This window comes from Vipera ursinii (genome assembly GCF_947247035.1).
Source record: "Vipera ursinii genome assembly, chromosome: 1".
Lineage (NCBI taxonomy): Eukaryota > Metazoa > Chordata > Lepidosauria > Squamata > Viperidae > Vipera > Vipera ursinii.
Genome location: NC_139512.1, coordinates 132,542,398 through 132,614,486, shown reverse-complemented (window position 1 = coordinate 132,614,486; position 72,089 = coordinate 132,542,398). Strand labels below are relative to the sequence as shown.

Below are 72,089 nucleotides of genomic sequence, written 5' to 3'. Positions count from 1 at the left end.
AGTCATCCAGGTCATTCTTTGGGATTAAGAATATTACATTAAGAAAAAAATGTAATTAACAGCTTTGAGTACTTTCTTGTGGGGGATGATAGGCTATAATCCAAATAAATAAATAAATATAAAGTTAATGGATTTCAAGAGTGATTTAAATAAATGCAGGAGTACTTGTTGGAAAAACTGGTGATTTAATTGCGGAATGGGATATATGTGGAAATGCATTAATTTAAAAAAAAAATCTAAGCAATGCAAATTTTCCAAAATAGAGCAGCTAAGTTTGGCTCAGCCTTAAATGGGTTGATGACCTAATATTTCCTTCCATGTTTATCTTCCTGCTTGACATTTATTTATTTGTTATTTTTTAAATTTATTTACTTACAAATAACCCAAGTGGCAAACCTATCAAACACGCCTTTCTGCTCCTGTTTTTCCCTACAACAACAACCCTATAAGGTGGATAGAACTGAAAGAGAGTGAGTGACTGGCCCCAAGTCATTCAGATGGATGCTCTTTCATGGTTAAGGCGGGAATGGGACACGGTCTCCTGGTTTCTAGTCTGATGTCTTAACCGCTACACCAAATTGGCTCTCAATTGTTTTAAATTGGGCATAGTTAAACTCTGTTCTATTTTAATACAGTGGACTTCCTTTGATCTGTAGCAATTGGTTGGGAACGGTTAAACAAGGCTGACATTGCTTGTCTCTTCAGGTGCTTTTGAGGACACTTCCTTTGAGTCTCTTAGTGACCTTGTCAGTGAGAACACATTGAAAGGGATAGCAGACATGGGATTTACACACATGACAGAAATTCAGCATAAAAGTATTAAACCGCTTTTGGAAGGCAGGTAAGAAATGACATTTGTTTTAAGGGAAGAGCAAAAGAAATGCAAATTTCTGTCAGATGATTGACAGGCAGGAAACTAGTGAGTGATGATCAAAACTGTTGTCTTGGAGCTATAGTATTCAGTTAATCAGCCTTATTGTTTATTAAGTGTTAATTTTAAATTCATATTAATGATGCTACTTGTTTTTAATAAAAAATGTTAACTTCCAAACCACTCATGCATTCCTTTTTGTTTTCTCTTTTCTTTCTGCAATTATTCTACATGCAGAGATATTTTAGCAGCTGCAAAAACTGGCAGCGGCAAAACGCTTGCATTTCTCATTCCAGCCATAGAACTTATCTACAAGTTAAAATTTATGCCTAGAAATGGTGAGATATTTTTTTCCTTCAAATATCATTTGAAATCTTGAAGATAAATGTGGTGTAGAAGAGCCAAGTAGTCATTTCCAGGGGAAAAGAGGTCTCTGATGGCGATTGCCTTTTCTAATTTGGTCGTCCCATCTTGGTAGGATCTGGTTGTCTAAAATGAGCAGGGAGGCCTGATGTGTATTACCTTATTTTGACTGAGTGAGGACAGGGATGTTGCCCTCTTCAAAACCTGCCGAGGCTGAGGGAAGAGAAGTGGTATTGATCTATTATCACTGTTCCTGAGGTGGCAGAACATGGGTTCCTATGTGTTAGCTTGAGCTACAGTTACAAGTTGGGGTCCTTTTGGTATATCAGCCCTCTTTGCTGAATGAGAGCCTTCTGTGGGCTCTCTAGTGACCAGCTTGATCATCTTCCTCCTTAGCTGGTGGTTTTGGAAGTTTATAGCCTCCATGGCGGCAGCCATGAATTTGATGGTCGCAGGAAATCTGAGCTCCAAATTTCTAGGTAGGCCCACATTAAACCTTGTTTTTAATCTCTGGGCAGTTAGCAATCAGGATGTTGAGAATACAGTATTACTGTCTTATTATGCCATGGTCAGTTCGCTTCCTGATCCAGGTGCAGGTGACTTCCACCTGCTCTTTCTGCAGGGCTTGACTCGTTCATTTGGTCCACCTTAGGCACCTTATGGATCCAAATGATTTTCCTAGATGTTTGGCAGTTTCCCTGACATGAGTAGAGGTTGAGTTGAGAGTTTGATCCATCACTGGCAAGAAGCAGTGTGTCAGGCCCCTGACAAAACTGCTCCTGCCTATTGGGCAGTCTGGGTGATTTACAGAGAACCTCCGGGAGATGAAGTGGCAGAAGCAATGCCTGGAGTACAAGTGGAGGGTAATAAAGACTTGATCTGACTAAGCGTAGCTAATGTGCCCAGGTTTGGGCCAACTCTGTAGCAATATGAGAGGCAAAGTATATGTAATTCTCTCTTATTGTGTCAGCAGGTTATCCCCCAGCAGCCCATCTCTCTTAATTCTTCTTGAGTAAAGTGCTGTCTTGTAGAATTACCACTTGGCCACTCTGACCAGTTAGCTGGGCTGAATCCCGGGAGAGCTGATTTTCTATAGCAGGTTTAGCCTTCTGGAGTGGCTTCCCGTTGGAGGTTCAATTGGCTCCTTCAACTTGCCACTTTCCAGAAGAAGTTGATAATGGGGCTCTCTTGAAGGGCATTTGGTGTGTGACGTCATCAGTTATTAGCAGGTTTTTACAAGTATTTTGGTTTTGTATTACAGGTGGTTCCCCCACTTACGACCACAACTGAGCCCAAAATTTATGTTGTTAATTGAGAAGTTTGTTGAGTGAGTTTTGCCCCATTTTACAACGTGTCACATTTGATAAGTGAATCACTGCAGTCGCTAAGTTAGTAACATAGTTGTTAAAAGTGAATCTGGCTTCTCCATTGTCTTTGCTTGTCAGAAGGTTGCAAAAGGTGATCACGTGACCCTGGGACACTGTAACCGTCATAAATATGAACTAGTTGTCAAGCATCCAAATGTAAATCACGTGACCATGGGGGATGCTGCGATGGTCCTAGATGTGAAAAATGGTTGTAAGTCACTTTTTTCAGTGCCATTGTAACTTCGAACTGTCACCAAATGAACTGTTGTAAGTCGAGGTCCACCTGTATTTGGGTTTTGGTTTTTTTTGCTGTGCCTGTGAGCTGCCAAGGGTTTAGATTGTTTAGATTGCATTGTTTAGATCAGGGGTCTTCAAACTCGGCCCTTTTATGACTCGTGGACTTCAACTCCCAGAATTCCTCAGCCAGGTATGCTGGCTGAGGAATTCTGGGAGTTGAAGTCCACGAGTCATAAAAGGGCCGAGTTTGAAGACCTCTGGATTAGATTGCAGTAAGATGATAGACAAACAGATAGGTTTGCCTTTATCTGTTAAAAACTCTAGATATCTCTCGTTTCCCATCTCCTTTTTAGGAACCGGTGTCCTCATACTTTCACCGACTCGAGAACTTGCCATGCAGACTTATGGTGTTCTCAAAGAATTGATGACTCATCATGTCCACACCTACGGCTTGATAATGGGGGGCAGTAATAGATCAGTTGAAGTACAAAAACTTGGTAATGGCATAAACATCATTGTCGCAACTCCAGGCAGGCTTCTGGACCATCTGCAGGTAAAACAGATAGTATTGCATAATGCATGTCCTCTCTTTTGTCCCTGTGTGTAGTTGACAACATTGTTGGATATGTTTTAGAATACTCCAGGATTTATGTATAAGAACCTGCAGTGTCTGGTAATTGACGAAGCTGATAGAATTCTAGAAGTTGGGTTTGAAGAAGAAATGAAACAAATCATAAAGCTTCTACCAAGTAAGTCAGATATTTACACTATCTGTATTTCTTGATACTTAAAAATTCATGCAGTAGTCCTGAGCTATTTCAACTTTTCTAAATCCTATTCTTGTGTCTGCTATACTAATGCCTAGAATTCATTTTAAACACTCTACAGTACAAGCTACGTAGATCTTGAATGTTTGGTGATTAATATCTTTTACAGTGCTATATTATGCATATTTGCTAAAGAAATTACTTCTCAGTTCAGTGGACATTACTCTCAAGTAAAATTTAGGATAGCTTAAAAAAGTAGGACGATCCAAATTTGGGATAGCTTGAAAATTTTTTTAGGATGGCTTGAAAAAACACATTTATAGTGATTTGGATGAGTGGCTATATATGTATGTATAACATTGCCATTTTGTTTTTATTCTAAATATGATTAGGATTAGTTCAATTTTTTAATTGTAAAAGCTTGTGAGACACTATTTTTTTAAAGGATTCTAGGTGGCATGTATCAGCTGGATATTTCTGATTTGTTACCTTGTCAAAGTTTTTTTAAAAAAGTGTTTTTAATTTCATTCCTTTCCCTGCCAGAACGTAGGCAAACCATGCTGTTCTCTGCTACACAAACCCGTAAAGTTGAAGATCTGGCAAGGATTTCTCTAAAAAAGGAGCCATTATATGTTGGGGTTGATGACAATAAAGAGACAGCAACTGTAGAAGGTCTTGAACAGGTAATTTAAGCACAGATGTCTTGGCAAACAATATTTTGCTTATATGTCTGCTCTTAACATTTAATTCTCTTCTTTCTTTGGGATTCTCTTCCTTGGCCATTTCTTTCCCATTTGGACATTTATATCGAAGTGCAAGGATGTTTTTCTCCTGTGTTTCTAACAGCTCTTCACATGCTATTAATTTCTCTTTCAAAACGTTCATGAATTCTTTATCAGACTTGATTGATAATTGCTAGCTATACCGACATTTCTGGATTTTTAAATTCCTTCAATAAATTTGTTGTCCGCCGCAGAGGTAGTTAAATTAAAATGTACGCTCGCATCTTCATTTTGAAGTCACTAGAAATAGAGGTTTGGGAAGTCATATTTTTAAAAAAAAAACAAAACAAAACCTTGTTTTTCAAACAATTACAGGGTTATGTAATATGCCCTTCAGAAAAGAGGTTCCTCCTGCTGTTCACTTTCCTGAAGAAGAATCGAAAGAAGAAGTTGATGGTGTTCTTCTCTTCATGTATGTCTGTGAAATACCACTATGAACTTCTTAACTACATTGACCTGCCTGTACTGGCTATTCATGTAAGTATTCGTGATTAAATGAATTGATGTACCTATACCGACAGTACTGTGCAAATGTCTTAGGCCACCATTAGATCTGCTGTTGTAGCAAATGCATAATGACGATAGAGATAGAGATAGATAGATAGATAGATAGATAGATAGATAGATAGATAGATAGATGATAGATAGATAGATATAGATAGATATAGATATAGATATAGATATAGATATAGATATAGAATGATATGCCAGTCTCAGAATACAACCAAAAATACAGGAAATTTGTATGCAGTATTCAAAAACAGGAAAAAGCAAAAAGAAAGAAGAAAAAAAAGCTTCCCTAGGCCAAAGTGGCAAGTATATAACATGACTTCCTCTTACACTTGAACAATTGCAGGTGCCATAAAGGGAAATATGGGAACCCTAGGTACTGTCATTGTTAACAACTTGTGTATCCTATCATTTCGTGCCAAAATGACTGCTATGCAGAAAAAACAACAGTTTTGTGCAAGATCTGCTTGAGCATTGCATACACTGCATGCACATGTCGTACGATTCATTGGAAGCTTGCTGATAAGATCAACTTTTCAGTCACATCATTCCAGTCAAAATGTCAGAGAATTTGACAGACATAAGATCTTCCTTTTGCATCAGCCAGGTCACTTTCAAAGGGAAATCAACAAACAAACTGGATACTCAAGTTATGGTTGTCAACACCGAAAAATAATTACAGATGTGGTCAGTAAAACTTTGCTACAACAACAAATCTAATGGTGGCTTAAGACTTTTGCACGCTACTGTATATCACAGTAACCCAGTTTCCGGATTATAATCTAGATCTTCTCAGTTCTAAAATGCTGTCTTGGGTTAGGCTGGATTCAGAGTTTTTTACACCACCAGAATACCTTTTATTTGCTAGTTTCTTATATGATACTTGGTGCTGTTTTTCCCCATTTCCAGAACAGATTTTCAGGCTATTGCATAGCTGAGGAAGGTAATGATAATAATAGTAGTAATAGTAGTAGTAGTAGTAGTAGTAGTAATAATAATAATAATAATAATAATAATAATAATAATAATAATAATAATAATAATAATAATAATAATAATAATAATAATATAATGAGTTGGAAGGGACCTTGGAAGTCATCTAGTCCAACCCCCTGCTAAGGCAGGAAACCCTATAGCATTTCATACAAATGGCTGTCCAGTCTCTTCTTAAAAACTTCCAGTGTTGGAGCATTCACCACTTCTGGAGGCAGGTTGTTCCACTGGTTAATTGTTGTAACTGTCAGGAAGTTTCTCCTTAGTTCTAGGTTGCTTCTCTCCTTGACTAGTCTCCATCCATTGTTTCTTGTCCTGCTTTCAGGTGTTTTGGAGAATAGCTTGACTCCCTCTTCTTTGTGGTAGCCCCTGAGATATTGGAACACTGCTATCATGTCACTCCTTACCCTTCTCTTCGTTAAACTACACATACCCAATTCCAGCAACCTTTCCCTATATGTTTTAGCCTTCAGTCCCCCAATCATCTTTGTTGCTCTTCTCTGTACTCTTTCTAGAGTCTCGACATCTTTTTTACATCGTGGTGACCAAAACTGGATGCAGTATTCCAGGTGTGGCCTGGTGACTGAAATAAATCTCCTCCTTTGAATTAAAAGCCCCATCTTCTGATGGAAGGGACTGTTCCTTCTCCAGGAAACCTTTCTGACCTCCAGCCCTTTCATTGTAGTAACTTTGTAAGCACTTTAACCCACTTTGGTGAACTAGTTTGCCAATTTTATTTTTGACCAGCTAAGTGCCAGTGTTAACTGATTTCTGTTCTTAGATTTATGAGAGAGTTCTAGGGCATTGTAAATCCAGAGGCTTTTCTTCTGCTCTCTGTTGCAGTGAAGATCCACTTTTGTGCCTTAGTTCAGTGTGTCTCAAGCTGTCTTTCAAGCTTGAATAATGCAGGCTGCTTTGAGGTTATTGCAAATAGCAAGTGGCCTTTATGAAGGTTGGGGTGCATGACAACAGTGTCAGATTCTCAGCAAGATTTCAGCAGCGGAGTCATAAATTAACCTTTAAATGCCATCTGGAGCATCTTTCTCTTAAAGCTGTCTTTAAAATGCTTATCTGAAAAACAGGTTCTGTCAGCAAGGTTGAAGTTGTTTGTTAGGACAGTGTTTGCTGTCAGCAAACAGTTTTAAGTGGCTCCAGTTGGTATATGGCATTTGCTTCTACTGTACAGTGTGTAGAAGAACTGAAACATCCGTTGATTCTGTATGTAGTAACATAAAAAGAAAAATTAGATTTTTGTTTGCACATTTTCATAAATGGATTATGCTCTAAGCCATTTTTATGGAAATCTCAGTATTATTGCCTCTGTAAGGAATTACGAATGTGGCAAAAGAGAGACTGCCAATGTACCCTAGAGGTATGTAAAATGTGGCTTTGCCCTTTTCTCAGACAAGGACTTAAGACGTTTTGGGTTGATTTTATTTATTTATTTTATTTTATTATATTTGTATAATATAATATACAAATATGTATTTTCCCCCTCCTGCTTTAAAACAAACCAAAGCACAAAACTACTACAACAGAAACCTGGGAGTTGGAGATATCGTCTTAACCTTTTCCTGTTGCCATTGGTTGTAATGGCAATTTCAGTTATTATTTTTTTCCAGCTGCTCACCAGTTCCTTATCTTGTATGTCTTTTTTTTTCCTAGGGCAAGCAGAAACAAACTAAGCGCACAACCACATTTTTTCAGTTCTGCAATGCGGATTCTGGAATACTGTTATGCACAGATGTGGCTGCTCGCGGGCTGGACATTCCAGAGGTTGATTGGATAGTTCAGTATGACCCACCTGATGATCCAAAGGTATTACATATTTCTGAAAATTATATGGCTTAAATATGCATTAATGCGAATCGTATGCGTCATCTTCAAAATCTGAAATTAGAGAAGTCTGGGATAGTTTATTTTTAATTAACTCCAGCAAGGCTGAATTTCACAGCTTTCTATTTTTTTTAAATTACTTTCTCCATTTGCATCTTGGACACACTGTTTTAGCATTGTAAATGGCTTCAGTGTCAGTCCAAGGGTTGAGCCATTGCATTTGGGTGCCTGGATGGAGACAACAGGTTTTGAGCTCTGCCTATGTGGCTAAGTGGCAATGGCTTTGAGGAAAACAAGAGAATGAACTCACGTTAGTGACAGGCTCTAGGATGCTATTTAGCTATTGTCGATTCAAATGCTGCCAGTCAAAGAATAAATGCATTCAAAAAGAGTCTGCTGATTTAAAACCTCCAGGCTGTTTGCTTTATTAGTATGCAGTTTGTAAAGTACATCAATTAAGAATAGGGGACCTTGGATAAATTTGTATGTCCTTACCATGCTATGCTTTCATGCTTACTATCAACATGAAACCCAAGTGTTAGTTTATCTTCTATTACTTCCCATTAATGAAAGGAATATATTCATCGTGTTGGGAGAACGGCCCGTGGAATCGATGGAAGGGGACATGCCCTGCTCATTTTACGGCCAGAAGAACTTGGATTCCTGCATTACCTCAAGCAAGCCAGGGTTAGTTGCTAATGGAGCACTGTAGCTTTGTACCACCATTGCTGGTAGCAGTAGTGATCAGTCTTCTTTTTTATTACTATCACTCTCCTAATATTTAATGTTATAACTTTACTAGAAATGCAGAGCAGCTGGCACAGCAGAACTGTGGAATGTGGGATGGAGCAGTGTTAATCCAAACTATCTTACCTTGTACTGATTGGATGCTATGGTTGTGAATTCAGGTTTCGTGTGGTTGCTGGTACCTAGGACAAAAAAGACTAGCTATCTATAATGCCAAAATGGCCGTCTGCTGTCTTTTTTAAAAACAAAAAACCTCCCTCTTTTCAGTACCCTAAATGGGACAAGAGTACTGGGGAGAGAAATTACACTAGTGCTCCACTTGTTAAGAATGACCTCCAGACATTCATGTAAACTTGTTTTCCCATTCTAAGACAGCTTGCAGGAACATTAAAATTTGGACATGACACATTGGTCCTGGGAGACATTGGCCTAATTGTCCACTGATGGATGGATATACAGTCTAAAATGGCCGTGGTTGCTAAAATAGCTGCCCTTGGTGGATGTTTAAAACTGATATTTTTTTTTGCCTGAAACATTTTCTTGTAGAAATCAGTCAACCTTATAAAACATTCCCTATATAATTTCTTTATGGTACTCTATAATTGGCTAGAATGGGAGAATGAAGCATAGGATTGCAGGTAGATTGATCTGGTTTGTACCAGCATAGAACTGATCCAGTTTTTTCGGTTCACACTTTACATTAAAGCATTATTTTATTTTATTTTGTTATTTTACTTTATTTTATTATTTTACTTTATTATTTTATTTTATTTTATTTTATTATTTTATTTTATTTTATTATTTATTTTATTTTATTTTATTATTTTATTTTATTTGCAAATGTCTAATACTTCACATATGAACCTATAAATCACAGTGATTGGGTTCACACAAGTAATTGCACAGACCACAAGCCATATTGTAGCTAAGTGTACAATGTAATCCCAAACACTGTAATTTATTTTAAAATTACCTATTATTATTCTTTAGTTTCCTGCCTGAAGGAAGCCATTAGTTTTTCAACAGATTAGGAGTTAAAAAAAATCTAGTTTAGCAATACATGTACATCCAGCCAATGTTTACATTTCCAGAGTCAGACGACCTAAGTTTAGATGTGATGAAATGTATTATATTCTTAATATCTTGTGTTTCCATTTTGTAGAATTTTTGTTGAGAACCTGTCTTTATATTTTTAGGTGCCATTAAGTGAATTTGAATTTTCTTGGTCTAAAATTTCTGACATTCAATCTCAGGTAAATATAGATTATACTATGAATGTTTTAAAAGCTCACTTATTTTTTTTTTCTATTTTTTTTCATTTGTATAGCTCATAAAGTAATCAGAAACAGTTCAATAATGCAAAACAACAACAAAAGATTCATAGTGGTTTTATTTTGATATTCCTATGAAGTGTTATAGTAAAGATTAAATCGGATGCAGTAGAAAATTTGTTAAGACTTGACTGCTTTTCTAACATTACCATCTATGCAGCTTTGGCACAAGGTACCCAGATTATGTTCTCTGGTTATAAGAACTTAACCTTAAACAGAGTGCAGATGAATGTACACTGAGGGGAAAAAGTATTTGATCCCCTGCTGATTTTGTATGTTTGCCCACTGAGAAAGAAATGATCAATCTATAATTTTAATGGTAGGTTTATTTTAACAGTGAGAGACAGAATAACAACAAAAAAATCTAGAAAAATGCACTTCAAAAAAGTTATAGATTGATTTGCATTTTAATGAGTGAAATAAGTGTCTGATCCCCTATCAGTCAGCAAAATTTTTGGCTCCCAGGTGTCTTTTATACAGGTAATGAGCTGAGATTAAGAGCATTCTCTTAAACGGAGTGCTCCTAATTTCAGCTTGTTACCTATATAAAAGATACCTATCCACAGAAGCAGTCAATCAATCAGATTCCAAACTCTCCACCATGGCCCAAGGCCAAAGAGCTATCCAAGGATGTCAGGGACAAGATTGTAGACCTACACAAGGCTGGAATGGACTACAAGACTATTGCCAAGCAGCTTGGTGAGAAGGTGACAACGGTGCAATTATTCACAAATGGAAGAAATACAAAATAACTGTCAATCACCCTCAGTCTGGAGCTCCATGCAAGATCTCATGGAGTTTCAATGATATGAGAACGGTGAGGAATCTGCCCAGAACTACATGGGAGGATCTTGTCAATGATCTCAAGGCAGCTGGGCCCATAGTCACCAAGAAAACAACTGATAACACACTACACTGTGAAGGACTAAAATCCTGCAGTGCCTGCTCAAGAAAGCACATGTACAGGCCCATCTGAAGTTTGCTAATGAACTTCTAACTGATTCAGTGGACAACTGGGTGAAAGTGTTGTGGTCAGATGAGATCAAATCAAGCTCTTTGGCATTAACTCAACTCAGTATGTTTGGAGGAGGAGGAATGCTGCCTATGACTCCAAGAAGACCATCTCCACCATCAATCATGGAGGTGGAAACATTATGCTTTGGGGGTGTTTTTCTGCTAAGGGGACAGGACAACTTCACTGCATCAAAGGGACAATAGACAGGGCCATGTATTGTCAAATCTTGGGTGAGAACCTCTTTCCCTCAACCAGGGCATTGAAAATGGGTGGTGGATGGGTATTCCAACATGGCAACGACCTAAAACACATGGCCAAGGCAACAAAGGAGTGGCTTAAGAAGAAGCACACTGAAGTCCTTGAGTGGCCTAGCCCGTCTCCAGACCTTAATCCCATAGAAAATCTGGAGGGAGCTGAAGGTTCGAGCTGCCAAACGTCAGCCTCGAAACCCTAATGACTTGGAGAGGATCTGCAAAGAGGAGTGGGACAAAATCCCTCCCGAGATGTGTGCAAACCAGATGGCCAACTATAAGAAACGTCTGACTTCTGTGATTCCCATCAAGAGTTTTGCCACCAAGTACTAAATCATGTTTTGTGAAGGGGTCAGATATGTATTTCACTCATAAAAATGCAAATCAATTTATAACTTTTTTGAAATGTCTTTTTTCTGGATTTTTTGATGCTATTCTATCTCACTGTTAAAATAAACCTACCATTAAAATTATAGACTGATCATTTTGTCAGTGGGCAAACGTACAAAATCAACTGGGGATCAAATAATTTTTCCCCTCACTGTATATATAAGTATTTGGATTTGTTATTTTTAGAAAGTTTTTTTAGAATAGATCTTTGGGATGCAAGTGAGATAGGAGGGGTAGGTGGCAAAGAAATGAGAGGAAGGCCAATTCTAATTATATAAAATAAAGTCCATTACTAGGATGTTGCATTTATTTACCCATGGAGAAGACAAGTTGTGGCAATAAACTGACTGCTTTAGTAAGTGGGAAGGATTGAGATGAGCAAGTGACTTTAGTAAGTTCTTTGTAGTAAAATGTTTACAGTTATGTGTAATGGCTTAAGAACGTTCTCTAGAATTTTAGGCAGGAATTTCTCCAACCTAAGCTATCTGGAAGTTGCTCATATGCAAATAAAGTTATGGTTAAACAGTTATCTTTTCCTAACTCTGATCTTAGTATAGCAGCTAATCTAATACTTGAACTAATAACAAAAAAATCAAATCATATTCTATAACCCTAAAGATACGTTTCAGTACCATGAATTTTTGGGTGGAGTGCAGTGCAGATATACAAATATTTCTCTGTTTGGGTAAATGTCAGCTACCTATAAATTGTTCATGGTTATGAAGTAAAAAATATATACTTTTTTGTGTCTCTATAAATTTTCAGCTGGAAAAACTGATTGAGAAGAACTATTTTCTCCACAAATCAGCCCAAGAAGCATACAAAGCCTATATAAGAGCTTATGATTCCCACTCTTTGAAGCAGATCTACAATGTCAATAACTTGGATTTGATCAAGGTTGCTTTGTCCTTTGGCTTCAAGGTCCCACCATTTGTAGACCTCAGTATCCTTTCACTACAAGGTTATTTACTTTTCCTCCCTCTTTCTCTCTGTTCCCCCCATTTTTCCCCCTCACCCAATAATGGGCTTGCTTGAGTAGGTTGGTGGCAATTGTTGACATTAATAAATCATTTTAAAAGTTATTGAGATACTAGTAAGCTGTAAGATTTTCTTTCCTGCCATGGTTAAGTGTGAGGAAAAAGAAACTTTAGGTGCATGTTTGCTCATTTGTATCATAAGATAATATTGTTTGTTGTGATGTTTGAATGCTGTTAATTGTGGTGATCTTACATGTTAACTATTTTTGTACCTGTTGTAGGGAAGGGGCTATTTAGACTGCTAACAACCTTTGATTAAGCTGACAGTCAATGATGGGAACAGATATCCAATGTATTTGAAAAGTGCTACCGTTAAGGAAAGCTGGTCTTGAATCAACTATTTATTTATTTTTTTGCCCTCTTTTGAGCTAGAAATGTGTTGCCAGCAAACTGATGTTGTGCTTAAGTGAAAGACTTGTGTCATCCTCTAGAGATCAACAGCTCGTTTCTACATTTAGACATGGTACCAAAAAAGAGGATTAACTGAGCTAGCTGTCTGTAGGAAAACCAATGGAAAAGTTAAGACCAACAATGAGCAGGCAAATCTATCTATAGTTAAGAATAAACTGCAAATTTATTGTGGAAATTAGGGCATATGCCATTTTTAATGCCATGCTTTTTGAACTCTTAGCTATTATCCAATGCATTTTTTTTTAGCCTACATTCCTTAACATAATCTTCAGATGTAAACAGCAGACATGGAAAGAGACTACAAAAAAGAGGTGGAGGTGGCGGCTTTGGCTATCAGAAGGCAAAAAATGTTCAGAAATCCAAAATCTTCAAGCATATTAACAAGAAAAAATCTGACAACAGACAGTTTTCCCGCTGATTTGCTTATTCCGTGTTGACTGAAATGGCTGTACTACTTTTCAACCAATGCACAATCTTATTCATTTAGGGACAGAATTATATGTACACAGTTCAAATTAAAACTCAATATTTCAACATGATCCAGTCCATTCTAATCATTGTCTTAATATGGAAGAATCCTCTATGTTGTCTCCCCAGCTGTTCCATGAATAGTTGTAAACAATGGGATCTGATCCTGTACCCCAGATGGCAAAAGCTAATTTGTATCTTCTTTGCAGTGCAGGTACCAATGTAACCAGAGCTTTCTGATTGCCTAGAAATCTTCTAAAAGCAGGTCCCATGATCACAGTGTATAGAATATTATGTGTTGGGTTGTTTTTTACTTTTCTTCTACAAGCTGTTTGAAATTATTGAGCATATTCTGGAATTTGACTACAAACTATTGGGTTTTTTTAAAAAAATGTTTTTTCTACTATAAAGATTTTTTACTGGGGTGATCTTATTTGTTAACACAAAGTTTGGCTACTAGGACCATACTTACTCTTGAAATGTTTTATCTTGTCAGATCTAGTGATGCCTTCAGAATGGTTTTTTGTAACTAGTAAAGGATGTTTGAAACAGAAAGAACCATTATTTTGCGATTATATAAAATCATACTTTGGAACCTATAAATAAATGGGGAAAGCTTGTATTTCGTGTGACTTAAATGATTACACTCAGAAAGATCGTAAAGGTTGAATTAGCATGTGGGCTGCGCATTCAAAGTTACCAGTTCTGATCTGCAGATGCTTTCTTAAATCTCTTATACAAGCTTTCACCTCTGTTGCAAATGCATTTAGCTCTTGTTTACATGGCTGGCTTATTTGGAAGAATTTGCCTCTTGAAATTCTGCAATAGCACAACACTGGAAAGCTGGCAGTTGTGCTTAGAGGAAGAGCTGTTTGCATGAGTTGCTGGGAATTGGGCACAATAACAATTTAATATTGTTATGAGTAATATATAGTTAGATTCACAGACTAAGACTCGTAAAAATGATTCAAATCCTAAGCAAAGACCTAAGAATTATTAAAATGGTGTCTAAGAACAGATGCAGTTCCAAGCCAGGTTTTGTTTCAATTTGTTTTTGTAAAAAGGTACAATAAATTCAAAATTTCTAGATATTGAAGGAGTCCTTTAGCTATAACTACAAGGGCTCGAATCACGATTGTACAACAATAGATTTCTTTTTCCATAAGCATTCAACTTTGATCTGCAAGTCCTGGTATTTCTTTTTTTTTTTTCCTATTTCCAATCCTCCATCCTGGCATCACCCAGTACAGCAACATCAATGAACCTGGTTTTCATTCTTTCAATGACTGCTGTACAAAGCATGTTATGAACAAGATGCCTGTATGTTTGGACCTTAAAGTCCCATAAGATCTTAACCCACTCATTTTTTTCAAAACCTCAACTTGATGGTTCCAATAGTTTTTACTACATTCAAATCCAAATGTCTGGCAAAGTTTCCAATGAATAATTTTGGCTAGTCGGTCATAACACTGCTTATAGTCTGTGAAATTTTTATTACTATTTAACAACTGCATGTAAACTTTCACTATTTTCCATTTTAATAAGGTGACTTCTAGATGCACTGTCCTTTGGATGGTTTTTTTTTTTGCACACCTGATTGTATAGAATAGATGGGTAGGTGGGTGATTTTGGATTTGCCTTGTAGTTATCTAGCTTCACCTTTTCACTTGGTACATAGTGAGCTGTCTTTAAAATAAAAGGCTAATTTTCTGCTATGAAACAAGGTGGGCAGGCGGTAAAATATTTCCTTTATTCAAAAAAAAAAAAAGATCTGAATTAATGTGAATCTCTGCAGCTTGAAGAGATGTAGACTTCATATCTTCAGCCAGGTAATTCTGGGAGTTGAAGTCCACACTTCCTCAAACTGCCAAGGTTGAGGAACACTGATCTGATGCATAAAGTAGTGTACAAATAGACTTGCTTGTCTTTTGTGTATTACTTTTAGCTTTATAGGAGCCTATAAGCAACGCTAAACATTAACTGGAGAGCTAAAGTTTCCTGTGCGCTTTTCCTGTTATCAATCTTAAGGTTACTTAATAGACTATACTATCCCATGCCCAAGGCTTGTCTCATAAAGATGAAAGATGCTTTGAAAACTAACCCTGTGTTTCTTGAGGAATTGTCTCTCATTCAGAGAACCTTGACAACGAAATTGGACTTTGTAAGCCAGTTAAAAGCAGGTGATCAAAATAGGATCACGTGGAAATTTTTAATATAAGAATTGCCTTGCTACGGCTCCCAATAGCGATAAATAATCTGGTACGATCCAAGCCTATTCACTAGAAATGTCACATGCAGGCCTGAAAAAGCTATGGCAATCAAAACAAAACGGTACAGTTAGCCAATATAATTAATTGCATGGTGTAGTGACAATATCATAAATTAGATAGACTAGTTTCATAATACCAACTGGATAAAACGACTACCAACTAGAGTTGTTACGATATATAAGCAGCCTTACTTTCAAATAAGTAAATTGCACAAGGAAAGAAGTATGAAGATCATTTGTGGTATCTAAAATGTATTTTCTGTTTGTGTGGGGGGAGGATAATTTTGGCATTTTCCATTGTTGTCTAGGAAATGCCTTTCTCTATAGAGTGTGAGTAAATCAGCCATAAGAATAGTTACTTACAGTGTGAAAAGCTGCTATCTTAAAAAGTGTTTCTTATTTCAGCTTACAGATGGAACTAGCCCTATTCAGTAGGGCATCCACTACAACACGTAGATGATCTGAATGTTTTCATCAGAGGCTGTAACAATAGCAAAACTGTCATTGCTCGTGACACGTCTGCGGCCTACTTTATTCCCAAGCTTCAGATGTCAATATTAACCGGGTACACTGCAAGAAAGAAAACTTATTTTTTTACACTTTTCTGTAAAGTGGTGGCAAGGAATGCCTCAACATTCATGACAAGATGCTTTTAACCAAACATGTTCAAATATTCCTCACCCATGTCATTAAACAGCTGAATAATTACAGCTGCTTTTATGCGGCAGAAAAGTGCAAAACCTGCCCCCTTGTGCTAATTATTTTAGATGTCGTATTTCTAAACAACCTATAATCTTATTTTCTACCGCTGTAGCTGTCTCTGATACAGGCTTTACGCTCGCCCACTTTCACACGCAAACACATTTTGGTGATAAACTCACAAACTCATTTTTGTAAGAAAATTCTCATTTTTAACCTTCCTGGGCACTGATGCTATCTCCTGTATGCTTTCGGCCTTTTATCTTAGCAAACACGGTTTCCGACGACGTTTGCTTTGTGCTCTTCCACATTCAGATTATTCTTCTAACTCAGAAACAAAAAGAAATGATAAAAGGTAATCAGAGTTGATTGTACTGGTTGCCAAAGCACTCAGTTTCTTGGGACAGATAGGAAACTGATGTGGCAAGTTTCCATTCATAACTACAGTCATCATGAAGAAAAAAGGAACTTTTTAAAAAACTGTGCATAATAATTGTTGGAAACCTAACTGTAAATTATGATTAGTCTCCTCATGCTTTTTACATATTTGCTTGGTAAGAAGAAAACCCACATCTCTGAATGTTTGTTATACTCCCATTATAAGTTATCGTTGCAGCATGATTATCTAAAAAATAAAAGCAGTTTCCCTCTCACTCCCAAAAAACATTGTAATAGTACTTGACAAGTTTTTTTTATAAAAGGCAACTTAAGGTGTGGAGGAACTCCATAACCCCTTAGTGAAAGCCATCAATGGAGGAGGAAAGTGACTTCCTCATTGATACAATTATTTCTGTCCACTCATGTGCACCCTCTGAAACTAACTATGCAAACATTTTGCTGGTAATGCCGTTTCCAGTGGTGGGATTCAGTCAGTTTGCAACACTTTGGCAGAAGCGGTAACTAATTTTTTTGTTGCCCAGGCCCAGAATGGACTTCCAGAAGCGGCATCCACACAGAGAACCGGTTGTTCACATATTTGAATCCCACCACTGCACGTTTCTGCACCTTACCAGCTCCACTAATTTTCTCAGATATGAAAGGTGATCTTATCAAACCATTATTGTTTTTTGAATAGCAAATTCGGTGATTAGTTCTAAGTAAGCTGGTGTCAAATGGGGAAGACTCAGTAATTTATTTATTTATTTATAATTGAATTTCTATACCGCCCTTCTCCCGAAGGACTCAGGGCGGTGTACAGGGCAGTAAAAGCTTTCCATACAAAAGTTAAAATGAAATTAAATTAATTAAGCCCTAACAATAAATAATTAAAAATACCCCAAACCCTTAAACCAGGCCGGCTTGTTCAAATAAATAGGTTTTCAGATCCCGGCGGAAAGAGCGAAGGTCTTTCTAATGTAGTATTCAACATAGAGAGCCTGCAGATGTATTTTCAAGAGGATAGAGACAAACTATTTAAAAAAAAACACAACCCAATGGGAATCATGAAGTGCCGAGTATCAGCTTGAGAACTCAGTCACCCTAAAGCTACAAAAGGAATTTTGGATTAATAATTGAATGCATCTGGCAGGTACTGAATTATTGGAAGTTGGTGAAACTTTCATTGAGAAGAGCATTCCAAAGATATCCAATACTTTTGAGAGCTTTGTCTGTTATCTAGAAGCTAAGCTCTAAGTTATTGCTAGAGAAATCTGCAGTTATATTTTCAATAATTTGTTGTTGTTTTGCATTTAAGCCTATTCACCAATAAAGACAGGTTTGTTCATTTCGTGTTTACCCATTCAAATGGTAACAAAATTGTGAAAGCATCTTCTTGAAAAATATTTGACCAGTTCAGAATGTCCTAGTTTGGTCATAATAATTAATCACATTGTTATTATGTACATTTTACATACCAGTGTGAGGATTATTTCTTAAGATATAGGAGGAACCTGCCCCACTTTACATTGGGGAGGACTGTGTAGAGAGAGTTTCCTCCTTTAAATTTCTGGGAGTCTACCTCTGTGAAGATCTGACCTGGAAAGTTAACACAACCCAGGTGGCCAGAAAGGCGCAACAGAGGCTTCACTTTCTCAGGGTCTTGCGGAAGAACAGGGTAGAACAACGGCTAATGACCCTCTTTTGCCGGTCTACTATAGAGAGCGTCCTCTCATATGGTATTGTGGTTTGGTATGCTGGTCTGACAGCCGCGGACAGGAAAGTATTACAGAGGGTAGTGAGCACAGCACAAGACATTGTGGGCTGTCCCCTGACACCACTGGATGGCATCGCCAGGGCTCGCTGCCTTGGAAGAGTGAGGAAGATTCTCAGGGATGACTCACACCCTGGATGGTATCTCTTTACTCTCCTACCATCTGGTAGGAGATATACGAATATAGCCAGCTGTACCAACAGGCTGAAAAATAGCTTTTATCCGTGGGCTGTTAGGCTTTTAAATGGGACATAATCTCTGTGAACCTATGCAGAATTGACTTGGGAGGCCGGTGTGTGGTGTAGTTGGTTCACATAGTGTGGTGGGATGGAGGGTTTGTTGTCACTGTGTGTTGGGGGGGAGAGAACACGGGGGAGGCTCAGCTAATCTCAATGTACACATGTTGTACTTTGACAATAAAGGTTTATTATTTATATAATTAAGAAAGCAGCAATTACTTATCCTGATCTTCAGTCTTTGCTTCGGGTATCCTGAACGGAACCTATCAGAATGGTATATAGTTAGTCCTCGAGTTATGACCACAACTGAACCCAAAATTGATATTGCTAAGTGAAAGATTTGTTAAGTGAGTTTTGCCCCATTTGACAACCTTTCTTGCCAGCATCGTTAAGTGAATCACTGCAGTTGTTAATAACACGGTTGTTAAATGAATCTGGCTTCCCCATTGACTGCTTGTCAGGTCACCAAAAAGTGGATCACATGACCCCAGGACATTGTAGCTGTCATGCATAGGAGTCAGTGGACAAATGTCAGAATTTTTATCATGTGATCATGATTGTGTGAAAAACGGTCCAGTCACTTTTTCCAGTGCTGCCGTAATCTTGAACGGTCACTAAATGAACTGTTGTAAGTTGAGGACTACCTGTAATTAGTCCACCTTCCTTTAAGATGTCAGAGCTGAGATATAGATGACACATTATGTCATGTTCTCATGTGTGGGGTTTTACATGACTTCCACCATCACCTGGATTATATTTATAGCAGAGGGCAGGAAGAACGTAATTGTTCTGTACCAGCCTGCTACCGGCCCTGCAGCAAAAGCAGGGACGACCCCTTTACAAACGGCAAGAGGCTGGAATAAAGCCTGCCAAATTTATTCACATAAAACAAGAGCAAGACAAGACACCAACCATAAAACACGAGCTAAGACGCAGGAACAATCCAAGCGGTTGCCTTCAGCAAACCAGCCCTCCCACACATTCCCCTTAAATACAGTTCAGGGCGTGGCCTCTCTGTGCCTCCTTCCGAGGTGCCCCATTGCCTCCCTCTGTTTACTCCTGACTGACTGCCTCCTGCGTCAGGCGTCCTTGAACAGGGCCAGCTGTGGGTCATCTTCATCCACGCCGTCAGGCTCACACAGCTGGGTCTGCATCGTGACCAGATGAGAGGGGCCTTGCTGGGGGCTCTCATCAAGCTGTCAAATCCCCTCAGCAAGCTCTTCAACACCCCCCTCCTCCTCCTCTGAGTCGTCCGACCCAACTCCCGAACCCACAGGCTGACCCTGAATCACAACAGTAATGACAATTTTTGGCAGTATTCATACCCCTTCACCTCCAAGTAAAAGCATTTTCAGATTTTTATTGGGGAATTAAAACTGAGCTCATAAAGCGGCAACTGTTGTGTCTCCTAGGCAAAAAGCAATTAAAGCTATTGCACGTTAGAGGGATTAAGTATTTAAAAAGCAACAGTGTATCAATGCTTGGATTATCAGTTTGGAAAAGTTAGCGGTTTGGCACCATATCTTGTCTTCAGGACAATGCATTTCATTTTCGTTTTGAAAAGAAGTAAATCCATAAAAAGCCTGACTGCAGAAATAAATGGTGAATGGTTGGCTTCGGCACCATTTAGCATTGCTCCAAGGAATTAGTGCTGGAGGCTACTTTACATATTATCTAGAATGGGAAATGTAAAGCAAAGCTAACATCTTTGCTTTTTGTATTTAGATGACATTTGAGTAATAAACATGTATAGTATTGCTGTTTCAGCTATTAGCATCTAGTGCATGGGTGTCAAAACTCGATCGGGATGCTTTTTGCCTTTGTGGAGCGTGGTTTATGCGTGATGCATCCAGCCCACAGGCCTGCCAGTTTGACACCCGCGATTTAGTGGATGTCTGGATTTTTGAAGGTAACTTGAATAACCAATAAATATGATATCTAAAGGAATCCAAATTTAATAAGGGAATTTACTTTTACAGAGTTCTTTTTGAAGCCCTTAACATTGTGCCGATTTGTAAATTATACTAATTGGTATTCTTTTTCTGGTATTTCAGACCTTAGCTGAAAGCTTGGATTGCAGACTTTTCAGCTCACTTTTGAGTAACTGTTGTACTCACAAATGATACCTCAAATCATTTTAGTTTAATGTGGAAATTGAAGGCTTCAAAGGCTTATTGAAATGAGTTAATAGATTGTTCCCTGTTTTAATTTCTCAGCCACATCAACAGTTGCAACACCTGGCGGACCTTGGCTGATCTAAAAATTTAAACAGGGTCGCATCTAGTTAATGTTTCATAGAATCCAGGGCTGGGAATAGGTTGGAAAGCTGAAAAAACATCTCGGAAAACAACTGGAAAACTATTTCTCTATCAAGCTTCATGGACATGTCTCAATGAGTGACTCAGAACCAAACTCAGTTTGAATGAGACGTTATTTTTATTAGTTTTCTCACTGAAGAATACAAGTAATACAGACTGTGGTACAATGTTTTATAGTACTGTAAATGCAGACTCAACTTTTTTTTTCACTGCCCAGAATTCCTTCTGGTAGATGGATAATTATATACATTTGCTTAGTAAATAAATACATTTAAAAACATCTGCAGATCTTCACCAGCTTCCAAAGGAGCAACTTCACGGCTATATGACTTTCCACAATGTTACAAGGACCAATGCTCAGAATTTAAGTCAGATGGGTTGCAACCCAGGTGAAAAATGGAAGACAGACACAAGGAAACATGTTAGTTCCAGGAAATTTAATATGTCCTAAAAACCTTCCTCCCTATTCCCTACCTTATGACTTTCCTTACCTGTTGAAAAGAAACAAGTTGATCAAAGCAATTTCCCACCTTCAAATAACCTGCATTATCCAAAACCAGTTTCCACTATTATCGATGGCGACTGTTTAAAACAAAATCCCAGGGTTGAAAGGCAGATGACAATACAGGAATATTAAATCCTAATTGCATAGTGAGGGTGTGCACGTATGTGTGTGTCTGAAGGTGTGCTAGTGATTCCCGCCCTGGTATGACACCAGAAGTGCCCTCTACTAGCTTATAGGGCATTTCAGATTCAGGATATTTATTGTACCTGTCAACTGAATGAAAGTTGAATGTTACTATTTGGGCTAAGTAAAATTGTTCTTGCTCGAGACTCACAGATTCGGAACCTGACTGCCACGTTATGAAGTAAACATATACGCACATAGTAACTGTTGCCTAGAGGGGTAAGCTTCAAATCCCTTTTTGATCATTACTTTACCTGTGGATTATTTCCAGGGTTCAGTTTTGCTCCTTATGCACACAAGAGGGCCAAACGGAGCACTTGTAAACCCTTTTTCAATATGGTAAGTTGGCCAAACAAGTTAGAAGCTTTTGTTTTACATATTACTCATTTGTTCTCTGCTTCAAACATAATCCGTGTATTGTATCTGAAATCTTAACTAGTGCAAAGATAATATAAGAGAGGATTACATTTTTGAATGATACCGAAAAATGTGTGAGGAATAATGAACTTGATCACAGGAAAAAACCAAAAAGCTTCTGCTGAAGTTCTTCAGGGACATCTGGCCTTCAGTTTTGACAAAAGCATTTCATTTTTGCGGCATTCCTGTTGATGCAAAAGAAACAGGTGGGTCTTCAAAACATGAAAGAGACATCTAGGATAAGCAACAATGCTAGTCCTGCCATCCCAGGCACCACTAGTAAGATGCAATTCACACCACGTTCAATGGAAGTTCCTTCTCAAAAGTGATTGTTAGTGTTTCGAGATGGCTGTCTGCTTTGATCAAATTCCATAAGCATGAGAATCTGAAGCAAGGGAATTTGACAGGTCGAAGGAATGGAAAGGGGATCAATTTGGTCTGTGTGAATCATGTTGAAAAGTACGAGACTCTCTGAACAATCAATGTACCCCTAGACAACAGTGCCTTCTAGATTAGATTTTACTAGGTATAAGCAACCCATTGACATCATGCAGCCCTCCCATCCTATTTTGTTTGCATTTTTTCCACTTTTCAATGGGGTGGGAGTGAATCCATTTGTTTTCCAGAGGTCTCCCGCTTCCACTTTCTAAACATAAGAATCATGGGGAGGGGTGTCCAAAAAGTTGTCCTTTCCTATGACATCATTATGGCTTCTACTCTGGTGTGTGCATTGGTGTGTCTCTCCTAAACATGCCCACTGAGCCCTACAGAGTTCTATCCATGTTCTTGTCAAGAAGCCAAGATGAAAGCGGTCAACAACACACTAAATAATGAACTATGATCTATAAGCCAGAATGGTTTGGGTTGAGGCTATATGATAAGCAACAAAACCACCCAAAAGTCACTTGTTGAGATAGATGGCTATAGAAATCAATCAATCAACCAAACAAATAATAACCTAAGTTCTGGTCTATCATAATATATTAACCCAACTATCCCACACACTGCTTTCAGATTTTAACTACCAATATTAAATTCCATTGATTTCATAGACTGTTTTATGTGACATTATATGATACAGGGCGATATCAAATTAGATGATATAAGGCGATATCAAAAACCTTGCTGAAAAGCAACCCTCTTTTAAAATATTATCAAGCTATGATGTATCATATGTAAACCAACATCAAAAGTAGTTTGTTTCTTCATGTAGCATGAAGTAACCATACTGTATTAACCTAACCCATTGAAAGCTGGTTTAAGGAATGACCTGAGATCTCTGAATAAAGTTTTGGTTGTGCACTATCTATTATATAGCTGACACATGTTGCTGATTGTTCTTTCCTTTCTAAACCTCAGTAGAGTATCTGGTGTGGCAAGATGCTCAGGACTCTTGTAGAGAAAATATAAATTACATCAGTTCCATAACCATCACCCCTCTCTTACCTCTTTAAATTCTTTGACTGTTTTGAAGTAAAGTCTCTGCTTCTCTAGTAATTCCAAGTATTCATCATTTAACTGGTCCCTTCTCATTTTGTTTTCTTGTTTTTTCCTCTCCAACTGTTGTAAGGAAAAGAAGAGAGAGAGATGGCACTATGCAACACTATTCAATACACAATAACTACACCAAATCAAGCAATATATAAAAACAGAAAATTAAAACTTTCAGGGATTTTTCTCTATACCTTTTTCCCTCCCACCAGGAAAACACCAAACTACTGTTCCACATTACCTTAATCTATAAACCTTTAAACAGGGAAATGGGGGAAAACAGGCAGGCCCTGAAAGATCGCATAATAAAGTTCTCTAAACTCTTCAGTATCCTAACTCTGTTGTAACTTTCCTTGCTCCTTCTGCTTACAAAAAGAAAAACTCTTGAGACTCCACTTTTATGGTCCATATTCATATGAAAATCTAGATCAAAGGGACTTTTACTCTTCTCTCAAAGGCAGCTTCTGTCCTACCTGAATCCACAATGGATCAAATGAAGTTTAGCCAGAGCAAAGCAGAGAAGATTGTGCTTGATTCAAGCACTGGTTACTTGGAACTACGACAGTTAAAACTGATTGAGTAAAACTAAACGCTTTGCAATATCATCCAGTTTGTTAATTTACAGCAAGGGATCATGTTCAAATAATATGTGGTGCAGGCACATATTGAACAGCCTATCTAATCCAAAACAATCAATAATTCTTCTGCCAAGATGAATTGTCCTTCCTCAATGTAAAGGTTTTGACAGACCCTATCCAGCCTCAGACACCCCCAGTCAAGGCAATATTTTCTGTGGCTGAACAGCTTTTAACCCTTCCGTTGAAATTTAGTTTAGTTTAGTTTAGTTTTATTTGATTTCTATACTGCCCTTCTCCCTAGGGACTCAGGGCGGTTCACAGGGCATATATAAATAACGATACAAAAGTTAAAAGGAAAATTAAACCAAATTTGCTCTTTTGAAAATGTTTGTTCTAGTTCAATTCCCTGTAGCACATTGAAGTATGGTCATATTTAGAGCAACTGAAAGAGAACAATTCTACTGACATTTGAAAAAGGAAACATGCACACATATCAAATATCTGAAAAAGGTTATCTAACCTTCATTCGATTCTGTTTAATTCCTTCTACAATCTGTTCCATTTGTCTCAGAAATTGGTCTCGAGCACTAGGGGAAGCCATGGCTCTGAAAGGAAAAGCAAATGTTTTAGATGGTGGACAGAAAGACTGAGACTGGAAAAGTGAAAAGAGAGATATTTTTGCCCACTTTATTTTTCTACAGCAATATACAGTTAAAGAAGGATAGCATACATATATGTGTATGTGTATATGTTCATTCTACTCTTTTTATGTAGTCTTAATTTTTCTGCCTTTTACAAGTCCCTGCAGTTTTCTTGGCAAGGTTTTGAGAAGTGGTTTATCTTTGCTTGCTTCTTAGGGCTGAGAGTTTTGTGCCTAAGGTGAGACTAGAATCATGGTCTCTTGGCTTAATACTTTAACTACTATACCAAACTGGGTTTTTATGTAGTCAGTGCAGTTATCCTAAGCTTATGAATTCTTGGATGATAATAAACCAATGTTCAGAATGAAAAGTAAGATACGGACTTTGTTTCCTTAAAACATTATTTGGAGATAATATCTTGCATCTGTGAAAAGCAGTACTGAAAGTTTAGGGCTCCCAAATCTACAGCCCATGGTCGTATCTGGCTGTCAAATCATTTTCTGAAGCCCTCCAGAATACTTTGTAGGCACTGAGATACCACTTGGTAAGCAAAGGCACTGAACACCACGTAGATATCCAGGATGTGCAACAGGGTAACTTGCTTCAGTCCCGTCCAATGGATCTCCCAGCCTAGGAGGGTATATATAGTTAAGTGGTCTCAGGGATAACCTCAAAGCTGCTCATGCCCAATAGCTCCTGTTCTCACACTCGGTAATGCCTTCAGGCAGAGAAAAGGGGGAAGTGAAATTTCATCAGGGAGGACAGGCAGGATATTGGGACTGCTACAAGGAGAGGCAGTTGAAGAGGAGGAGTCTGGCCATCCCTCCATACTACTCCCTGTCTAAGGCAAGGACTGGAAAAGATAACAAGCAAGCAAGGGACAAAACTATCACTCCAGTCAAGAAGAGACCAGAAAAATAAAAAAGGCAGGATATGGGCAGCTCGATGAAGGATACTTTTTCTACATTTCCTTCCTTCCTTCCTTCCTTCCTTCCTTCCTTCCTTCCTTCCTTCCTTCCTTCCTTCCTTCCTTCCCTCCCTACCTCCCTCCCTCCATCCATCCTGACTTCTGGCAACTGCCTGAAGTTTTCTTGGCAACATTTTCAAAAGTGGTTTGCTTTTCCCTAGGGCTGAGAGGTGTCACCCAGATGGCAAGTTTCTATTTCACAAAAAACAGAATTGTTGTTGTTGTTAATTTGATAAATGTGTGATTAACAGCATGCTGAGATACTTTTCGTTCTCTTTTATTTTTCACTTGTCAAAGTCCTTTGTATCAATTCAGAAATATAATGAGGCTTTAGTGTGGCAACCTTCCAGCTAGTGGAAGTAGTTCTCATGGGGCACCCATGGTGATTTAAGTTTGAGACCCCGGTTTAACAAGTGCTCCAAATTATGTTCAATGAGCATAAAGAGCTCTTACTAAAACAAGACAACCTGGCAGGCTAACACTCAGGAACCCCATGAAATCTTTCTGTTTGCAACAAAAGTCTCTGTGTGTTTGCAAACACAAGCACGACCAATTATGGTTTAGCTGCAAACATCCCTAGGGATTGGTTTCTTTAAGTGGTATATCTGCAAGCCAACCTTTTATGGTTTCTTGAACGATGTACAAAACTGACATTGTTCTTAGTACCAGCCATGCTGCCTAAGGACAAACAATTTTACTTATGTGTAAATAAAATATTTACACATAAAATATTTACACGTAAAATATTCAGAAGAATATTGCTAAAGCACAACAAATACATGAAAGCCAGTTTGGGGTAGTGTTTAAGGCACCAGGCTAGAAACTGGGAGATAGCAACATGTCAGGAGTCAAGAAGAAAAAACCAAATACTTAGAGAATCATTTTCTATTTCTCCCTGGAAGGCAACAAATCACACACACACACACACACACACACACACACACACACACACAAATATATATATATATATATATATATATATATATATATATATATAAATATTATTTATTTTAACACTTCATCTTTAAGACATCTATCACCTTATAAATTTTCCCAGCTTTAATTTGCATTAATATTAAAGTTAAACGTTTGAAGTTTCTCATTTTCATGTTTCTAGGTGACCCCTCTTCCCTTTATCACAGTTCTCTCCAGTGCCTAATAATCTAGATACACATCCTATCTATCTCATTTCCATATCAACAGGTTAATAATACAATATAATATTCTTGTTTTCATTATAATTTCCACATACCATAAATTCAATAACCAAAATTTCTCCAATTTCAACATTTAATACATCTTTTCTCTTCTCCTTTATATCTTTTGTCCACCGGTTCGAAGGGAATGCAGGCACTAACAGGGGAGTTCCCCCCCCCCGCATTTCTGCAAAATCTCCTTCTTGCTGGTCGCCCCTCCAGGGCAACTCTTTGGCCCTTTTAGGACCCCCCAGCGATGTGAAACTGGATGTGGAAGACAAGAACCATCCTCCAAACGCTCCAAATGGCGGCGTTGGCAAACCGGAAGCCTTTATTTATCTATTTATTTTTATCTTGCCTTTATTACTTTATAAATAACTCAAGATGGCAAACATTCCTAATACTCCTCCCTCCTTTTATTTTTCCCAAAACAACAACCCTGTGAGGTAGTTTGGGCTGAGAGAGTGACTGGTCCAAGGTAACCCAGCTGCCTTTATATGCCTAAGTGAGACTGGAATTCACAGTCTCTTGGTTTTTAGGCCAACACTAATCTAATTAGCCACTACACCAAACTGACTATACTTTTTAAAAATTCAGAGAAAAGTAGCAGGAGTATATTTTGCACGAGCAACTATTGGATAGAGTTTTATAATACATACTATGATATACTGCAATATATGTCTGAAGGCTTTAAAAGTGTTTCTTAAATTGAAATTGAACACAAGAAGTCACGAAATTATGCTTAGCCCAAAGGAAAAAAATGTTATTAGTTTACTTACTGCTGGAAGTTATCATGAACGGAATTAAGCAAATTAACCTGAAAAAGGCAAAATATAAAGTTTTCCACATAAAGTCATTCAAGCAATAAATTTGTTAAAAAGCAATTTATATATGATTGTATATTATACAATAGAGTACTGATTACATAATTACTGACAAATGAACATGTGAATTCTTCATATCCTGGATTGCAAAAAATGAGAGGTAATTCTTGACAGCTTACTCATGCATGCTTGCAATCATTATGGCAAGAATATTTATCTATGAACCACCTTGTGTTACTTTGATATATTAAATGCAAATACTGCATGCTATCACATTTCCAGCACTATATAAAATATGTGCTGGCAGGAGATTTAGATTACCAGTCTAAAATATCCAAATATGTATTTTATTTACAAATATGCCACTGTTCAATAGCAGAGATACAGTATTTAGATAAACATAACATAAACATATTTAGATAAACGTAACTATAGTATACTACAAACAATTTCTCACTTACTTTCCTAAACAACCTAGAATAAATTCAAAAGCCAAGTTAAAAGGTTCCTAGATGTGGGAATATAAACAGCTATATTGCCAGAGGAGTACAAGCTAAAAAAAAAGGATGAATTCCGATAAGGCTGCAAAGTTTATCATTATTAATCTTAGAATCAGAAAATACTAGATTTACTGATTCATCCTCAGAACAGAATTCCACTGAAAGAGGATTAATCTCCTAATAAATTAGCAGAACAGGCTAAAGCAGGCCAAATTGAATAATTTCTTAGTAAAACAAATTATGTTGGGCAGTATTCCATCTGTTTTCTTCCAAGGCTGAAGTACCAAAATTAAACAGCATCTAGAAGAATTCCCAACCAGCACCATAAGTTATACAGTTATTGTCATGCTCCGGCTGAAAAGCCGATCAAGCAAAACACCAGAGTCATTGCCTCCTCTAATGTAAACTTTTTTAGGCAGTAACAAACCGGCAGAATTGAATGGAAACTAGCTCTGAGGAAATGGCGGAAAGCAGATAATTAAAAGAGTAAAACTTTCTCTCCCCTCTCTGACAGTTCAGGTCACATTGTCCAATACATATTCCAGTAATTGTTATGAGAAGAAACTTCAGTTCACCAAATCAACTCTTCAACAGTTTTGGCTTTCAGGATGATAAGGGACCCCTGTGGATCCCAAACTTTCCCTACACTCACCCCCATACTGCAGGCAAGCAAGAAGAATTACAGCGGTCCTAAAGGCAGTAGGTTTCATAGCTTGACAGTTATATGGCATAATCTAGACCAAGGGACGCGGTGGCTCAGTGGGTTAGGACACTGAGCTTGTTGATCAGAAGGTCGGCAGTTTGGCAGGTGGAATCCCGAGTGCCGCGTAACAGAGTGAGCGCGTTACTCGTCCCAGCTTCTGCCAACCTAGCAGTTCGAAAGCACGTAAAAATGCAAGTAGAAAAATAGGGACCACTACGGTGGGAAGGTAACAGCGTTCCGTGTGCCTCTGGCGTCTAGTCATGCCGGCCACATGACCACGGAGATGTCCTCGGACAAGTGCTGGCTCTTCGGCTTTGAAACGGAGATGAGCAACAGCCCCTAGAGTTGGAAACGACTAGCACACTTGTGCGGGGGAACCTTTACCTTTAGACCAGGGGTAGGCAACCTTGGCTGTTTTATGACTTGTGAACTTCAACTCCCAGAATTCCTAAGCCAGCATGGCTGAGCTTGGAAACCTCTCCCTTTCCCCTCAGCATGGCTGACTAGGAATTCTGTAAGTTTAAGTCCACGAGTCATAAAAGAGCCAAGGTTGCCTACCCCTGGTCTAGACTTATCCTCTTATCCCTCCTTGTACCAGCACGTGGACTTTGGGTCTAAGACAACTCATCCACAGGATAATTTGCCATGGCCAACTTGCCCCAGGACAACTTGCTGTGGAACAAAAATTACATACTACTAAAGAAATGGTGAAATGGAATAATTAAAGGAAGGATGCAAAAGGAGGAGCAAAATGAGGTGTGAATAACAAGAATGAAAATAATTTGTAAATTGTTTTAAATAATTAAAAAAATGGAAATGGAAATGGGCTGGTCAAATAGGAAGAAGAACTGATGGCAGGTGGATCAAGGTAATCATAGAATGGATCCCACTTGATAAAAAGCGTCCACGAAAGAGACTAAAACAAGATGGATTGACGACATCAGCAAGTATTATAGGCCCAACTGGCAAAAGAAAGCTCAGGACCGTATAGGTTGGAAACATGCGGAAGAGGCCTTCATCCTGCAGTGGATAGACAATGGCTAAAATGAGGAATTAAATACAATTTTTGAATTGTCCCATGGTGAGTTGTCCCGTGGCGAATTGTCCTGTGGTGAATTGGCCATGGCGAACTGTCCTGTTCCGTGGACATCAGTCACACACTGATTCACTGAGAAATAATATTACGGAACCTATCTTTATATCCACAACATTAACAATATTTTTAAGCAAAAGGTTGTTTGTTTTACAAATTCAGAGTGTACCCCAATATAATTTGTTAATAAGCAAACATAAAGTGTATTTTAGTTCTAAATAAGCTAATATAGGATTTGCAGCCTTGGTTATTTCACAATATTATCAATCTCAAAAAATAGGCTTTGTGTTTTCCCAAATTACTGTTAATCTTACTTACCTCTTTTTCCAAATACACCTTTTTATCGTCCAGTGTGTTGTAGAGGGTAAAAAACTGCTTTGTTTCTTTGTGCGTTGCTGATACTGTGAAAAATCAAGAATTCAGAAAAAACAAGATAAAAATGTAGCAGACCGCAACTGATTGTATATTTATTTAGTTTACAGCCCACCTTTCTACTCCAACAAATATTCAAAGATGCTGAAACAAAAATTAAAACACAAGGAAAATTATTTCAAAATACAGATGAAAATGAACAGTGAAACAGCTTCCAAATCATTTAAGAATTAAAAGTCTAGATCAGCGTTTCCAACTTTGACAATTTTAAGATATGTGGAGTTCAGATCCCAGAATTCCCCAGCCAGCATATACCTTTCCTACAAGTAGTCCCTGATTTACTACTGTAATTGGATCTGGCAATTATGGTTGTAGTTGACAATTAGATGACAACTGTAAAGCAATTTGAAAGAATCACTTCTGATCCAATTTTACGACCTTTTTTGCAGCTGTTGTTAAGCCCAAGCAGTGGTTGTTAAACGGAACAGTGAGGACCTTAAGTGAACCTATTGTTCACATGATGATTATCAGGACTGAAAGTTTGTATTCACCTTTGTAGTATTTTGATTCATTATGTTAAAGGGGTGTTTCAATCATGCGTTCAAGATGTTTTCTTCTCAAAGATCACCACTGCTCTCTTCATATTTTTATATACCATTAAAATAGCACCTTTTCTATACTTAAATGTTCAGAATGGGATCGAATAAAACCATTCCATTTAAGAGAACAACTGTATTTAAGCAGGCATTCCCCTGGGGCCTGTGTTTAGAAGTGCATCCATTTTTGGTGTAATTGTTCCTACATATAGTTCTGTTTCCAAAACAGAGTATTACTATATCTACACCAGCAGTCCCCAACCTACGGACCATGTGAGTGGGGATCTGGCGCGCTCGCACATGTTCGCAACATGACTCTTGCAAGTGGCGGGCGGCAGTGCTCACAGCCCCACTCGTGTGAGCAGTGAACACATAACCATCCCCTCTTCTCCTTTTTCCACCACCCCCCACCCTCGTGCTGGGCTGCCAACCTGGAAAGGTTGGGGAACTCTGGTCTATACCATGGATTTTGCAATTCCCCCAATCTCAAACAGCTCGTTTGAAATGATTGCATTTAAATTTTACAGGCAATTTATAATATATTCACCAAATTATTAAAGAAACCCGCTAGTAAAATCGTAAATTTTGAACTATCTAAAATTATGATACCCCAATTTGGGACTAAGCATCAGACTATAAGGGACGCGGTGGCTCAGTGGGTTAGGACACTGAGCTTGTCAATCAGAAGGTTGGCAGTTTGGCGGGTCGAATCCTGAGTGCCGCATAACAGAGTGAGCGCCTGTTACACGTCCCAGCTTCTGCCAACCTAGCAGTTCGAAAGCACGTAAAAAATGCAAGTAGAAAAATAGGGACCACTACGGTGGGAAGGTAACAGCATTCCGTGCACCTTTGGTGTCTAGTCATGCCGGCCACATGACCACGGAGACGTCCTCGGACAAGCGCTGGCTCTTTGGCTTTGAAACGGAGACGAGCACCAGCCCCTAGAGTTGGAAACGACTAGCACGCATGTGCAGGGGAACCTTTACCTTTACCTTTATCAGACCATAGCTGCAACTTTTTTCTGTTATGAAAACCATCCATGATTGTTATAATGGATTTGTATTAAAACCCCAAATATCTAGTCCTGATTTATTTCCTATCCATTCTCAAATTGTCCTATATTCTCCTCCTATATATATAGTCTTGTTTGGCTCTGTTATTGTATTTTTTTTTCTTTCTCGGAGTTTGTATTTTAACGTTGTAAATAAAATAAAATAAAAAAGGGGGAAAAACTAAGCTGGCAAGTAATCAGCCAGTCTCAAAACACCAGGCAATAGATCTTAACATAAAATCAACATTCTGTGAATTGTAGCTCACATAAATTTATTGGAAGTGACAAAACCTCAGCTTGTAAAGCAAAAATGGTTATTCTAAATGATTTGCAATGCTCGTTTAAGTATCTATCAGGCAGGCAAAAGGCAGAATTCTCCTAAATCATCCATTCACTACATTAAGCACAGCCAAGAAAAGAAGGCATCTGTTCTGGAGCAAAATAAGGTAGATTTTGACAGAAAACACTCTTCAGGCTATTAATGGTAGTATTGGAGAGCCTGAAAAGGCATAATGGTAAAACTCATATATTATTTTGGTGTGGCTGCTGATCAATCATATGCGTGCATGGCTATGCACACACAAATGGACCGAACAGATCAATCTGCTCTGGTATATTTTTATTGTCTCTTACTGTGTGGTTCTACTTTACCGCATTCTTTACTTCCATGTCTATATGTATACACACACACAAACGTTATTTTTAACTCGTTGCCCCAACAGCTTTTGAGGAAAGGTGATTCATTTTTATTATTTAAAGTAGTTTTTAAGGATAAGCAATGAAAAATGCCAAACTACAACTGCAGACTAACAAAACATCAGGCCGGGAATACAGAAGCAGTGATAGGAAGAACAGTGCAGAGATAATAGCATTTTCTACCAGGAAAACCTTAGTACTGGTCACATTATACCGGTAGTCCTCAACTTACAACAGTTCATTTAGTGACCATTCAAAATTACAACATCACTGAAAAAAGTGACTGACAACTGTTTTTCACACTTATGACCGTTGTAGCATCCTCATGGTCACGTAATTTACATTCGGATGCTTGACAATTTACATTCATGACGATTAAAGTGTCCCAGAGTTGTGTGCTCCCATTTTGTGACCTTCTAACAAGCAAACTCAGTGGGGAAACCAGATTCACTTAACAACCATGTTTTTTTTTATTGAAAAGTTTTAAAATACAGTTTTCCTTTAAAAAAACCCCCCTTCCCCCTCCCCCCTCCCCCCCTACCTCCCCTCCTCCCTCCTCCCCCCCTACCTCCCCCCCTCCCCCCCTCCCCCCCGACTTCCCAGAGCTAAATACAAGGTATATATAAAAAGCAATCATAAACAATCATATACTAACAACTATAAATTCTAAAATCCATCACTCTCTAACTTATATAGGATAAAACAAACCTTAGCAATATTAAATATATATAAAAAACTAAAAGAAAAAAAAAAAAAAAGAAAACGAAAGAAGACTTATTCGAATGCTACATAAAACTTCTTAACCCTATACTTGTTCTGGATAAACTCAATCCATTTTCTCCATTCCATAATATAGCGTTCTTGCGAGTGGTCTTTCAAATAAGCCGAAATCTTCGCCATCTCAGCCAGGTCGGAAACCTTTAAAGTCCATTCTTCTATGGTCGGCAGTTCCTCTTTCTTCCAATACTGGCCTATCAAAAGTCTCGCTGCCGTAATTAAATTCAACATCAACTTAGTGTCCACAACTGTAGCGTCTACAATTATTCCCAACAAGAAAAGTTGCGGACAAAACTTTATCCTCTGTTTAAAAATCTTCTGCATATTCCACCAAACTTTTATCCAAAAGGCTTTAACCTTCTTACATGTCCACCATATGTGAAAATAAGTTGCGTCTTCATCACCACACCTCCAACATTTAGGCTGATACTTCGGATACATACTTGCAAGCTTTTTAGGATCTAAATGCCATCTATAAAACATTTTATAAAAATTCTCTCTTAAATTTTGAGCTTGAGTAAATTTTACGTTCCTGACCCAAATCTTTTCCCAAGTATCCATTGTAATAACTTCCTGAATATTTTGGGCCCATTTTATCATACAATCCTTAACAAGCTCTGTTTCTGAATCAATCTCTATCAATGCAAGATATATCCGTTTAATATGTGCTAGTCCCTGATTTCTAATTTGCTTTATCAAATTTTCATCAGTCATTGCAAATCCATTTTTCTGATCCTCTTTCCACCTGGCCCGTAACTGAGTATATTGAAACCAGTTTTGAACAACCTTCTCTTCTCGCAAGAGGCTATATGATTTCAAACACCAAGCATTTCTTTCCAAACTAAGAATCTCCTTATAGGTAGTCACATCATGTTTGAAGCCAGCATGTATATTTTCTATTGCGTGTTTTGGAATTGCCCACAATGGTATCTTGCTGCTTAACTTATGTCTGTACTTCTTCCAAACTCTCAGCAATGCCTGTCTTAAAATATGCACCCTAAACACGTTGTCTACCTTCTTATCATACAACAAATATGCATGCCAGCCAAACAACAAATCGTGGCCCTCAAGATTTAATAACCTCAATTGCGTCAAATTAATCCAATCACTTATTCCTACTAATGCAGCAGCTTCATAATATAATTTGAAATTAGGCAATTTAAGGCCACCTCTCTCACGAGTATCCTGCATAATCTTAAGTTTAACTCGTGGCTTTTTCCCTGCCCAAACAAATTTATTGATACCACGCTGCCATTCCTCCAGATTAGAATCTTTCTTAAGAATCGGTATCATTTGAAATAAAAATAAAAATTTGGGCAGGACATTCATTTTCACTGCTGCAATCCGTCCCAACAAAGACAATTGCAATTTTTCCCAACTCTCCAATTCTTTTTGAATTTTCCCCCATAATTTTTCATAATTTTTATATAGCTTTGTATTAGAGGGCGACAAAATCACCCCCAAATATTTAACCCTTATAACAATCTCAAATCCAGTTAATCCTTCTAAGAGGGCCTTCTGTGAAACTGTCATATTTCTAGCCAGAATTTTAGTTTTCTGTGTATTTACTTTAAATCCAGAAACCTTGCCATATTAACCATGTTAATTTAAGAGCTGCAGTGATTCACTTAACAAATGTGGTGAGAAAAGTCGTAAAATGGAGCAAACTCACTTAACAAATTTCTCACTTAACAACATAAATTTTGGGCCCAATTGTGATCGTATGTTGAGGACTGCCTGTATATACAGAGTAAATCACAAAGCGCAACACACACACATATACTGTCAACCTCATTTCCAAACCAAAAATGAAACTTCTGTTTAAAAAACTGAGAGGCACAAACCACGTTCAATTTCAGAATGCACTGATCTACATGGGGAACATGAGCTGATGTCTAAAAAGACCTTATGGTTGTCAGCAAAGATCTGTAAATACCTACATTTCTGGAGGAAAAGAACCCAGGAAAAGATAAACAGTTGTGCTCCCCACTTCATTTCCCAGATTTACAATTCCTCTACTACCTGCAGCAAGAAATAGTTATGTCAGGAATTTCCTCATGCAAATGTTGGGAAGCAGATACCATTTTTTAATGCTCCTAACATTAGTATTTATCCAAAGGACTTTTCAAATATATTTAAACAAGTTCAGAACTCTAGGAAACCTAACCTGTCTAGTATTTATTTCCCAATCTTCATAAACAGGGTTCAAAACAGTGGTGGGATTCAGCCAGTTCGCACCAGTTCGGCAGAACCGGTAGCTAATTTTTTGTTGCCCAGGCCCAGAATGGACTTCCGGAAGCGGCATCCACACAGACAACTGGTTTTTCACATATTTGAATCCCACCACTGGTTATAAATGCCACTTTCACAGAGTAATAAGGATAGGCGAGTCTCCCAATAAGATGAACTTCTGGATGGGCTACAGACAAATGGAGGCTAAGAAAAGATGAGTTATTAGAGCCAATTTAACCCTGCATCCTGACACCTTCTAGGACTTAAGGTTTTCCCTACTCTACAAGTAGTCCTCGGCTTACAACTGTTTGTTCAGTTGACTGTTCAAAGTTACAGCAGCACTGAAAAAAGTGACTTACGATCATTTTTCACATTATGACCACCGTAGAATTCCCACAGTCACATGGTCAAAATTCAGACACTTGGCAACTAGCTCATATTTATGACCGCTGCAGTGTCCCCAGGATTATGTGATCACCTTTGGGAACTTCTGACAAGCAAAGTCAATGGGGAAGCCAGATCTGCTTAACAACTGTGGCAAGAAAGGTCATAAAGTGGGGCAAAACTCACTTAACGACTGTCTCACTTAGCAACAGAAATTTGGGACTCAATTGTGGTGGTAAGTTGAGGGCTATCTGTAGTTAACTAGCGCATGGATAACAGCATTCTGTGTGGAAGTGCCAAGTGATCGTGACATGGCTGTCTTCTGCTGGTGTCCATCCACCCCATCTGAATGAACCTGGCCTAGTTCTCTGCTGATACACTTCCTGTGCCCTCATGTAGAGAACATGATGATCATGGAAGATAGCAATAGCCCTTAGACTTATACACCGCTTCACAGTGTTTTTACAGCCCTCTCTAAGCGGTTTACAGAGTCAGCATATTCTGTCCCCAGCAATCTGGGTCCTCATTTTACCCGCCTTGGAAGGATGAGTCAATGAACACTTCACATTTCATGGCTCTATCCAAGGTGGCAATCCTGCATTTATGCAGCTTTCTGGCAGTGTTATAGACATCGTTTGTTGCTGTCTTCAACTTCCTAATCTACTGTGCACAGGAACCAGTTTGGTGGGCAGTAGGTGATTTAAGACACCAGGGTAGAAACCAGGAGACTGTGAGTCCCAGTCCCACCTTAGGCACAAAGCCAGCTGGGTGACCTTGAACCTGTCACTCTCTCAGCACAAAGAAGCAAGCTTCCAAATGCGTTGCCAAGAAAATTGCAGGGACTTGTTTCAGAAGGTAACTGATTCAAAGGTATTCATCACCATCACCACTATCTAGTCTCCAGCTATGGAATTCCCAGGAAATCCCCCACACAAATACTAACCAAGGCCAAACCTACATAGCTTCTGAGATCAGCAAAGTTGATTAGATGCTGCCATCTGCTGCTTATTACCATTTACCCCCCCCCCCAAAAAAAAAATATTACAGAAGTATCAAATCTTCAATCTGCAGGCCATTTTTCAAGTACCTGAGAAGATAGGCGTAGAAGGTGACTATCTAAAGGCAACTAACAGAGCAAATATTAGCCAAACGCATCATCATGCTCTATAAGTGCATGCTATGTAGTAGTGAGAAATACACATACCTTGACCGTACAGTTCAATAAATCTCTTCTGGTACTGTGTCAACTCAGCTCTGCTGGGCACCTCATCAATCTTACGTTGCAAAATGGATATTTCCCTATTTCGGCGGGCCTGAAGGGGAGTTCAAACAAAATATAAAAACTAGGTAGTTTTTAAAAATGGAGTGTCATTCCAAAATAACCATGCAGCTGCTTCCCTGGGACAGTTCTTGGTTGAAACAGCTTTTTTAAAAATAATAATAATAATAATCGCTTGAAACGAGGTTTACATTTTGAAGCATTCATTTTAAGAAATTAACATTCACACATTAACCAGAAATTATGTTGAACATGATGGGAAGGCATTTAGTTAAGTTCATTTTTCCCCAGCTTACTTACCAGAAGCAGTCTGATCTTTTGCAGTTTCTCTTTCTCGGTTTTGTATTGTTGGTTTATAATTTTAGTAGGTTCCTATTATTCAAGACATAAAAATATCCACATTCATGTGAGCTGAACTAAGTTCTACTGAAACCAATCTGAGGAGCAGAAGAGTGTACAGCAATACAGGTAATCCTTGACTTAGTCACCATACAAACAGCCTGAAAAAAGTGACTTATGACTGTTTTTCACACTTGAGACAGTTGCGGCATCCCCATGGTCACATGATCAAAATTCAGATGCTTGGCAACTGGTTCGTATTTATGACGGTCGCAATGTCCTGGGGTCACATGATCAGCTTTTGTGACCTTCTGAAAAGCAAAGTCAAGGGGGATGCCAGATTCACTTAACAACTGTGTCACTAACTTAACAACTGCAGCGATTCACTTAGCAACTGTGTAAGAAAGTTCATAAAATGGGGCAAAACTCACTTAATTGTTTTACTTAGCAACATAAATTTTGGGCTCAATTGTAGTCATACACTTGAAAACTACCTGTATTCACCATTTAGTTCCACACTAAGTGAAACACCTCATTCCTGCTGCTTGTCAGAATGAGGTTACTGATTTCAGAAGAGGATACAAATGGTTAATGATGCAGATTAAAGTTTAGGAGCTAATTAAGAGTTAAAGGTAATGGGAGAAAGAAAAAAGAATATCTAATGGGATTCTGGAGCTTCTTCTCAATAGCATCCACATACATGATACAGTCCTAATTTATAGCTAACTCTCCTTTTGCCAAAAAAAAGAAAGCGAATATATTTTGCTTCAGAAACTCTTCTTCAGGTTAGGGCATGTTTCTTACTTGACAGAAGCCAAACTAGAAAACCAGATATTAAAGATCTAACAACGTGGTCTCTCTTCCCCCTTTTTTCAAAGCTCACCTGGAAGAGATGGATACTTTCCTGCTCCTGATTCATTGCTCACAAGTTTTCCAGGCTTTGTTGCTCTTTCCTGACTATTTAAACCAGGGGTGTCAAACTGCCGGCCTGCAGGCCGGACGTGTCATCCGGAAGCCACACCCACCCCATTGCCGGCAATGGCAAAACAGTCCCAATACATCTCACGACGTCACATGACATATCTGATTTAAACCATCTGACTATTTAAACTATCCCTGTCGCTTTCTAACCAGAACTAGACTAGATTAGATTACTTTTATTGTCATTTTTACTGTGAGCACATTGGCACACATTAAAAATGAAATTTAGTTGCTTGCTCTCAAAGTGTCTACATACATAATACACATTTAAACATACTATGTATAGACCTAAAAGGTAAAGGTAAAGGTTCCCCCGCACATGCATGCTAGTCGTTTCCGACTCTAGGGGCCAGTGCTCATCTCCGTTTCAAAGCCGAAGAGCCAGCGCTTGTCCGAGGACGTCTCCGTGGTCATGTGGCCGGCATGACTAGACACCAAAGGCGCACGGAATGCTGTTACCTTCTCACCGTAGTGGTCCCTATTTTTCTACTTGCATTTTTACGTGCTTTTGAACTGCTAGGTTGGCAGAAGCTGGGACGAGTAACAGGTGCTCACTCTGTTACGCGGCACTCGGGATTCAAACTGCCAAACTGCCGACCTTCTGATCGACAAGCTCAGCGTCCTAACCCACTGAGCCACTGCGTCCCTCATGTATAGACCTACATCCTTACATATAAGTAACATATAAATATTAATCACTGTCCATCTTGAATACCTAATGGAAGGAGGAAGCTTTAGAGTTTACAAGGTTAATACTGTATGGAATGAAACTGTGACTGAATCTGGATGTTCTGCTTCGGATACCACGGAGCCTCCTCCCAGAAGGTAACAAGGAAAACAGCTCATGAAGAGGAGGTGTAGTGTCTAGCAGATAATTGCAAGGGTTTTCCCATTCAATATAGTTATCAAGGAAGCAAAGGATAGAAAGTTGCAATACTTGCTATTTACCCTTTCCTCTCCACTTTCAGCTGCTTCCGCTTTCAAATTTTCAATGTTTTGTTGGAGGCGTGTCATCTCTTCCTTAAAGAATAAAAAAAATAGAAATAGTTCATCTCCATTAGTCAACACTGTACTCTTTATGAAAAAAGAAGCCAAGAACTGCATAATCAAGAATGCAGGTTGTGTTCAAATTAGGTGAAGATAGACTAGAGACAAAAAGAAATTAAAACACTGTTATTTAAGATGGAACTTCTCTTACTGATATATAGGATGCTCTAATGTTGACAGCTGCATACTTTTGGGGAGGGAAGAAACACAGATATATATTTTTTTCTGAAGTATTTCTTGCTCCGGAAAATAAAAGATGTATGCTGGTTGAAAATGTTAGTACACCATTGATTAAAAATGCATCCACCATCCAGATTACAAGAAAAAAATAATAATTAAAAGATGTATCTGCAAAACAACTCTCATTTCTTTAAAAAAAATTCAAAGGGGATTTTAAAGTCACAATATTTTAGGGCACTTAAATGAGTCCAGTAAAAATAATTCTCCAGCAATCTATAACTGTTACCCTAAAAGGCATTAAGATACAGGAGCTGAAAATTCATAGGACATTTCATTTCTCTTCTCTTATTCCTACTTTTATCCTAATGCTTTTCGAGAAGAAAATGCATGCCATCTGCACAACAAAAGATTATGTCCCAAATTTCTCTTAACAAGGTGCTGTTTTAGCCTCGGCTCCATGTAACATTAAAAACTCATGCAAAAATTAATTACAGCCTAAGACTACAGACATGGTAACATAGGAAGCAACCCTGTATCAGGTTAAATGAATGGTTTAGCCTAGTAATGTAATTAAAAATTCTCTTAGTTGAGAATTCTGAGAATTAGAAAACATATATCTGCTTAGGTATGACTTAGGACAAGTCAATCCAACTAAGTCTATATTGACCAGACATACCTGAACATGCCTGAAGTTGGACAGAGACCACTAGAACAGTAGTTATGTGACACTCATACCAATATTAAAAACCTGGTTGTTTGAATTGTCTGGCCTGGACTGAGGGATTTTAAATTATATTAAATTAAATTAAACTAAATTAAATTAATTTTAAATTTCAATTTTAATGTTATCTTAATTTTGTGGGCTTGTATTAATTTAATTGTATTTTATTCTCTTTTTGTATTGTTTTTAACTTGCCCTGTGAACCGCCCTGAGTACTTCGGGAATAGGGCGGTATATAAATTCAATTAATAAATAAATAAATAATAAATTTAACCAATATTTAATTTGGCTAACCTAAGTTAGCAAATGCCGATTAGTCAGTTCAACTTTGCTATTTACCAGAATATTAAACTCCATAATCTACTGTTAGATGGAAATAACTCTGATTTAAAGAACAGAGTACCCAGAATTTTCTAGACCCAGAGCCATTTTTTTCAAATAAAAAGTCCACTCCTGCTTATTTTAACTTTCTTAATTCCAGTGGCTTCATTTAGACTTTTTTTTAAAAAAATGTTGTTGCTAGTATTGTGAAACAATCACGATTCCAAAGCCTTTACAAATTTACAATCTGTTCATTCCTGCATGTCCTACCTATATAGCATGGTTCGATCACAGATGGGCAATTATTTTGCTATTCCATACTGCAAAATGAAGATATGTAACAGGATCTTAAAGGAGTTTCTTATATAGCATTACACAAACAATAACAGAGACATATCTAAATAACTTTCTCAAACTTACCCTACAATGTGCTTTAAATTCTTGTTCTTGACCTTTAAGATTCTCATTCATTGCCACCAGCGCTCGAAGCTTCTGCAATACACTAGGATAATAATATGTACGAATTAAACGAGTATTTAGAACATCTATTCTAAGCAAATGTAAGCATTAGATGAAGAGAAAACATTTTTTTCTAATTATCTGAAAAAATCTAGCTCAGGGGTCTTCAAACTTGGCCATTTTCACTTATGGACTTTAACTCCCAGAATTCCTCAGCCAGGCATCCTGGCTGAGGAATTCTGGGAGTTGAAGTCCTCAAGTCATAAAAGGGCCAAGTTTGAAGAACCCTGAGCTAGCTGATGCCACAGAATGAAAGATGGTGAATAGGCTTAATAAAACATAACTGTGAAAAACTACCATCTAAGTTACTAGTTACATTTTATGCTACATAAAATATTTCTAAAAAGTTATTTAAAGAAAAAAGAACTTCAGTTTGAACCTACTGTGTTTATAAAAGAAATTCAGACAGAAGTTCCTAAAAGGAATATACTTAACATTCTGTTTAAGGCAGGTGAAACTGAAATGCATTTACATCGTGTTGATGGTATTCTTTCAAAAATTATACAGTAAAAATAGGGATTAAAAGTTTCAGTAGGAACATTTGTAAAACATTTTAGTCCATAATTAGTTTTGATGTAGTTTGACCATTTTAGGAAATCTCTGCATTCAAATCACCATTGACCAAAAATCAAGATATCTAAGCTACGGTTCTACCCATACGTATTCAAGTGTTTGAACACCATATAGGCATCTTTACAGTGGAGAGAAACTGAGTTATAGGAATCACCTTTTCCTGTGTTTAGACTTGGGAAAAGCTCTTGCTTTGCTTTTCTTCACTTTTTCCATTGTGCACCAAGTGTTCTCTTGGCACACTTGTAACAAGTTTCCTTTTTCTCCTCGTAAGAGATCAAGAAAATATGGCTGTGATCTTCCTGAAGCCACAGATTAGTGAAATCAGATCATCCTTTTTAAGAGACCTTTCTCTCTGAACACAGAGAGTGAGCTTTAAAAACAACCTGTAAACTCTGGAATACAGCCTAAAATTGTGCTGTAAGTCTTCCTGGCAATAATAAAAACACTAGTGCAGGGGTCTTCAAACTCGGCCCTTTTATGACTCGTGGACTTCAACTCCCAGAATTCCTCAGCCAGTGTGCCTGGCTGAGGAATTCTGGGAGTTGAAGTCCACGAGTCATAAAAGGGCCGAGTTTGAAGACCCCTGCACTAGTGAGTATCACCTACCTTAAAAGGTTATGCTAATTAAGAGAGTGCAATGTTCCAAATTTAAAGAGGAAAAGAGAATATACATGGGTTAACATGGTGAATGGTAATAGTTCAAAGATGCCACATCTTTCCTGGCATCACCATGCTATGGATAGGAAGAGGTCCAACAAGGGCAAACATGTATGTATACACACATGTATGAGTACACAAATAAAAACCCACGCCAAGGATAGGAAGGACTCCAACATAGGCAATATGTTTCTGTCTCTCTCTCTCTCTCCGTGTGTGTGTGTGTGTGTGTATATGTAGCTTCTCTAAATCAGTTCACCAATGTTACATTTTTATGCATATCACATTAATTTCTGTTCACTTAAATATTACCAAATGTTATTTGCAAATTCTGCTTCTTAAAAATACATATAAAGAGCCCAGCTTTAAAAACAATTTTGAAACTCATTTATGCTTGAGCAAAGCAAATGCCCTAAATCTCGGTAAATTAGAATTAAACTGTAGCCCATTTAATTCCAGAGAGAAAAACAAGCATGTGGTTTAAAGCAATAACCCCTTAAATTAGTCATAGGTATTTTGTATCCAGCCACTGCCAAACTTTCTGATTCTTTCTTGCCAACGCTTGCTGCACATATCTTTGCTGTTATTTAAAACTGCTAATCCTTTCAAATCTGCTACTCAGTGTAACAACAACAATAACAGAGTTGGAAGGGACCTTGTTAGATCTTCTAGTCCAACCCCCTGCTCAGGCAAGAAACCCTATACCTTTTCAGATAAATGGTTGTCCAGTCTCTTCTTAAAAACTTCCAGTGTTGGTGTGTATGCTCTAACAGGCAGGCTGTTCCACTGATTAATTGTTCTCACTGTCAGAAAATTTCTCCTTAGTTCTAGGTTGCTTCTCTCTTTGGTTAGTTTCCATCCGTTGCTTCTTGTCCTGCCTTCAGGTGCTTTGGAGAATAGCTTGGCTCCCTCTTCTTTGTGCCAACCCCTGAGATATTGGAACACTGCTATCATGTCACCCCTCGTCTTTCTCTTCATTAAACTAGACATACCCAATTCCAGCAACCGTACTTTATATGTTTTAACCTCCAGTCCTCTAATCATCTTTGTTGCTCTTCTCTGTACTCTTTTTCTAGCGTCTCAACATCTTTTTTTACATCACGGTGACCAAAACTGGATGCAGTATTCCAATTGTGGCCTTACCAAGGCATTATAAAGTGGTATTAACACTTCACGTAATCTTGAGTCTATCCCTGTTAATGCAGTCTAGCACTGTGTTGGCTTTTTTGGCAACTGCAGCAATAGAGGCTATGAACCAAGGCCTATAGTTTTTGGGATGTAACATCTTGGCCTCTTATCCACTGCAATTCCAAGCCATGTACTTTGTGTACATAGTGAAAACAAAACTTTGAGCCAAATAAACACGTGTAAGAATATATGCATTTTTATTGTGTGTCTACCCTTTCTAGCTTTGCATAAAATTAAAAACAAAAGCAGGTAAATGAGTAAATCTTACTCATTAATTGTTATACAATATAAAGAGCACGGTGGCTCACATGGTTAGGATGTTGGGTAGATTAGCAAGCCCACATCTGAAACCCGAATGCTGCCATGGGGCGAAGTTAAGTTCCAATCCCTTGCTCCAGCTCCAGCTGGAGACGTGAAAGGGCCTCCCCAACTGGGCATTTCCCCCCGGACAACGGTGATGTCACCAGCTAATCCTTTCAACCCAGAAGTATGTTTTGGTGCTTCGGACACAAATGCTGTGCTATGGGAAAAAAATTAAACAATAAAGTACATCACTACGAAAGGAATAAAACAGAATGGGAATAGATGTAGCACGTACTTTGCATCTGCTTGAGATTCCACCACTTCCAAAGCTGCCAATTCCTTTTCTAATTTTTCACTATACGATTTAACCTATGAAATCAGAATTTATAACAGATGGTGTAAACATTTTGTGGATCAAAAGATGCTTAATCAGCAAGAAACACCCTCTAAGATTTTTATCTGTCTCTGTTAAGAACTCTTGGCAACATCTGGCAACCTTTTCACGGTGTAACTAGCATGATTTCTAAAAGCATAGTTGTTTTTTCCCAAACAAACAGTGGTAGCAGATCTCATGACTAAACATATTATACATTCAACATGATTCTTCTTGTTTGACAATTGCTACATTCTTTGATTTTCCTGAAATTTAGAAAGCAGGAAAGAGGAAGCAGACATAACACTTATTTCTCTAGAAATCTAAGAATGAAGTGAAATATGCTGGTTTCACTAATCCATTCAACATTTCCAGTGGTAAATGAATGCTTTGAACATCTGATGCAGTTCCTCCACTAGCTTAGATACAGCACTGATCAGATGTACTACTAAGACATCCTACATCAAACTACATCAAACCTATACTGCTGCAAGTGCATCTTACTCCTTTGATTTGCTGATGCACATGCACACAATTTTAAATGGCTCCATTCATTTTCTGCAATTCCTAGGGCAGGTCTGAAAAAAAACGAGCAGGAAGAAGAGATGAAGAGAAAAAAGTTTACCTCATTTAGTGTCTTTTTAGCCTCAACACATCCTGACTGTAGATCAGCACATTTAGCCTTCAACTATTATCAGAGAAGAAAAAATAGCAAAAGGAAATTAACTGATCACAAATTTGATAAGTGAAGTTTTTAGTGTGCATGTGAATGATTTGTGAAAGATAAGGAAGAGCCTTGTGAAAACATACCTCATCCAACTGTTTTGTTTTCTGTAAAATCTGTTTGTTTAAGGAGGCCATCTTCCTTTTATGCTGCTGGGCAACTCCAAGTCTCTCTGGGCGTTCTTCTGAAGAAAGTTCTGATTGCTGGGTGTGGGGTGGGATGGGATGAGGAGGGGTGAGTGTGTAAAAAACAACAACAACAGAGAAACAAGTTGTCACTTAAGGTTTTGCTAAATTCTCAAGTAGAGTTTTCTGGCTGCAGTTTACATATGGGTCTCTATAAAATGGCAGATGTATATTGTCACCTTCCTAATCAACATGCGTTGCATTATTTAATAATAGTAACTACAATCCTTATGTTGATCAAGTCTTGTTTCTCAGGATATCTGCAGAAAGGTTGAGCTATAAATATATGTACTCTTCCTTAGGACTTCATTCCTACAGAAAACAAGAAAGTGAGCATGGATAGGAATCGGGACCAAGGAATATGGTCCAATTTCTTTAGAATTTTAATACATGACTTTTGGTATTACTGCTTCATTCTGTATTATTTCCAACCTAACAAAATGTTGGCAATAAATTATGTAATTGTTTTTGTATTGGTGATACAATTTTCTGAAAACAAAATTCAACGGGATCAAATGGGGAAGAAGCCAGCAAAAGAAACACTGACTTTGAAAATAGGCCACAGCTAGCCAAAGACCAGGAAAAAAAGATAAAATTTCCCCAATATGGCCTTTAGGGAGAGACAACTGGGCAGCAGCTCAAAATGCTAATGATGCCTCCTTTCTAAGTGCTCTCCTTCCTACAGCCTTTTTTGTTCTTGTTATTTTATGCCTGTGAAAAATGGCAGCTTTTGAATATGGAAAAGCATGTTTTGTTTTTCCAAAATCTTGGCTACCATTTTGTCAACCCACATAAGTAACAAGTGTTACCCGTATCTGTTTCTCACATTATAGATTATATTTCTCCATTGTACCATTTCTTTAGTGGAAAGCTGCCGTTCTAGCCAAACTTTAATTTCAAATAATCTTAATCTAATCTGGCTCCTAGGATTTTCAACAAGATGAATTATTTTTCTAGTATGTGAAGTATTTCAATTTTACCAACTTATAACATAAATAGACAATTATGTCAGTTCCCGACTGGGAAGTCTCCTTCCCTAATTTTATAGAAGAGGACAGATCACACTTTGAGCTTCAGGGTGAAGGATGAAACCATAAATGTACCTTCCCATTCCTCTTCCTGTGAATATAAACAAATATTTATTTCTGCAAATGATATGATCTGGACCCAACAGAGAATCAAGAACACACTCTTATTAGCCTTGGCTCACCCCATCATTATTATTCTAATGGGTAGAAGTTTGTTTTTAAAAAGTTGCCATATAGGGAGTTGAAAACAAAACAGCCTTAGATCAAAGTTTGTTTAAAAATGAGCATAACCTACCTTTTCAGCATATTCCGATACAATTTGCTTGATCTCATCAGACTGAAGTCCAACTATCTGGCCTACGGTGCCTGCGGTCAATCTGCCCTGAAAGCATAGCTCAAGTTGGTTTAAGGCATACAAACACATTTATCTCCATGAAGATCAGGGATACAATGAAAATTGTTTAATTGTTTTCACCGATGCCCCAGTTTCTTTGTTTGGTTTTAGCATTTTCCCTTCCCATTCCTCTTTTTCCTTTCTGAATCATATCTGTTTGGGTGCAAGCTTCTCATGTTGGCAGTGACTCTCTCTCCAATTCATAACTGTGTGCAGGTAGTCCTCAACGTACCACCACAACTGAGCCCAAAATTTATGTTGCTAAGCAGGAAATATTTATTAAGGAAGCTTTGCCCCATTTAACGACCTTTCTTGCCACAGTTAAGTGAATCACTGCAGTTATTAAGTCAGTGACACCATTGTTAAGTGAATCTGGCTTCCCTCTCGACTTCGCTTGTCAGGTTGCGGAAGGTGGTCACGTGACCCCGGGACACTGCAACCATCATAAATATGAATCAGTTGCCATGCCTCTGAATTTTGATCATGTGACCATGGGGATGCTGCAACGGTCCTAAGTATGAAAAATGGTCGTGTCACTTTTTTCATCGCCTTTGTAACTTCAAATGTTCACTAAATGAATTGCTGTAAATCAAGGAGTACCTGTATTTGGTTACTTTCTTAAGGAAAGGCCCTCTTAAGACTGGCAGGTTTCCACCCTTTTAGCCTTCCATAAGGTTTTGAAGATTCGGCTTTTCCCTCAAGTAGTAGGAGAAGCACATTAGAACAGATTTGGTGCCAGGTTTTTGTTGTTTCCAACATTTTTAATCGGTTGAGCTTTATCATTTTAATATGACTTTATATTGCACGTCTTTTACTTTTTGATTGGGAGCTGCCCAGAATTGACTGAAAAATGGATAGCTATATAAATATTTTCACTTGTGTCTCCCTCTTAAACTGCTACATGCAATTAAACAACAAACACTACAAGCAAATAATTAACTTCTTTCTTAAGACACTAAATATAGAACTAGTTTACCTCTTCTGTTCCCATTGCAGCCATTTCAGTCATCAATGTTTTGATACGAAGCTGATTTTTAAAAAAAGAGAGAGAGAAGGGGGCAACAACAGAAAGTTAGTTTCTAAACAAGACTCCAAGGATTTTAGTCAAGAAATATCAATTATGGGTACCTCTTCAGCAGCTTGAAGGTCATCCTCAGTATAAGCATCATTTTTTCCTGATGATGCAAATCCAGCTGGCAGTACAACTTTCTTGTCTTCAGACTATTACAAAGCAAAGGATATTTGTATGATTAAAATTAAAAATGGATGGAATCACAAGACAAAAGAAACCATCAACATACAGCCTAAATTTATTTAAGAAATAATGCTGAATCCAAACAAGCACCATTTGGTTCACACATGATGTTAATTCACGGTTCACCGAGTCAGCTGGATGGGTGTGAACACTCAGAGGCATAATTCTGTCAGGCACAAAGAGTCCAGATAAGGGTCAACAGAATTCAGGAGGGATTGGACTTGGATTGCTTGGGTAAACATAATAACTCTAAGCTGATAACATATTTAATTCCACTCCCACTTCTCCTTGCTCTTCTCCCACAAGTTCATAGTTAACAAGCAATAATAGGTGACGTCACATAGTGCACCAAGAAAAAAATAAAGCCAGCACACAATGTTGTGGCTTTGTAGGATGTTTGAACTCAGCCTCTTCTTTCCTCCATTACATGTTATTCCTAAGCTGTTGTCTAGAACAGGGGTCCCCAACCACCAGTCCATGGACCAGTACCGGGCCACGGCATGCTAGCAACCATTTTGCACAAACAAGTGAAGCCCCATCTGCAGGATGCAGGCAGCACACAAAACCACGTCCCCCTCCGGTCCATAAAAAAACCTCTCTCCATGGAACCGGTCCCTGGTGCTCAAAAGGTTGGGGACCTCTGGTCTAGAACAATTAAGAAAATAGAGCTACACAAAACTGCCTTCCCTAATACCCCTTGCATCCCTGAACTAAATGGGAAAATGTAAAATAGGTTCTACTTCCAATCATTTGAGATCTGCCTTTACAAAAATCCAGAACAAGCAGGATTTCTATGGGTGGAGAGGCTTCTGCTCACTTATGAGAGAGGAATAATTGGAATTCTTCTACCAGTCTGAGGAAGCTGGGATACTGATGGAAGGCTTGCAAGCACACTAATTTCCTCCCCTCTTCAATGTACCCTAATATTGCCAATCTTCGGGGACTGCAGGATGGATCTGGAATGAAAACTACTGCACCTTCTTAGATCTTATTAGGAGGGGAGATCACTTTTGGGACAATGCAGTCCTGCTGATATCCATATTTGTCTGAAATGGTATAGAGCTTCCTGTATGAGCAGGGGGTTGAACTAGATGACCTCCAAGGTCCCTTCCAACATTATTATTATTATTATTATTATTATTATTATTATTATTATTATTATTATTATTATTATTATTATTATTATTGTCACGTAAGGATTCAGAAATGACAAATACCACCTAAGTTGCAACCAGAGGTTAACTAACCATTAGTGCTGCCCTTGCAGTGGTGCTACATGAGCAAATAATGAAATCAAGTTGCCGCTTTCAAATGCTCTTTTTGGATAATCCCAGGTAGGACACATTGCAAGAGTCTAGTTGAGGACTGTGTAAGGTGTGTTTTTCGAGGAAGAAACAAACTTACCTTCTCAATTTTTCCTTGCTTGCTGAACCCATACCTCCTGTAATACATAAACAGAGAAAAACAAAAAGATTTTGCTAGCTTCATTTTAGTTTGATAAAAGATGTCACTTTGCCCATGCATAAGGCACTCTCCACACAAAAATCAGACAGGAGGTTCTGGGTTAATTGGGAGTTTAAAATAAAGCGGTGAACTTTCACCAACACTGGAGAATACTATAACAGTGTAGCAACAAAGCCAAAATAATGGGGCAATTCCCTATACTGTAAAATATATGAGCAATGAGGGATTACAACTCAAAGACTAAAGAAGGTGATTGAGTGACATGGCTTCACTAAAATATCTGGCAGACTGGGGGAACTTTAACACAGTCTTCCTATAAGCAAACTGAATTTCCTACTTTTTAATTATTCTTATGTCATTTTTTCAGTGGTTATCAGTGGTTTGGGAAGGGACAGATTTGCCTTCAGAGGTCTCCAACTCTCCTCCACAACCTTAATTTGAATAAAAAGAAAACTAAGCCATACTCCAAAAATTTTGGCATTAAAATTCAGCAATTCAATCTTGGATGCTGAGAAGGGCACCTGAACCCCAAGGGTGCCTACACTAATGTAACAGCTGGGGATCCAATGGGGAAGCATCACACTGGAGGTGATAGATTAATAACAGACACCACCTCCCCCACCCATGCTACTCCCTCCCTCCCCATCTTTTAGTTATAGCAGATAATTTGTATTGTTATAGTATTCTATTCTTATTATATACAGGTTTTTGTATTGTTTTAGTCAACACTGTAAACCGGCCAAAGTCGCCTCTGGGTAAGATGGGTGGCAAACAGATTAAACAAACAAACAGATTAAATAAATAAACAAATAATAAATAAATAAAAATAAAAATATAAATAATATAAATATAAATAATAAATAAATAAATAATAAATGAATGAATGAATGAATGGAAACAGTCCTGATGACTAAAAAGAACATAAATGAAAAGCTGCTCACATTTTTGCTACTCTAGTGCTGCTTGTTGCTGGACTATCCAATAAAAGACTATCTTCCTTCCAAGATAGTCTTTTATTGGAGTCTTCCCCTGCAAAGCTAGACTCTTTTAATCAACCTAATGTTGTACATTTTCTTTTCATGTGCCTTCTCCAGTGAACTGTCCAAGCTATAAAACATAGAAGAGGAGAGAGAGACTATAGCTTGTAGATGGAACATAGGCTCAGCATGCAAAAGGCCCAGTCCCTGACATCTCTCCTTTGCATGGAAAAGGCTGAAACTCTGGATGGGAAATAACTAAGAGTCCTTGTTGTTTAAGAGATCGTTTAAGATTACAAGATTAAGGCAATCCTTGAATTAGGACCATAACGGAGCCTGCCTATTATGGTCGTAAGACGTAATGATCATAAAACGGGTTGGTCATGTGGTTGAACTGATTTTGGGGACTTTGTGTTGGTTGTTAAGTGAAAGCAATGGTTGTAAGTAAGAACCTATTGTTTGCTATGGGTGCAGTTTTGCTAAAAACCGCAAGTGCCATTTTCAGCAAAAAAAACCATGGTCATGTGACTTTGGGATGCTGCAAATGGGCATAAATATGGCTGAGTCCCCGAAGTGTAATCATGTGACTATGGGGGTGGTGGGGGAAAGACTGGTATCTGGTATTTAGGCTTAGCAATCCAATCTGTCATATTTTATTAACTATTCATGTTGAGGAAAACACAAGCCAAGATAAAGGGAATAAACACTATCACACCAAATCTGGATCTGGAACAAAGCTGAATATCTGTATATTTTGATTTGTTTGGAATACATACTTTGGCATGGAGCAAATAATGAGAAATAATGAAATCAATTATAAATTACTGTGACAGCTAAATAATGAAATCGGACTGCTTTGGTTTGGGGAGAATGCACCATTTAATAGGCGATAAGTTTATTTTCATGTAATACCTCTCCCCAGCTCCCACCTTCCAAAAAGAAATAAGTTTTACCCTGAACACTAAGAATGTTCATCAAATACCTCTACTGAATAACAAAAGTGCAGCAATATTAATGAGAAAAATTCAAACTCGTTTAGAACAAAACACACAAAGGAAAATACTCACAAGAAACACTCAGTGAAACTAAGAGGAGGAATAACAAAAAGAGATGGAGATTTGAAAATACAGCTAAGACTGCAGTGGAAAAGTCATAATTGATAAAATTAGCAAATGTTTCTCAATGAGAATGTAAAAAAAAAATTACATCCGACACTAAAATTGCCCCCTGCCCTTTGGAATATTCTCCCCCGCCAGGCGGCAAGACAGGCCCCATTCTCCTGGCCTTCTGAAAAGGAATTAAATATACTTTCTGGCTGATTGTTCCAATGCAACAACGTAATGTCCGGAGTCGCCTTTTGCAAAACAGGTGTCCGTAGAAATAAATAAAAATGTATATTTCTTTCATATAGAAATATATAAGCTGGAATCACTGAGGAGTTTTTATACATACAAGTTAACACATATTTTCACCTCAGACTTCATATTAAGCTTTTCATCACCTGCATCTACTGCTAGCCTTCACAGATACTGAACATCTAGATAGTCAACTTACAAAAGTTCATTTAGTAACCGTTCAAAGTTACAAATGGCACTGAAAAAAGTAACTTATGATCGTTTTTCACTTATGACTATTGCAATATCCCCATGGTCACATGATCAAAATTCAGATGCTTAGCAACTGATTTATATTTATGACAGCTGCAGTGTCCCGAAATCCCCTTTTGTGACCTTCTGACAAGCAAAGTCAATGGGGAAGCCAGATTCACTTAACAACTGTGTTACTAACAGAACAACTACAGTGATTCATTTAACAGTTGTGGCAAGAAAGGTCATAAAATGGAGCAACATTCACTTAACAAATGTTTCACTTAGCAAGAGAAATTTTGGGCTGGATTGTGGTCGCAGGTCAAGGACAACCTGTATTCAGGTTGGGACCAGAACGTCTGTCACTAAGCTATGAGGTTAAATGAATCATACCCAATTTTATGACAGAATCCGGTTTTCCCCATTTGATTTTGCTTGTTGGAAGCTTCCTGGAAAGGTCACAAATAGTATTTCACAGCAATATACCTCAACACAATTGCCACTGCGCTGCAACAGTTCTAACAGCTTATAAAATCTCAGGAGGACACATTTCATGCCAAGTACAAGCTAAGCGTTGTAGGCTCACTATCCTCTCGTGTAAACCGATCCTCAAAATATCCAACTGCTGTGAAGATATTAGCATCATACACCAAGCTGTCTTAATGATTTTGTTGTAAAGAAATCCTTAGTAAGTTTCCACGGAGCTATCATTTTTTCTGGAAAGTAGCTTAAGGGACCTCACTTTTAACTTACCTGCCATATTCCAGAAGGGTAGCATGAACTTTGGACTCCTCATCTAGTAATTTCTCTGCTCCCACTCGTCTTTGGTATTTCCTCCGTGGCTTGTAAACCTCCTGGAATACAATAAATACCCATCACATGTTATAGCTCATATTCATGACAGTTGCCGTGTCCCAGGGTCATGTGATTACCTTTTAAAGTCTTCTGAGCCACAAAGGCAGTGGGGAAAACAAATTCACTTAACACCATGTTACTAACTTAAGTACCGCAGTGATTCACTTAACAAATGTGACAAGAAAGGTCGTAAAATGGGACAAAACTCACTTAAGAAATTTCTCACTTAGCAACATAAATTCTGGGCAGAATTGTGGTCGTAAGTCAAGGACTACCTGCAGAGCTAAATGTAAGTAATTTACAATACTAATATCATTTGCGGTACTTCTTCATAATAGTCATCTTCATAAGCATCTTTGTTTTCACATGTGTGCGTGTGTGTGTGTGTGTGTGTGTGTGAGAGAGAGAGAGAGAGAGAGAGAGAGAGAGAGAGAGAGAAGAGACTAGGTTAGTTTGGGGCAGGGGGGGGGAACGGGAATCCTTTATTGGACTGCAGAAACAGAGCTGAGATCTTCAGGATCCACTGAGGGAAAATCCTTTACTGGGTTGCCGGAACAGATTTAAAATGAAGATTTTAGCTCCGTTCCTGCAACCCAGTGATGGACAACCATTTGTCTGAAATGGTATAGGGTTTCCTGCCTGAGCAGGGGGTTGGACTAGAAATCCTCCAAAGTCCCTTCCAACTAGATGATGATGATGATGATGATGATGATGTTGGTTGTTGTTGTTGTTGCTACTGCTGCTGCTGCTGTTATATCCCCTCCCCTCTATCTACCAAGATGAAATTCTTTGTTGGACTCAGTGGATACCTCTCCTACTTCAGTAGATGGAGGAGAGAGAAAATCTTCCACTGGGTGGCAAGAAAAGAGCTATGATCCTGAAGATTTTCTCCAGCCCAACGAAGCATTTCTTCTCAAGTGGACAGAAAGGAAGGAAAATCCTTCCTCAGCCTTGAAATCTCAGCCTGGGCAGGAGGGGAGAAACTTAGTTTCATGAAACAACTCTTCATCACTGAAAACACGGTTTCTTTTTTATGGTTCATTATAGCTAATTCCCAAAATTGCTGAACAGATTTTGAGGAGATTCCTCAATCATTATATACATAGAAACAGGTTTTAAAACTGGCTGAATAATTTTTCAGTATTATACAACTGGCTAGTGTCAGTGAATTTCTGATCACTCAAATTGTTTGGTTATGCCATCTTTTGAACAGACTGTCCAGTGTTTGTTTTTTTAAAAAAAAACAAAGAGATGCAAACTTAAAAACAATAAAGACATACACACACAGCTGCAAACTTGCCAACTTTAAAATCTGTAATATTCTTGAAAATAATAAAAGAGAAATGCCAGTCCTTTAAAAAAGAAATACCTTGCATACTTAAATAAGATTTAATTTTGAATCACTGAAGATAATTGATCATTAATTCTAATCTTGAATAATTATGCTTAATTACCAGAGATTTAATTATGGCTGCTTTAACTAGCTATATAAGAATCATTTTAGTATAATTAAGATGGGAAAATGAAAAGCATGCATTTCATCTATAATAAGCAATTAAAAGATATAAAACAAAGCAATGTACTTAAATTTAAGGTAAAACAAGTGAATTGAACAAAGAATGATCAATGTGTGACCCTGTGAATAATCCACTTAGATTCAGATAGTAGTGACCATCTTAAATAATTTCTATTTGTAGGAAATAGACAAGATAGTTCTAATTATTTTTGACAATCATAGTTATAACAAGAACAGGCTTTATATGTGACATTTTTATACATAAAGCAAACTTCACTTTACCTCCTCTATCTATATGGCCTTGCTAAATCAAATAGAAATGTCAAGAAAACTAATTAAAGTCTTCCTTGAATTGAGGTAAATTTCTATAGACTACATGAACGTTATAATGCCGCTTGGTGTGTGTGTGAAAGCCCTGATAAGCAGGCATATACATAGAATGAAGGCTACTGCTAAGCTTGTAAGCCGCCCTGAGTCTTCGGAGAAGGGCGGGATATAAATGTAATAAAAAATAAATAAATAAATAAAAATATCATTTTCCTGGCAAATGTACTATAATTTTTTGTGTGCTGGTTTGATTATTTGAATTATTTTAAGAAGGGAAACATTCTAACTACATAAGTAAATTTCATATTTCTCCATAAATTCTGCTTAAAGTCTGGTGGTTGGACCATACAGACCACTTTTATTAAACATTTATTCAGGATTCCAGTATCTTTTAGGTATTGTTTTTTTCACTGGGTAAAAGCCTGCCATAAAAACATGATTAGAGATCATCACTGGTTTGAAATAATTGACCTATATAATTGGCAATCATAAGAATCACAGGGAATGAGGGAAGAAGGAATAGAAACATGCAAAAAAAGGTTAATAAGCAAATTTAAATGGATTCTCAAAACATGTCCTTCATTGCAGCCCATTCTTTTTAGTGCTATTTTTTTAAAAAAAGAAAACAAACAAAAGTGCCTAAGGAAAACAATTTTAGAATTGCAATGTCTGAATTCTATTTGATGATATTATACCCTTTATTTATATTATACCCTGACAAAGGCAATTTATTTTCTCTTAGCTACAGTGACAAATATTATCAGTGTTTCTACAACTTGGCTTTTCTCCTTCATTGACTCTGCCAGAGAAAGTCATGTTAAGAGCTTTTTACCCCCTCTCTCTCTGATGTTTTGATCAATGCTGGCAGATACACAAGTAGGTAAATCTGTTTTAAACCACAATATCTTGGATGAAAATTATGCAAATTATGCATCTTTATATTTATTTTTATGTGATATCTGAAACTGGCACATTTCCTACAAGGACAAAAAAAATCTAAATGTATTGCTAATATTCAAAACATACACTGGGATTTCAATATACCACAATTCTATATGCCATACAAAATTAATCCAGCCTTAACCTAGTAGTGCTATTTGAAAAATAAAAAAGAACTCTTTCATTCTTACTGTCTCCAAGTACTCTCACTATAAAGAAGAGAAATAAATTTGCAATATAAATTTAACAGCCATATGCTATAAAATACACGGATAATCACAGCTGAAGCTGGCTGGTTTTCTGCTAGGAATCTTGCATCCGATCCTGTGTCATGCTAAACCACAACAAACCATATGATTAAAAAGAGCCTTGATGGAACAGTGGGCTAATGCCTCCTTAAGTAACACCAGCTGCCTGCAATTAATGCAGGTTCGCATCCCACCAGGCTCAAGGTTGACTCAGCCTTCCATCCTTCCGAGGTAGGTAAAATGAGGACCCAGATTGTTGGGGGCAATTAAGCTGACTTTGTAATAATGCCGCTTGGGGGTGTGTGTGAAAGCCCTAATAAGCAGGCATATACATAGAATGAAGGCTACTGCTAAGCTTGTAAGCCGCCCTGAGTCTTCGGAGAAGGGTGGGATATAAATGGAATTAAAAAATAAAAATTAAAAAAAAAATACACAAATCCAGGCAAGTCCACTGTAATGCTAATGACATGGAAACTTTTTATCATTATATTCGTTGCATGGCAGATGAATCAATTTGTAGCAGAACATAAAATTAATAAGAAATACAATGGGTATTATTACTGTAGTTATAATTCATCTGAAAAGGTTTCCTAACTAAAAAAAAAGCAAATATTTTATATATGGGGCCTATTTGAAAAAGAAGAAGATAAAATAAAACAAAAAAAGATGGCACATTTAAATCAAATATTTCATTTTGAAAAATCTTTGAATTACAAGTGCATTGTATTTTACACTTACACTGATCTCATTAACAGTTTTTATAGCTTTTTCTTTTCGTTGCATGAATTCATCATCCTGCAAGGCAATTGAGATACATTTAAACAATAGCAACACACTTTTGGTTTCTATAGGGATAGCAAAGTTTGGAACCTTGCTGTATAAATAATTGTGACACTCAAATACACAAAAAATTGAAGTTATGTCATTTTGATACTTTCACACTGAGAATACAATTGCAGAAGTATTTATCTGGGTCATTAAACTCATTAGGGCTTACTTCAAAATAGCCAAAGATACAATACCATTTATGCTTACATCCTAATACTATATAATATACTGTACTATAATTTTAGAAAATATAGCTGTCTAATCAAAAGCGAAGGCTTTGATATTTGTTATCACACAGGAGACAGAAAAAGATGCTTACCAGCTTACAAATCAGAGCCAGCTAACACAAGAATATATACCTCTTCTGGGATTAAATGTTTTAATTATATCTCAGACTCTTAATGATAGTTCTTAAAAACAAAGGTTTTAAATCTAAAGCATGTTGTTACAGCAGAAGATGGGAATATTGAAAACTAGTAATTTTTAATGACAATGTGCAACTTTTGACTTTTGAATTCGAACTATTCTAAATATGTCTATAATAAATGTGTCTATTCTAAATGTATTTTTATTATTTCAGGTTTTAAAAAGTGTACTGTTTTTGGTTTAGCTGTTTCAGAATCAAAATGGTCTGCTTTGATTATCTCAAAAATGTGTTTGGGCTATGAAACAGTATTTTGAGATAAAATGCCTCCTAAAATTAAACTATTAAGATGGTATGCTTTGAATAGAAAACAAAGGTTTCAAAATCTTTTATATACTGTAACTGTTTCAAATCAGAAGCCTGATGTTTCAAATACAGAACAATTCAAATTCAAAATATTTTGCACACCCTTTTTTTAATCATAAAAAGCTTACAATTAGATTTTCCTTCCATAAATGAATTGGAGACAAATAACTGGAACATATTCTGTTTTTTTTTTAACAGAGAAAAACTGAACAAGAGATCTTCCTTTAAAAACAACCCCTACTGTACAGAACTGAAATCTCATAAATATGGGACATTAAACATCCCAATGACACTACAGAAATTAATCTTGTAATAAAAATAGTTATCTGTCAATTAGTGCTGGACAAGCACATTGCTTTAAAATGCTGTTAACAATTCTCCAGATGATTTTAGAAATGCTCCCAAATGGATAACAATACAACTGGATATCTAACATTAAAGAAGGACTGCTGACATTTATTTTGCTCCAGTATCAGCTCCTGACATTTGATACATCAGTTTCTGTCCTAAAACTCTATGAGCTGAAACAGCTGTGCAAATTGCTTCAATCTTTTTTTTTACTGAAAAGTTTTAAAATACATTTTACATTTTATACATTTTATCTTTAACAATCCCCCCTCCCCCTCCCCTACCAAGATTGCTTCAATCTTGTACAATTTAACGATGATGAAGAGAATCACTCTTGTTGCCAGTTCTCAAATCACAGAAGATAAGAATCAAATTTTTACCTCTGGTAAACTGTGTATCTTTTGAAACTGAGATATGGAATATGACCTGATGTAATCTCCCATTTCTTCCCGGGTTTCTATCGCACGTTTTACAAGCCACTAAGAGCAACAAAGAAAAAGAAACAAAATGTTGTGGGAAGGGAAAAGAAGATCTGGATATGTTACATCTATCAAAAAGATAATGAGAAAATGAACCTCTTTCTTTTAATCAGCAGAGCTATTTTCCCAGGCGCACCATCCTTATATATCAAGAGGCATGTACCTGCACAACAGGAAAAATGTGGATGAAATCCAATCCCTGTATTTGATGTGGCTCCAAGCGGTGAGGGCATTTCATTCTAGGTAAAACTGATACAATCTTCTCTGTTAAGGCACTGGACAAAGGCAAATATGAGACAATTTAGAAATGTGTATGTATGTATATTTGGACCAAAAGGGTGCATAAAAAAAAACACTCAAGGCATATATATATATATATATATATATATATATATATATATATATATATATATGTATATGTATATGTATATGTATATGTATATGTATATGTATATGTATATGTATATGTACATGTATATGTTTATGTATATATGTATACACACACACACACACACAAACCAACATCCTAAAAGAGCCCCCTGGTGGATAAAACTAAACTGCTAGTAAACAACGCATCCCACAAATTTGTTCAGAAATCTCACCTAATATAGTGTGTCTGATCTTTGGGGGAAAATCTTTTGAGACAAACTTAAATATTTAAAATTATCATAATATGTTACCTTTAAGTTGTCCCTTCCTAAGAAAATATATAGATACAGATACAGTAGACAGACAGGGACGCGGTGGCTCAGTGGGTTAGGACGCTGAGCTTGTTGATCAGAAGGTCGGCAGTTTGGCAGGTCGAATCCCGAGTGCCGTGTAACAGAGTGAGCACCTGTTACTCGTCCCAGCTTCTGCCAACCTAGCAGTTCGAAAGCACGTAAAAATGCAAGTAGAAAAATAGGGACCACTACGGTGGGAAGGTAACAGCGTTCCGTGCGCCTTTGGCATCTAGTCATGCCGGCCACATGACCACGGAGACGTCTTCAGACAAGCACTGGCTCTTCGGCTTTGAAACGGAGATGAGCACCGGCCCCTAGAGCCGGAATCGACTAACACGCATGTGCGGGGGAACCTTTACCTTTACCTTATATCTACCCATGGATCAAATGAGTGAGCAGAGGCAAAAAATAGCAGCGTTCTAGTTAGATGCACGCATGTGCAGGGGAACCTTTACTTTTATCTTACAGTAGACAGACGAGTTTTTCCCATAAAGTGCTCCCTCATAACAGAGTACAATAGTACCCCATTCCCATTTCTATGGATCAACGAAAACAGCTTTAAAGTGTGGTGATTTTGGCATTACCTAAAATATGATTTGAGAATAGTGCATAGAACAAAGTGTTTATCTTATTTTTATAGCTACTATGAAACAATTAAAGATAATTGGAAATTCTTGCACAACTTCCCTAGATAAACAAAATTTGTGCTGAAAGCATCATGGAAGCCTAGAAACTAGTTTCCAAGAGTTTCCCTACCAACTTACATTTTTTGACCAATTGTTGAGTTTTCCTGAAATAATAAATCAACATCAATGTCAAAGTTGCACGTTGTGATACACCAAGTCATGCCACCAACCACCTAAACACGAGATAAACATATTCATTTAATTGTCTGGAGTGAAAAATCTAAATAATAAACTGTAATTCACTTTAACTTAGTAATGAAATTTTTAACTTAGTAGCAATTTATTATTAAATGCAAGATGTTTCCTTGCAACTCATATTATAATAAGCCATATTTAATTCCTTTTACTAGGAAATTTAAGAGAATTAAGAAAACAAAACAGTTATTTTTTAATCTGTACTTCACTTAAAACATGTAGTGATTGGTTAAAAACAGCAAAATGATGAAAAACTATTTAATTTGATTAGAGCATTCAGCCTGCACATAGTATTGTATAATGACATATGAATATAGTTTTACCTTATCAAAAGGAGACAGGCCTTTAATTCTTGCCCTGAAGTATCCAGCTGCAACCAAGAGCTCTAAAATTTCACTTAATTTGATATTTTGTTCTTCATCCTCTCGAGTTTCAACCTAAAAAGAAAATTAGAGGTCTATATTAATATAAATTGTAGGGACGCGGTGGCTCAGTGGGTTAGGATGCTGAGCTTGTTGATCTGAAGGTCGGCAGTTTGGCGGGTCGAATCCTGAGTGCCGTGTAACAGAGTGAGCGCCTGTTACTCGTCCCAGCTTCTGCCAACCTAGCAGTTCGAAAGCATGTAAAAATGCAAGTAGAAAAATAGGGACCACTACGGTGGGAAGGTAACAGCGTTCCGTGCACCTTTGGCGTCTAGTCATGCCGGCCACATGACCACGGAGACGTCCTCGGACAAGTGCTGGCTCTTCGGCTTTGAAACGGAGATGAGCACCGGCCCCTAGAATTTGAAACGACTAGCATGCATGTGCGGGGGAACCTTTACCTTTATTAATATAAATTATCATGATAGAGTGGGATAATGCAAATATCAAAACAATCAGTAAATAAAAAAAATTCCAATTGCACTTTATATTTATACCATAATGTATGTTCTACAGATTATCTCATGATACAAATCAATATTACCATAACCAGTTGCCTCCAGAAATTGTGAATGCTCCAACACTGGAAGTTTTTAAGACATTGGACAACCATTTGTCTTCAATGGTATATGATACAATGGTTTCCTATAGAAGACCTCCAAGTTACCTTCCAATTCTGTTATTCTGTTCAGTTCTGTACAAAGAAGTGTCCAAGATTAGGCCTTCATTTCAAAGAACAGTCCTGTCTGTATTTGCCTCAGCAATGATTATAAAATGTGAGACATCCCTGGGTGTATAAAGTTATACTTAAATATTGCTACCATATTGCCAAATTATTACTTTTATGTGACTATTTTAATATTACTACTGTCAGAGCTTTTTGGATGAAAATAATTGTTTTTATTAAATTAATATATTGTCTTTTCATCACAAATAATGCTTAAGAGAGAGGTTTTATTCTATTGCAAAATACTTTATGGAGGAAAGGTACTTAAGTATAGCTTATATATTTTATTCAATCTGATGCTACCTGACTCCAAACAACCCTGTATACAATTATGTGGATTTATCTAGATCTCTTTGAAAAACCTAAAGTATACTACAATCTCAAAGATGATACAATTCAAGTTTCTAGTCCTCAATTATGGTTAACAGTACATGTGGAATATAAAAATTGTGAAAAAGGAGCATTTTTAATGTACGTATTTGTTTTATGCCTAAGGTACATACTGCCAATTCAATAAAAATGACTGCCATTTGTACCAATCCCAATTACATTTCACAACACAGGAATGTAGGTGAAGACAACAAACTCCAAGTTTAAAACTGTGAGCATATGTAAACGCACCATAAAAATAAACCTCTAAATCTCATCAGCCATTCTAAAAAGGTTTCACCGGTGGAGATCCAAAACATGGTCTACTGCAGTCTCTACACACTGACAGGCTAATGCCCAATGGCAGCTTCAAAAAATTCCCCTGGAACCAACAGCCAGTTTGTTTGTGAGAATGGGTCAGTGGCTGAAAACTACCTCACCAAAACTCACAAATTCCAGTACAAAGAGCCATAGGGATACTAACATTCAGCTAACTAAATTTCAACTCTTATCAAGTGTGGGTTTACATCAGCGTTTCCCAACCTTAGGAACTTGAAGATGCGTGGACTTCAACTCCCAGAATTCCCCAGCCAGCATAGCTGGCTGGGGAATTCTGGGAGTTGAAGTCCACGCATCTTCAAGTTCCTAAGGTTGGGAAACGCTGGTCTACATGAGCTACAAAACTATGATTTTTTTAATAAGGCCCCAAAGAAACCTGAAATTAGAAAATGCAGTGATGAATATCTAAGATAACCGCCTTTTTAAAATGTTGCAATCCCAATTCACACACTCACGGTCAATACTGTACTTTGGCATCTAGGAAGCATTTTCAGCGCTGTAGTAATTTGGGGCCTTTGCAATAATACAGTCGGCTGGAATTGAAAGGCATAGCGATGCTAGTAAGTAAATACATGAGAAAGAAAGAAAGAAAGAAAGAAAGAAAGAAAGAAAGAAAGAAAGAAAGAAAGAAAGAAAGAAAGAAAGAAAGAAAGAAAGAAAGAAAGAAAGAAAGTCCTGATTTAGGCTCACTGATTAGAATGGCTCAATCCAGTTTCAAGGGAAAAAGAAACTTGGGGCTAACCCAGGGGTAGGCAACCTCGGCTCTTTTAATGACTCATGGACTTCAACTCCCAGAATTCCTCAGTCAGCATAGCTGACTCAGGAATTCTGGGAGTTGAAGTCCATGAGTCATAAAAGAGCCGAGGTTGCCTAGCCCTGGGCTAACCTAAAGACGAATAGGAGGACCTAACACTTCACACAGGACCTAATGCTTAAGACGTTAACACTCCACAGACTCCCGTGTCCTCAGCTGTACAGAATTGAATTAGAATCAGAATACAGCTGGAAGGGACCTTGGAGGTCTTCTAGTCCAGCGCCCTGCTTAGGCAGGAGATCCTGTAACCATTTCAGACAATTGTCTCCAGGCCGTGGAGAAACAGTCATTAAAAAAAAAAAAAGCTCGGAAGGAAACTGGTTTTTCCTTCCTTTGGAAAGAAAACGGCTCATTCTCGAATTGTTCCTCCTCTTCCCGTGGATTCTCCTCGCCCGAGTGACATTCAGGAAAGAAACCAAATACATGCAACCAATCGCATAAACAAGTGAGGAGGCAGAAAGGAAAGCTAGATCCCAACAACCCCACATCTCTTTCCTTTACCTCCTGGGCAGGCTGATGTTCCTGCCCCTTAAGGGTACCCATATCCGCGCCTTCTCTCCAGCTGCTGCTGCTGCTGCACCGCTTCCTTCGCTTCTGTCACATCCGCTCGCGCTGGACTAAAGACTCGCCCACTTAAGTGGGAAAGGCTTGGGTGGCACTCCTTCTTCTTCTTCTGCAAAATACTACTCCCCCCTCTTCTTCCCTTGGTTTGGACCGCACTCAGCACCCAGCGCGCAGATCTAGCGCGGACCGTACCACTCTGTTAAAAAGAAAGGGGAACGTGAAAACAGAGGTCGCTCAAGTTGCTCTTTGGAGCAGAAGGTTCGCTGGCAGGGTGGGGGTGATGTTGATTATTGGAGGAATGCTCCAAGGCTGAAATCAGATATTATTGTTATTATTTGTTAAAGCAATGCCAGCCCCTTATTCCCGTATTACTCTTCTGTTTCTTGTTCAAGATGGAAATTAGCGAAAATGCGGCCCCACATTTGAAAAGATAGATCGTCGTCTGCTGTAAACAGAACTGACTTCTAATGACTACATCTTTGCAAGTATTCCGGCAGAATTACAAGATTTACACTCTGCGGTTTCTTGGTGTTGAAGTACAGGTGGTCCTTGACTTACAACAGTTCATTTAGTGACCATTCAGAGTTAAACGGCAATGAAAAAGAGACTTATGACCATTTTTCACACTACCATTACAGCATCCCTCTGGTCACACGAACAAAATTCATGTTTGGCCATCGACTCATATTTATGACAGCTGCAGTGTCCCAGGTCATATGATCCCCTTTTACGAATTTCTGACAAGCAAAGACAATGAGGGAGCCAGATTCACTTAACAACTGTGTTACTAACTTAAGACCTGCAGTGATTCATGTAACTGGTGAGAAAAGTAATAAAATGGGGCAAAACTCACTTAACAAATGTCTCATTTAACAATAGAAATTTGAGGCTCAATTGTGGTCATAAGTTGAGGACTACTTATATTGATCAAATTTATCCTGAATTAGCTGTTTGAGATAAGCCAGTTAGGGTGCTATCATCTGACTGAACTTGATCAATGGAGAGATCTGCTTTTCCGTTATATATAGCAGAGTGAAATACCAAATGGCAGAACAATCCACTTATTTATAGTCATGCCTTGACAAGAGCTTGCTTAGCCAACTTTTGCCTGTATTGAGTAACTGTATTTTTTTTTCATGTATTTATTTTAGTCAATTGATATGGCTTCACATCTCACAAATGCAATTCTGGGTGGCTGACACAGACTAAAAAAATAGAATATAAATTAATTTTATTTAATGTATTTAATCAATTATAATGCAAAGTGGCTGCCAAGGACAATTATTCTGAATAATTTATATAAAAGTAAAAAAAAATTGTGAAAACTGACAGATCTTCAAGGCTTTCCAAAAGTTGAGGTGTGGAGCCAACTTAACCTCAGGTGATGTGGTGTTCCAAGAGGCAGCTGAAACCTACAGACTAGCACCCTTCTGCCCAGCTTAATCATATGGGTAGAAACAATGAGATTAAGACGATCCCTCAAATACCTTGTCCCAGACCATGTAGAGCTTTGTAGATAATAACCATCTTGGTTAGCATCTTGATTTGCACACATAAGCAAACTGAAAACCAGTGCAGCTAACATAGCAAACGTGTAACACGAATGTAGCAAGGCACACCCACAATAGCCCACATTGCTTCATTCTTGATCAACTGAAATTTCTAGATGTTCTTCAAGGGCTGCTCCTTGTAGAACATATTGCAATATCCACTCAGGAGATAACCAAAGCATGATTGTGTGCAATTATTCCTGAGCTAGGAAGGGGGAGAATCTGTACCCAATGTAAAATTGTTCAAAGACCTCCCCCCGCCCCCAGTCCCATCTGCCACTTACTCTTTGAACAGGAGCCTTAAGTCAAACATATTGTCCACTGGTACTGTCTGGAATATGCAAAACCATCCAGAACTAAGGATAGGATATCACCAGGTCCAGGGAGTCCTTACATCCAAAGCTAGTATTATGCTGAAGCCTGATCATTCCCATTGAGACCCCCATAGCCTTTAGGCACTGAGGCAGAATTTCCATCGAATCATTTGACTGGCCAGAGGTGGAGATGTATAACTGAGTATCATCTGTACATTGATGACACCATAACCATAAGTTGAATGTCCTTACCTGGCAGTGTCGTGTAAGAGTAGGGAGAGAGTCAATCCCTGAGTCCTCGTATAAGAATGGCTATAGGGCAGGCCTCTCCCACCATTAATATCTACTGGAACCAACCCTGGAAGAAGAAGAACTAGCATGGCATTGTGCCCCCAACTCCTAATCATAGGCAAAGATACTGAAGGCTAATGAGAAATCAAAAAGATCGAGGAAGGATAAGCTACTCCCATCCTACTCCCTCCAAAGATCATTCACAGGTTCAGATGATGACTCATACCCTGGCCTGAAACCCTACTGGAAGGGGCCCATGTAATCTGCTGCATCCAGTGCCTTCTGAAGCTACAAAACAATCACATTCTCAACAACCTTCTCTACAAAAAAGCTGAAAGCAGGGCAGAACATGTCCGAAACAGTTGGGTCTTGGGATGGCCTCTTAAGGATGGGCAGACCACTACCCCCTTACAACATGTTTCAAGAATGCATTCACCATTTTCCAGACCCAATCACAGATTGGCTCCTGGGCAGTCTTTGTAGCCAGAAAGCGCATGGATCTAACACTGAGGTAGCTGAACTTACAGCCCGAGAACCCTGTCTATTTTCTTGAGACTAACAGCATTAAATTCAGCCCTGATAATGGAGCTAAAATGCACTTCCATCAACTCTACAGGTCATGCACTAAGTGAGATTCCAAATCTGAGGGGCTGTATTCATAAGAAGTTGAGTGTATTCCTCACCAGTAAGTGCATCTCAAGCCCTAACTTCCCCAGAAGAGAGTAGGGCACCCAAAACAGAGCCACTATTCTCATGGCCTGTTGGACATGTTAAACACTCTACCACACTGGTAAACACACTAGAACAGGGTTCCCCAACTCCTGGTCTGTAGACCAGTACTGGGCTGAGGCATGCCAGCAACCTGGCCGCACAAACAAGCAAAGCCTCATCCGCGGGATGCAGTCAGCACACAAAACCATGCCCCCTCCAGTCCACGAAAGAACCTCTCTCCACAGAAGCGGTCCCTGGTGCCCAAAAGGTTGGGGACCTAGTACTGAATTGCCAGCAATTAGCTGGAATTATAAATGCCATATATGTGTGATATACTAAGTGAAACTTAACCAAAGCACATTATAACTTTATTCTGTCAGGTAAACTCCAGTTTTTCAGTTGATCTGTACTTCTATGCATATCTATTTGGCAATAAATCCTACTGATCACTTGGGAACTTGTTCCTGGATAAAAACATACAAGATATACATTTAGTAAGGTGTCATCACATATATCTCATAAAGGATGTTATGGAGTAGTTTCCCCATGGAGATCAGTCTGACTGCCTTTTTGCTGGCCTTTGAGCTCTTGAAAACTGATGCAAATGTTGCCATCTCAATTTTTAATTTTTTTTAAATCTTATATTGAACAGTTCCTGCCTTTAAATTGTTTTAATAGTTTCTTTTTTTACCACAGATGTTTCGAATTGTATCCTTTCTATATAAGCTGATTGCCACATGGAAATATGTTAAATGAATAAATGGTATTTCTTGATTCTAAAGAAAATCCAGTCAGAATGCCTCTCAATATTCTGTACCATTCTGCCAGCTAACTTCCTTTAGAAGCCTACTTGAACAGCAGCTGAATGCCATTTCAGCACACCTAAGATTTATATTCACATATGCTCATTTTATGAGATTATTTCTAACTACATCGGTAACAGAATTCAGCTCAGTATCTGAAAATCAAGTCATGTTTTTGCTGCTTCCCAATTCAACATCTGTTATCAGCAGCACCTGTAATTCTGATTTGAAAATTGTTGGAGGATGGCAATTTCCTTATTGCTGCATGGGAAAAGTGTGATAAAATATCTCAGTCTACAATGCTGCTGAATTATGTGCCTTTCTGTAGTAATAATTATTTGTTACAAAGCCAAACAGGTTGCAGCAGCTGCTGTGCCAGCCCCACTGAGTATCTTTTAACTGCCAGTAGGTGATACTCGACATTTCAATGCAAAACAGACTAGGCAAACAAAGCAGATAATAAATGTAGGACTTATTCATACATGGTTTTACCTTTGAGGGTTGAAACCTCAACTATTAAAATTATGAGATAACAGCAAAATCAGCTATTTTGATCCCAGAATGAGTATTCGTTAACATTAATGCAAATACTGAATTCTGGCATTACGGTACTTATCACACTGCAAGTTGCCCTAATTCAAAGAGACCTAATATAAGTTGAAATTATTGTCGAACTGTCTTGCTATAAATATGGTTGCTTTCAGCTGTAAAAGTATTTTTTTGTCATACTACTATATTCCTTATTTTCTCTTTTAATAGAAAAGTGCACTTACAAAACATTCTTGGTATGCCACACATGAACATGTACAAATAAATTAGAATAATATTATGAATATTATGAATATTCACAGGGATGCATAAATTATTTTGTATTTGGCTATGGATCTTTGATTCACTATTTCATTAATAAAGTAGTAAGTAATTTACAAATGTTTTTAACTGATCTTCTTCATTAAGTCTTTTTTATTTTGGTTTGTTTTGGCTGTCTTGCAAATGAAACTATAATGAATTATAATGAATACTGCAAGGCACCTTGCAAGAGGTTTGATGTCTGTATATTGTTGAAAGAATGTTAAGAGAGACTACACTGTTTGTTTTATACCTAATCGTACATGGTACTCTTATTTAAGAGTATAATCCATCATATCCCAAAATATAATAATTTCTGTTAGATGTAAAAGAACTCTTCATAAGTGTCTTTTGGAACAATATTCCTTGTTTCCAACTGTACAGTATGCACTTCATACATTTGTACAATTGTGCACTTTAGCATCTTTGATATTTGCCACAATTATGATTGTTCAGCTTAACATTAAATGTCAAAAATTGCTCTGCAATTGCATTTTATGTAAAATAATTACACAGAAAAGATAAAAATGTGTTTAACTTTCCATGAAAATTATATTTTTAAAATTAAATTTAATTGTATTTAGAAATATGTACTTGTAGATGCAGATAGGAGTATGTTTTCACTACTGTTGGCTAACCTAATCGAAATATAGGTCATCATTATTTATATTATAATTTGCATTAAATAAATACTTATCTTGATCTTAATAGAAAAAACCATTTATTATAGTGGTAAAATAGAAAGACCTAATATTTTCATTTGCTTATAATTGTACAATGCATTTAGTATTACACATGTTTAACAAGCAAATCCTACTGTATTCTGGATTATTTCACATTTAGCATAGCTTCAAAGGTCAATGATAAGCCACTGGGACAGTTTTGCAGCTGGAAGGAATTCCCAGCTGCAAAGTGGCAAAACCATTTTAAGGTAAATCTATCTTCGGTGATTTTTTTTGCAAGGGGGGGGGAGGGTACCTTCAAGTCATTGTTGACTCCTGAGAACTGCCTGGACAAGACCCTACAGATTTCTTAGCACGAATTGGAAAGTGGTTTGTCATTGCCTTCTTCCTAGGGCTGAGAGAATGTGACAAGCCCAAGATCACTCAGCTGGCTTTGGGCCCACAACAGGACTAGAATTTATGGCTTCCTGATTTCTACCTTGTAGACTTAACCACTATATCACATTAGCTCTCTTCTGCTTAGGGATTCTGATTAGAAAGTAGGGGGCATGCTGAGGCCTATACTTAAGAACAAGTATTTAGCATACTCTGGTTAAACATTCGTTGTTATGGTACATCTATAAAATATTCTCTTTCCAAAACTACAGGAATGAATGAACCTTTATTGTCAAAGTACAACCATGTATACATTGAGATTGGCTGAGCCTCCCTTCGTGCCCCCACCCCCCAGCTTACAGTGACACAAACCCCATGTGAACTAATTGCATAACACACTGGCCTCGCAAGTCAATTATGCATAAAGTTTATAAAAAATTATTTCCTGTTCAAAAGCCTAACAGCCCATGGATAAAAGCTTTTTTTCAGCCTGTTGGCTATACTCCTGTATCTCCTACCCGATGGTAGGAGAGTAAAGAGATACCATCCAGGGTGTGAGTCGTCCCTGAGAATCTTCCTCACTCTTCCAAGGCAGCGAGCCCTGGCGATGCCACCCAGTGGTGTCAGGGGACAGCCCACAATGTCTTGTGCTGTGCTCACCACCCTCTGTAATGCCTTCCTATCTGCGGCTGTCAGACCAGCATACCAAACCATACAAGAGGATGCTCTCTATAGTAGACTGGTAAAATAGGGTCATAAGCCGTTGTTCTACCCTGTTCTTCTGCAAGTCCCTGAGGAAGTGAAGCCTCTGTTGGGCCTTTCTGGCCACCTGGGCTGTAACTTTCAGCATTGTATAGGAAACTGAAATGTTAGAGCTGATGCATTGTCTAAATGAGAGCTTGGGATTGGTTGACAACCTCCAAGATTCCCAAAAAAACTTGCAAAAGAAAAATGCAATACATTGCTGGTGTTAGACAATGAAGATCTTACATCTTAGCAAGCAAGGGGTTCAGGTTATAAATAGGCTTCTAGTTAAGTATAGCAGTTAAGTATATCTACCCAATGAGGGACACGGTGGCTCAGTGGGTTAGGACACTGAGCTTGTCAATCAGAAGGTCGGCAGTTTGGCGGGTCAAATCCCGAGTGGTGCGTAACAGAGTGAGCGCCTGTTACTCGTCCCAGCTTCTGCCAACCTAGCAGTTCGAAAGCACGTAAAAATGCAAGTAGAAAAATAGGGACCACTACGGTGGGAAGGTAACAGCATTCCGTGCGCCTTTGGCATCTAGTCATGCCGGCCACATGACCACGGAGATGTCCTCAGACAAGCGCTGGCTCTTTGGCTTTGAAACGGAGATGAGCACCGGCCCCTAGAGCCGGAATCGACTAGCACGCATGTGCGGGGGAACCTTTACCTTTACCTTATATCTACCCATGGATCAAATGAGTGAGCAGAGGCAAAAAATAGCAGCGTTCTGGTTAGATGGAAGAAAACAATACGTGTTGAACCAGGCAGCCCAGCATAAAGAACTGTGGCTACTAGAGTGATAGTAGCAATAGCAATACCCTTAGACTTATATACTGCTTCACAGTGGTTTATAGCCCTCTTTAAGCGGTTTACAGTGTCAGCATCTTGCCCCCAACAATCTGGGTCCTCATTTTACCAACCTCACAAGGGTGGAAGGCTGAGTCAACCTTGAGCCGGTCAGGATTGAACACCTGGCAGGGGACAGAGTTAATCTGCAGTACTGCATTCTAACCACTGCACCACCACAAATAGTAGCTTGATTCACTCATCACACAAATTCATAATATGGTTAGTTTTGTTCTGGCTTTGTGCCATTATGGTCTATAGCTGGCTTATGGCATAGGATTGCATGATGTTTGTTCAGCAGTCAATGATTAAAACAAACCCAAATTGGCACTTTTTTTTAAACTGGCTCGCTCATAATCTTTACTTTTGCAGGTCATAATAGTCCAAATGATGAAATCATTATTTTATTGCCTTGGTTGTGAAAAAAGGTTCTGTTGCTGTAAAATGAATATGGTTCATAATATTGTTAAAAACTCCAACACAACCAATGTAATAAGGTATCAACTTTAATCAGTTTAAAGTAGTTTCCTTCTTTTTTGAGAATACTTTTTTTTTCTGATCATTTATTTTCACAGTGGCAAGTTAAAATTAATTTTTCATCCTCTATTTTTACTTAGGTTTGTTGTTGTTGTTCAACAATTTTTAGCCATTTTCTCTGAAGACACAACAGATGGCGCTGAAGTTAAGCAGATGAGTGAGCCTCTTTGGCATCAGACTACTTGCAGAAGGAAACTCTCTTTTGGGTGCATATTAATAACATTTGTCCTTGTATTTGAAAGCCAAATTTTCCAGTGTCTAAACTGACCACACAACTGGAATTAAGAAAGGGTGTGTTGTTTTTTTCTTGCTTGGTTCTATATTGTTCATTTTAACACCTATTGCTTGAGATGTAACTATTATTTACTGATCCTAAATACACAATGAGCAGGCAGGTACATTCTTGTTTCCAATTACACACATAGAAAAAGTATATTAAATAACAGCTCTGGAATGCCTTGAGACTTTTCTTTCCACCTCTTACATAGGCTTGGACATTCCTATCCTGTTGGGAGCTACTTTGCTGGATCAGACTATCTGTGCACCCTAGTTTTACCCCCTTCACCAATCTCATTTCTCTGAGGTATTCCTAAACAGGGCAAAATGGAAAAAGCTGTTCTCTTAATATCCACCGTTTTGAAGTGTTGGGTTTCTCTTTTAGTTATGATGTCCTTCCTGAATTTATCTGATTCTATTTGAAAGCCATCAAAGCAAGAGGCAATTTTTTTATTTTTTTTATTTTAATTCCATTTATATCCCGCCCTTCTTACAAGCTTAGCAGTAGCCTTCATTCTATGTATATGCCTGCTTATTAGGGCTTTCACACACACCCCAAGCGGCATTATTACAAAGTCAGCTTAATTGCCCCCAACAATCTGGGTCCTCATTTTACCTACCTCGGAAGGATGGAAGGCTGAGTCAACCTTG

General features: G+C 37.9%; 2 protein-coding genes across 3 annotated transcripts in view; one reads left to right on the top strand and one right to left on the bottom strand.

Moving 5' to 3' along the window:
- DDX18 (DEAD-box helicase 18) overlaps positions 1-13,447 on the top strand; it is a 16,889-nt gene extending 3,442 nt beyond the window's left edge. The window contains exons 4-14 of the mRNA XM_083367036.1: positions 706-841; positions 1,109-1,209; positions 3,192-3,391; positions 3,473-3,587; positions 4,149-4,288; positions 4,703-4,864; positions 7,556-7,708; positions 8,300-8,413; positions 9,670-9,726; positions 12,226-12,403; positions 13,181-13,447. Of these exons, the coding sequence (XP_083223162.1) occupies positions 706-841; positions 1,109-1,209; positions 3,192-3,391; positions 3,473-3,587; positions 4,149-4,288; positions 4,703-4,864; positions 7,556-7,708; positions 8,300-8,413; positions 9,670-9,726; positions 12,226-12,403; positions 13,181-13,326 (1,502 nt within the window). The 3' untranslated portion in view covers positions 13,327-13,447. The remainder of the gene's footprint in view (positions 1-705; positions 842-1,108; positions 1,210-3,191; positions 3,392-3,472; positions 3,588-4,148; positions 4,289-4,702; positions 4,865-7,555; positions 7,709-8,299; positions 8,414-9,669; positions 9,727-12,225; positions 12,404-13,180) is intronic.
- Positions 13,448-21,145: 7,698 nt separating this feature from the next.
- Positions 21,146-63,485, bottom strand: CCDC93 (CCC complex scaffolding subunit CCDC93). Of its 2 annotated transcripts, none has more exons than XM_083367048.1 (23): positions 63,396-63,485; positions 60,547-60,660; positions 60,107-60,201; positions 58,784-58,895; positions 58,522-58,620; positions 56,974-57,030; positions 53,104-53,204; positions 49,728-49,764; positions 48,197-48,289; positions 48,045-48,095; positions 46,970-47,056; positions 45,548-45,664; positions 45,363-45,425; positions 44,660-44,733; positions 41,545-41,626; positions 39,804-39,875; positions 37,836-37,907; positions 37,461-37,569; positions 30,467-30,549; positions 27,808-27,845; positions 24,745-24,829; positions 23,602-23,715; positions 21,146-22,340 (listed from the first exon to the last, which is right to left on the bottom strand). In XM_083367048.1, exons 1-23 carry the CDS (start codon positions 63,435-63,437, stop codon positions 22,287-22,289), a joined length of 1,851 nt encoding a protein of 616 aa, XP_083223174.1. In that variant the 5' UTR covers positions 63,438-63,485; the 3' UTR covers positions 21,146-22,286. The 2 variants fall into 2 exon arrangements, with proteins under 2 accessions (XP_083223174.1, XP_083223175.1); XM_083367049.1 differs by having other exon boundaries at positions 60,107-60,132; positions 63,396-63,460.
- Positions 63,486-72,089: the final 8,604 nt, after the last annotated feature.

Excerpts from the sequence above, each read along its gene's own strand:
- CCDC93 (XM_083367048.1), bottom strand. The coding sequence starts at position 63,437 with ATGGGTACCCTTAAGGGGCAGGAACATCAGCCTGCCCAGGAG. Across the intron at positions 60,202-60,546 it reads GCCTGTCTCCTTTTGATAAG|GTGGTTGGTGGCATGACTTG; the intron begins GTAAAACTATAT and ends TCTCGTGTTTAG. Across the intron at positions 53,205-56,973 it reads AAACTGTTAATGAGATCAGT|GAGGTTTACAAGCCACGGAG; the intron begins GTAAGTGTAAAA and ends ATTGTATTCCAG.